We start from the raw sequence: 72,089 nt of genomic DNA, 5'->3' as shown, positions 1-72,089 counted from the left end.
TAGTAAAGGAGTTTTGCTATTTGGGGAGCTAAATAACTGATGATGGTCGAAGGAGAGAGGATATAAAATGTAGCTAGCAATGGCAAGGAAAGCGTTTCTGAAGAAGGGAAATTTGTTAACATCGAGTATAGATTTAAATGTCAGGAAGTCGTTTCTGAAAGTATTTGTATGGAAGTGAAACGTGGACGGTAAATAGTTTGGACAAGAGGAGAATAGAAGCTTTCGAAATGTGGTGCTACAGAAGAATGCTGAAGATTAGATGTCTAGATCACATAGCTAATGTGGAAGTATTGAATAGGATTGGGGAGAAGAGAAGTTTGTGGCACAGCTTGACTAGAAGAAGATATCGGTTGGTTGGACGTCTTCTGAGGCATGAAGGAATCACCAATTTAGTACTGGAGGGCAGCACGGAGGGTAAAAATCGTAGAGGGAGACCGAGACATGAATACACTAAGCTGATTCGGAAGGATGTAGATTGCGGTAGGTACTGGGAGATGAAGAAGCTTGCACAGGATAGAGTTAATGGAAAGCTTCATCAAACCAGTCTCAGGACTGAAGACCGCAACAACAATAACATTGTTGGAAAGGAACTCGTTAAAGATCTTGCGAATTTCATTCTGGCACTAAAAGATAAAGTACATTTATTTAAAGATTAATTCATTAATTCATTCAAGTTTAATGAACAGCAGTGTCCCATCAGCATCGGCAACCAGTGTTACAATATAGAATTATTTATTTTGAGGAAGAACTGTTCCTTTTGTCAGTGGTAAACATATATTAGCATTGTCTTTTAGTGGGAAACACTAATTATCAAAATAATAATTAAAGGTAGAGAGTGAAGTGCTACACTTCATTTCAGGATAGAACAATCCCCTGATTTTCCACTAAATGCTCTGGAACAAGTATGATAGCATGAATAATACTGACACAGATGTTCTTCCTGTTAACATTCGAAGTATGATTGAGTTCCAGTCAAAACAGTTTAAATAAATCTGTACTAGTAACTGGTTTGAACTCCGCATTAAAAATATTTGAGCACAGTCACCACAATCTTTACATTTTCATACTACATATTGTTCCTTTCACGATTGAATGTTCTGCTGACTGAGATATCCAAAACAGACTCACATTTCGTCCTCACAGCTTTACGTCCGCCAGTACCTCGTCTCCTACTTTGAGTGACGTCATTAGGAAGACTGAAAGGAGAAGAAAATCAGTGTAACTCATCCAGCCAGTTCACATCTTCAAACAAGCGAGAAAAATAACCGAATGAATTCCACATCAAAGCTATTAAATGCCCGCTGCTAGGAGTAAGTACGCTGAAATGTGAAACTGACAACTGCAGTTACTAGCAAAAATGCACACTTAACATCTTCAGACTGCACAGTCAGGACGGGATGAAAGCCAGGAAGCGAGTGGTGAGAATTCCATGTTCTCAAGCCAAACTCTATTGGAAGGCGATAGCACACTTGTGGGCAATGTGACAAACATGAAAGTGCATCGAAGCATGGAATTAGAAGGGAATCCTTCAAAAGTTTCCCTGATAGGGCAATGAAAAATAATACACATAAACTGTTTATTAGGCCTGTACTGAGTTTGAACTGCCTTTTGCTGTTGACTGACACAGCACGCTCAGTGTCCTGAAGGGGAGGTACGACTGGCTCGACAGAAATTCTGTTGAGGTGGAATGAAGTTTCTCTTTCTACATGGGAAACGAAAAAGACTGTGTTTCCTGTTAACATTCATGGGGAAGGGTACTTGACAGATCTCAAGTGATGAAGTCGGCCACGCACAGACCGACGAGCCAGCCAACTCCCCTGCCGAGCAATTCGCCAACCTGTGTGGGCACACAGTGACTGCGTGATCCCTAACTGCGGCGAGGCGTGCGGCAATTTTCACTGTGCGAAAACAAAAGCGAGAAGGGCAGATTGTGCGATGGCAGGTAGAGGTTGGGGCTAACAGGTAGCTTAAACATCCGGAAGCTGGATCTGGCCACTGTGAAATCCTACACCAAGAGGCGAGCGTGTCAAGGCGGACCAGATCTCCAGCGGGGTTGGCCAATTGGTTAGCCTGTGAATGGGAGGGAACTGCTATTTCATAGTAGAGCGAACAGACCCCGTAAAACTCCCAAAACTCCCGCCCAAGACATGAGCAAAGCCTTCCTGCTACTCAAAATAAAGAGAAGTAGTCCCAGAATCTGCTTGTTTATTTGAGAATCTTTCACCCATCACCGTGGTGTGTAGTGCCCGCTTTTATTTATGAAATAAATGTAACTGAGCTGCAACTGAACGAGCCATGGTACACAATTCTCAAAAGATTTCATCAACAAGCGAATGTTACAGACTTCGTGACTCAAATGGGAATCCATGGAGAGAAATCGACGCTCTTTCCGAGGAATACCACTGAGAAAATTGAAAGAACTGGCATTTGTAGTTGACCGTAGAAGAATTCTACTGCCGCCATTGTACATTTCGCGTAAATACCACGAGGATAAGATAAAAGGAAGTAGGACACGTAAGAAGGCATATAGATAGTCGTTTTCCTCTTGCAGTATTTCCAAGTGCAGGAGGAAATTAAATAACTAGTAATGCTACAAAGTATCCTGCAGCACATACCGTACGGCGATTTTTGAGCATGTGTGTCGATGCAGAAGCATAACTATTTGCATGTAGTCTGTACTAATTTCTTTCATTAGATATTTCTATCTGTAACAATGAATTATTCACAATATATCCAGAGAAAAATTGGAACATTACTTTTTCAATACATAAACATTACTACAAAGGTCAAATGAGGCCCAAGAAAAGAAGAATATACTGCACAAAACATATTTGAGAAGCGATACAGAGGGACACAGCACAGCCTTTCAGCCGTTAAAACATTGGACTGCCTGCTTCATAGCTAGTTTGTCCATGTTTTACATATCAGGGATCCGACAGCTTGTTGGTAGGTTTTTGGAGATACGTGGCATTAATTGACTATGTACAGGTATGTACACTACTGGCCATTAAAATTGCTACAGCAAGAAGAAATGCAGATGATAAACGGGTATTCATTGGATAAATATATTATACTAGAACTGACATGTGATAACATTTTCACGCAGTTTGGGTGCATATGTCCTGAGAAATCAGTACCCAGAACAACCACCTATGGCCGTAATATCGGCCTTGATACGCCTGGGCATTCAGTCAAACAGAAACTGCCCATGCAGCTTCAACACGATACCACAGTTCATCAAGAGTAGTGACTGGCGTATTGTGACGAGCCAGTTGCTCAGCCACCATTGACCAGTCGTTTTCAGTTGGTGAGAGATCTGGACAATCCGCTGGCCAGGTAAGCAGTCGAACATTTTCTATATCCAGAAAGGCCGTACATGACCTGCAACAGGTGGTCGTGCATTATCCTACTGAAATGTAGGGTTTCGCAGAGATCGAATGAAGGGTAGAGCCACGGGTCGTAACACATCTGGTGACCGAGACGTGTAACCAATGGAACCCCATACCATCACGCCAGGTGATACGCCAGTATGGTGATACGAATACACGCTTACAATGTGCGTTCACCACGATGTTCCCAAACACGGATGTTACCATCATGATGCTGTAATCAGAACCTGGATTCATCCGAAAAAATGACGTTATGCCATTCATGCACCCAAGTTCGTCGTTGAGTACACCACCGCGGGCGCTCCTGTCTGTGTTGCAGCGTCAAGCATAACCGCAGCCATGGTCTCCGAGCTGATAGTCCATGCTGCTGCAAACGTCGTCGAACTGTTCGTGCAGACGGTTGTTGTCTTGCAAACGTCCCCATCTGTTGACTCAGGGATCGAGACGTGGCTGCACGATCCGTTACAGCCATGCGGATAAGATAGCTGTCATCTCGACCGCTGGTGATAAGAGGCCGTTGGGATCCAACAAGGCGTTCAGTATTACCCTCCTGAACCCACCGATTCCATATTCTGCTAACAGTCATTGGATTTCGACCAGCGCGAGCAGCGATGTCGCGATACGATAAACCGCAATCGCGATAGGCTACAATCCGACCTTCGTCAAAGTCGGAAACGTGATGGTACGCATTTGTCCTCCTTACGCGAGGCATCACAACAACGTTTCACCAGGTAACGCCGGTCAACTGCTGTTTGTGTATGAGAAATAGGTTGGAAACTTTCCTCATGTCAGCACGTTGTAGGTGTCGCCACCGGCGCCAACCTTGTGTGAATGCTCTGAAAAGCTAATCATTTGCATATCACAGCATCTTCTTGCTGTCGGTTAAATTTCGCGTCTGTAGCACGTCATCTTCGTGGTGTAGCAATTTTAATGGCCAGTAGTGTAATACACGTAAATAACGGGCCACTGATACGTGTACGCGATGATGGCGCCCAATAGCAACCTAGATGTGCTCCATAGGGTTTACATCAGACGAATTTGGTCGCCGAGACCTCAATGAGAGTTCATCTCAAGCAGCTGTGGTACGGTTGTGGCTCAGACATACGGACAATCTTCTCAGGCTCTGCGTAATAATAATCTGCCCTTTGTCAAAGTCGCCTATCTCAAGTGATTTCGACATTTGCAGCCCAGCACTTCGCTAGAGTGATCCCCCATTCGTGTCTGCTCCGCTTACGTACTTTTGTTACTGCGTCACGTGCCCACAATGTCACTAGGCGTCCAAAGGCGCGGAAGGCAGTTGTTGCCATCTGTGTGACAAATATACTCGCATTCTTCTCATATTTTCTTGTATTATGTTAATCTTGTCATTTAGTACCCAGTCTGTGGTTTAATCTTCGTATAATCCATTCATGTGATCCTTTTTCTCACTTGCCGTCGACATTTCTTCCCTGACACGCTCCCCTGTCAGACCCTTCGTCGCCTGTCTCGTTGCCGTGACGCAGGCTTCGCGACATTACGCGGCCGTCCGCACACGCAGCGGCCAAGCGGCCAGGCCACCCACGCTGGCAGCTGGTTGCCGACCAGGCGGCAGCGCAGTCCCGCGCGCGGGGCAGCTCAGAGGTGAGAAACTGCAGCCGCCGTGCGCGAACAGTCCTGTCTGCCACGGCCGAGCCTCCGTTGGTTACACTCGGCATGTCGAGCACAGATTCAGGCTCAAAGCGAGATGCGGTTTTCTGTTATTCCTACACCCAAATTAGAAAATTGTCAATTCATTCGTACATACAGAGAAATATAAACTGCAGGCCGTATGTAGCAACTAAACAGCTGTAACAGATTCGAAATTCATAGTTTTTTATAGAACGATTAAATAGTGCTACAGTGATGTGGCTCAGATATAAAAAACGTGCCCATACACAGAATTCGTGTCCTTTAATGAGCTAACAGTAAGTGAAGTGCAACCATAAAGCGATGAGGTGACAAAGGCTTCTGGCACTGACCGAATCTGCACCCCATTTTCCCCCCTTCCGCCTTAACATACCCAGCAAGCGTCTACAACGTTTGCCTCAAACTAACATACTTGCTCTCAATGGGGAAACCTGCGAAGGTAATCACTCTCCCCAAATATGTCAAAAACCTCCTCCTTCCAGAGAGTCACAGACCCATTTCCGTACTGACTGGTCTTAGCAAAATCTTTGAACTAATAATGCCCACACCATCAGGAAGATTCTTACCGAAAACAACATCCTTATGTTTGAGCGGTTTGGTTTCCCCACTGAACACTCCACGATCCAACATATCCGAGGCTCGGCAGAAAACATCTGTCTGGCCAGGGCGAACAGAGAAGCAACAGGAGCAGTATCTCGAGATACTGAAAAGCCATTTGACTGTGTCTGTCACGATGGACTAATCTACAAATTATTGCAGCCGGAGTCCCACATGGAAAGGCTTTGGGTCCTGTCCTGTACTTTATTTACACGGATGATACACCTAGGCAGGTCGGCGGGAGATCGTGCCGTGCGCAGACGATACAGCGATCTATTGGAGCTGTAGCAACCACCTGTTCATACTCAGAAAGCTGCAAGAACATCTAGATAAAACAAACCAGTGGTGTAATATCTAGAGGATTAAAGTTAATCACACCAATTGACAGGTGATCCTCTACGAACAAGGTAAAGCCCCCCGATTGGCAAATAGCTATTGGCGGTCGAGACGTGCCGTGGTATAACTGTATCAACTACCTTGGTCTGGAAACTGAGAGACATTTAACGTCGAAAAACCACATAACAAAAGTATAAAATACGGTTTCGCGCTCCTATCCTAACAATACCCCCTTCTGAAGGGTGAAGAACTGATCTTGAATTGCAAAATTTTCCTTTACTGCCAGCTCATAATTCAGGACATCTTGCCCTATGGCTCGGAAGTGTGGTTTATGGCTCCAGCCCTACCCTCGTTCATATACAACGGATCCAAAACAAAGTTCTTCATGTCGTCACAGGTGCTGACAGATACGTCCGCAATGCACAAATTACAGAATCGTTAGGATAATCCTCCATCCGTTCCTTTGTAAAGGACAGATCCATCAAGCATTATGACAAATAACAAACTTCGTCCCGCTAACTCATCCAAACTTTGGGCCATGAACCACCGAAATCCTCTCGTACAGTTGGTTAAATTTTCTTGATCACTCATTTTCTTGATCACTTCAGCACATTCTAAAGTCAGACGGGTACAGCCCAGTGGAATTTCATTACAACAGACCCAACAAAGAGCATGGGCTACAGTGATTTGATGCTGTTTATTTCTTCCGCCATGACACATCGTTAGTTCTATTTTCAAAACTCCAGTATTTATATGTATGGAGATGTGGTCATGGTGGTTCGTAGTCATTAAATCATTTGTATGTGAACACCTTTCTACTTACGTCTCGAACATTTGTGCCTTTTGACTGATCATATCCACTTGATATCGTAATATTACAATAATGACAAAGGCGGCTAGTCACACAAAAGAGTACTGTTGGAATGATTTAGAACATATTGTACATTTACCTCCAAATAGCCAAACAACTTCTAATTTTCGGAAATAATTTCAGTGCATAGGCTGATGGAAGGAGGAACGACTGTGCTTTATTTATTTGCGACATATCTATTTGAAACTTTTACTTCTCGTAGGTTTCGATATGTAAGGCTGACATAACGCAGTTTCTGAACTCCAGTAGTGCACTACATTTGGCAACACAACTACACCCATCAAGATATTCATTCCAATCCAGACTTGTAACTCCTCTACAGATAAATTTGTCCAGTTATTTGTCTACTTACTCACATTCTGACCAGATTGCCGTTATTGCGCAAAAACAACTCAGACTGCGCTGTGCTGTTCGGGGAAGTAAAGAAGGGCTGCACTCTATTTATTTGGAGCCCTTTTATTTAGTCGTGGAGTATATTTGTCACAAAACACCCGCACTGATCCCACTGTGGTCATCTGACACAGGCCACAAACACGTAAACAACTCCTAATTTCACCACACAATAGCAAACACCTCTTAAATAATGCAGTACACAATATCAGCAGACGAGCTCTGTACTCTTAAACTCTCCAAATAAAGCACCGCACATGCTCGCAAAATAGTGCAACAGACGCGCCCAAACACCACCAGCTGCCAAACCGACCAAAAGTCTGCTCGGCCTCCGCCAAACATGACCTCAACACAGTCGCATTCGCACCTATCACCGGAGAAATTGATATCGCCTATGCGCCTTAGATTACGCTCCAAGGCAGGCCGCGCGCGCGTGCGGTCGGCGGGGAAAGGGATTCCAGAGTCTCCAGCCAAGTTCAGCTTCCGAGCGCTCGTGACAGCCGACACAGTGAAAGCTGCATTGTTCTTCTCATCTATACCGCCGGCATCTCAGGTCTGGACCTGCCTTTACGTCTATTCTCAGAATAGCTCATAGCTCGTTGACACACTTGATTAACGCAGCTGGGAAAACATTTACTACTCGCATGCAACCGAGATGGTGACGGAAAACCAATCACTCTGATCTGCGCTGCAGGCGCGTGTAATCATTGAGCACACTCTATTTATTTTTTTCGAACAATTTATTTAATCATACAATGTATCTATCACGCTATCACAAAACATCAATTCCAGATGTGCCCTGGGCCATGTTGCACAGCCCGCAGACACGCACCCAATCATAATTTCAGCACACACTATAGCAAACTGCTACATACACAGATGTGTAGATACGCTCAGTACTCGTAAACTATCCTAATAACGCATAGCAGAGCCTGCAGATCCGCTCGCAAAATAACTCAGCAGACGTGCGCAGGTACCTCCACTCTGCACCCTGCCCACAGGATCGTGAAGTCACCCATCCTTCTGATTTCAGACCTCGCACAGCCCCTGCTCGGCTTCCGCAAGCGTGAGTTGGCGCGGCCAACGCGCTCGTCAGCGGTCAAAGCACACACATACGTCCGTCCAGGACCGCGATCCCGAGCCGTGACCACCGAACGCGGGTGAAAGTCAACTTTATATCAACGTAGCATAATTCGAAAGCGCAGCCTCCATACGCTAGACACATCGTAGCAGCACATGTCTTTACCTCCTATGACACACTGCACATTGCTCCTTACAAGACATTACACGGCCCTTTAACTGAACATAACTACACATCCCTGCTCTCGCCTCGTCACGTGACCAGCCATCTAAAATCCTTCTCAATATTATTCTTACTTTACAAAATTTTGAAAAAAATAAGATCTAATTTACACTTCCCACGGCACCTAACCTCACACCTGTCCCACCATCAACATACGCAAACGTTCTCAACCCTATCTTGACACTCATATATCACCCCACAAACCGTGCCCATCAATCAATTTACCATTCTAATCCCTTCTTTTCGAATTACAAACGTAGCCTCTATCTAAACACCAATCAACTCATCTTTCTTGCACTTTCAACAGTAAAATTAATTTTACACACAGCCAGAAATACCAAACGCAATTAAAGAGTCAAACTTTTATACAGAGCATCAAGCACGTACGACAATATTGAAAGACTGGTCCATATTTACCACCTCCACCTTCGATTAAATATTATTACCATTGCCGCAACATTCTGCCAGCGCTCGATTTGTACCTATTTTTCCGCTCTTAACTGTTGTCACTAGCGGTCAAATATCACTATCTACAGATTGCATAAATTTCCACATGAAAAAAAAATCTCGCCCCGCCGTTTAGAGACTCCTATATCCGAACACATAGCATCATTCAACTATCACTTTCTCTTATCTAATAACTCATCCATCAGGTCTCGGGGCAAGGTCACCACTTTCTTTCTTTCTTTCAGTAGCAGACAGCTATTTTTTTTTACAGTGGTAGCTAAACTGCGCCATTAACTTAACATCACCATTCGCGAAACATATCTTCAAATACGTAAACACACTTACTCAATTACACAGCGGTCCTGCTGAGGACATGACCTTCAATATTACAGTTCTTAATCCAATAACCATCGAAACAAGTACTAAATGATCAAACTAAACCCATAGCGCCATACAAAGCGAGTGTCCGAGCGCCGCCGGCGGCATGTCAAAGTCACATAGCTGTCCATCTAAACAGCCGTCCACTCAGCCCCAGGACCAGAATGCTGAAGTGGGCTCTCCCTATACCTGCTCTCCAGCTATTGTTTAACGACATACAGTGCACAAATGGATTCCTGAATAGCGCAGGTCTCTATCTCCCCCTTGCATCTCCAACAGGACATGTAAACAGTGTCTCCCCCAGCCAGCGAATGCGACGTCATTCATCTTTCGTTCACAATTTCCACTCGCAAATATAAAACCATATTCACTCCTGCCAAAACTCACTTAATAATAAAAAAGCATTCTCCCTTTCTAAGCATAGATGAGTATGCATTTATCTTCACCCATCTGATCTCTGCAATTTAAGTCAGAGAAAGACATATCTATTACCTTCTGCAACCTGTCTATAAACAGAACGATCTCAGTTACTACAACAGGGCCTTGTTTTGACAATTCGCCGGAAGTGCGCGAAATTTTGTACGCCTCAAACTAGGTACAAGCACAACAGATCCTCAACACCCTATCATCTTTATCCTCTAACATCAAACAGTGAAAAAGTGACGAAGGCACCAATGCGATCCACCTCCAGTGCGGACAAACAGAATTCACAATACTTCACTCCGAATAACTCGGAGTGCAACAATCCAAGAATTCCTAACAGCTCACCAAATCCAACACATCAAACTACAGATGCCTATATGAACAAGATCATATTAAATATACACACACGCTGCAGAGACCCCTTTAAAGCTTGATCACCCATACTCTAACCGAATAAGAAGCTGCCTCTGGCCCTTGTTCAAACAGTGTTTTCTAACACGCTTTTGCACGCTGCCGAGCATTTCGTCTTTCTCCCGCGACTTCGAAGTCATTGACTGATTCTAAACAGACATTAACACGGACTGATACATGGCCTCTCATAGGAAACTATACCTTGCACCTTATAAATCATATTTTTACAGTCGATAGCATAATATTGAATGATTTTAAATAAAGGAAAGCTACAACACAAGGAAAATAGAAGAGCCTGCTGGCGTTGTAACGACTTCCCTCGAAAGTGATTGACCACCTCTACATTTAAACTCATACGTCGCAGTGACCGCATAGTTTACAACTCTGCATTCAATTTCTAGTGATTGGTCATTTTTGCACACAAGTACAGGATCACCGTTTTCGGTGCTAGCAACCCTGGAAGTTGCGGTCCATCAACCAAAATTTCTCCCCCGACTCAAGCAAGCATTGTCAGTCAATCATTATGTCGTACCCAATGCACAGATGCGATGGATAAGACACCACCGATATACTGTAATATTATCCATCACAGCTGATATCGCGAAAAATTTTACAGTAAGTCCAACACTGGCCAATCATGTTTTCTTAATTTCAATATCATAGCTAAACCACACATCCTCTACTTTTCAAGTATCATTGGGACCATTCATAGATGACTGCTCAGCACGTCCATTCACACTTAATTCTCGAACACATAAAACCGATCAAATTATACCAGACAACGCTATACATATTTCTAAGACCTCGCGCATAGTACTCGATCAATCTCTCTGCGTATGGCGGTCACAGAACTATCTAGTCCTCTTACGTTAGAAGACCATTCTCACCTCGGCATTGACCTACCTACCCCGCAACATCGCTACCCAATTATTCCTCAACCGAGCAGACGAATACAGCTTCACTTCACCTCTCTTGACTGAATAGAGCTTTCCTAGTCCTGACCATCCAAGTGCACCACATTTCTCGAAATGTAACCAAGTCTTGGAGCTTAGCACACCATATCGATCTATAGTAACAGATCTCAAAGTGCTTTAATTTAATAACACACAGTTAAGAAGAACAAGAACAGAGCGATATTTATACACAACATAGTTCGATAGATTTTTAAGCAAATCATCCAATCTATCATGTGTAAAGTATTATTCCAGAGTCCATGATCGGTGCATCGAAGGTTCCGGTAGGAGAGAGACAGAGAGAGAGAGAGAACATAAACACACACACACCCTCCTAAGACTAGAACGTTCAGCACTTAAAAACGGGCAATAACCTTAGATCGCTTACTTTTCCGTCCTGTCAGACATACATCCTTCTCCCCGGTCACCCTACGCTGAGCTATCTCTATCCCAATCGTAAAACTTTTCCATTCTATGATACGAGCCCAATATATCTTTGCGGACACGTCTAGTTCCCAATGATCACAACAGATCACGAGTCAGAAATAATACTATTACTCCCTCATCTCTATATAAAAAATGATAGTTACTAGCAGCCGGTACATCCTACAACCAAACAGATATGTATAACAGCAGCGTCCAGCATGTGAAAATTGCAAGTCACCGACTCTGTAAATACGCGTCTGTCGGGTAAGTGTGTACACAATGATTACAGCCCCTCACAAATACCCACAGCTAACTTAGTTATGACGCTGAAGTCTCGATTTTGCACGAAGCATGCTACAGGGTGGGGATCGCGTAAATCAAAGTGCGTTTAGAAGATTGTGTGAAATTTCATCACACATGAGATGGAAGTCCTCTGATGACCGACGGGTTCACCGCTAACGATCGCAAGTAGACAGCACTTTAAACCACATACCGAACACTTAGCCGCATATGACTAGAACGCTGGCTATATCACGTGATTAAAGCATCCAAATAGAATATTCAACAAAAAAAATCTACCTTCAGCAACTTGTCCTTCTCTAGAATAAATGAGTCAACGTTTGAATCGTACCTAGTTGCAGTTCTGTCTCAATCGATCACCCCGTACACTCTGTTATCCTTTAACACAGAGGTGAGTAAGTTTAGACGTGAATGATTCTCTGTCCTCCTCAAAAGCATCAAATACAGTATTCAACTCGCGTGTATCACTGCCACCTCAGTAGACATATACTACACTCCTGGAAATGGAAAAAAGAACACATTGACACCGGTGTGTCAGACCCACCATACTTGCTCCGGACACTGCGAGAGGTCTGTACAAGCAATGATCACACGCACGGCACAGCGGACACACCAGGAACCGCGGTGTTGGCCGTCGAATGGCGCTAGCTGCGCAGCATTTGTGCACCGCCGCCGTCAGTGTCAGCCAGTTTGCCGTGGCATACGGAGCTCCATCGCACTCTTTAACACTGGTAGCATGCCGCGACAGCGTGGACGTGAACCGTATGTGCAGTTGACGGACTTTGAGCGAGGGCGTATAGTGGGCATGCGGGAGGCCGGGTGGACGTACCGCCGAATTGCTCAACACGTGGGGCGTGAGGTCTCCACAGTACATCGATGTTGTCGCCAGTGGTCGGCGGAAGGTGCACGTGCCCGTCGACCTGGGACCGGACCGCAGCGACGCACGGATGCACGCCAAGACCGTAGGATCCTACGCAGTGCCGTAGGGGACCGCACCGCCACTTCCCAGCAAATTAGGGACACTGTTGCTCCTGGGGTATCGGCGAGGACCATTCGCAACCGTCTCCATGAAGCTGGGCTACGGTCCCACACACCGTTAGGCCGTCTTCCGCTCACGCCCCAACATCGTGCAGCCCGCCTCCAGTGGTGTCGCGACAGGCGTGAATGGAGGGACGAATGGAGACGTGTCGTCTTCAGCGATGAGAGTCGCTTCTGCCTTGGTGCCAATGATGGTCGTATGCGTGTTTGGCGCCGTGCAGGTGAGCGCCACAATCAGGACTGCATACGACCGAGGCACACAGGGCCAACACCCGGCATCATGGTGTGGGGAGCGATCTCCTACACTGGCCGTACACCACTGGTGATCGTCGAGGGGACACTGGAATAGTGCACGGTACATCCAAACCGTCATCAAACCCATCGTTCTACCATTCCTAGACCGGCAAGGGAACTTGCTGTTCCAACAAGACAATGCACGTCCGCATGTATCCCGTGCCACCCAACGTGCTCTAGAAGGTGTAAGTCAACTACCCAGGCCAGCAAGATCTCCGGATCTGTCCCCCATTGAGCATGTTTGGGACTGGATGAAGCGTCGTCTCACGCGGTCTGCACGTCCAGCACGAACGCTGGTCCACCTGAGGCGCCAGGTGGAAATGGCATGGCAAGCCGTTCCACAGGACTACATCCAGCATCTCTACGATCGTCTCCATGGGAGAATAGCAGCCTGCATTGCTGCGAAAGGTGGATATACACTGTACTAGTGCCGACATTGTGCATGCTCTGTTGCCTGTGTCTATGTGCTTGTGGTTCTGTCAGTGTGATCATGAGATGTATCTGACCCCAGGAATGTGTCAATAAAGTTTCCCCTTCCTGGGACAATGAATTCACGGTGTTCTTATTTCAATTTCCAGGAGTGTATAATACGAACTCAACGAGAAAAAATTGACTCCCTTCCTCATTTGGCTCGCTTCGACGTCATCGTTTTCCTGCATTCCTCTTGTTGCCGCATACTTGACGCCATGTACAAATTCCCCCCTGCGAACCAGAAGATAAGCAAGTACGTTCTCATTTTCACCGCATTTCGGTGTATATTAGGTTAGTTTATATCTATGCGCTAATCAGTTTTCGCATTTCTTTCGATTTTATGCCAGATCCATCCATGCGACCACGACATAAGTTATCGTTCTGTGTTCTAAAATTGTCTCTAAATGTAACCAAGGCGTATCCAGTCACCTCCACATTCGGAGAGCGCTTGCTCTGTTTTCTGTATCTCTATGTAATTGCACGCCTCGCAGAGTACTGGTGGCGTGCACACACTGTCGGATCGTGAGGCACTAGCTGCGAGAGCGACGGAGTTCGTTGCCCACCGAACCTGGACGATGGAGTTGAGTGATCAGTTAATCTGTTATGAAACCTCAACTATTGCGACATCTCTTTGATCATTTGCGGGTTGTTACTCCCTGGGCCATTCAGGCTAGCAGCAAAGTATGATGTGTTGGAATTGGCGAAAGTAGGGCGACAACCTATGTACCAGCACACGTTGCATTGTTGCCAAATTTATTCAAGATGGCGGCGATGACGTCATCCAAGATGGCGGCATGTAGACTTGGCAACATCGCGTGACATCATCGAAGATGGCGGCTTTTGGTGGGAAAATAGGCCAATTGTGCTATGTCCACTAACCTAACCTGAAGAAAAAGTGTTGGGAAGTTTGAAGTTTGGCGGTAAAATAGGCCCGCACCAACCGACAGACCACCACACACACAACCACCAACCGGAAATACTAACAGTCACACCAAAGATAATGCAACAGTACTAGTATCGATAAGTGCTGCTGTTGTCACTCAACGAGGCAAGCCAGCAACTTCGTTACGCCAGTAAGGAAGAAACAAGATGCCACTCGATGTGACAAAATGCCAAAGAATAAACAGCATGAACACGAGCCACACATGGCTCACACACATGTAATATAAAATCTTTTTCTCACATCACAATACGCCTTCTCTAGCAAATCTCTCCAGCAGTAACTTGGGGACTGTAGTTGTATAAAATGGCATGTTTTTCGACTTTCCATACGAAGCTAATGTTCACAATCTGCTCGTTCATCATCAAACTAAACCAATGCAGAGCTAACTGTGGACAAGACATAACTCGGATCGCTTGGCAATATGGGCGTTGAGTCACTGGAAACCGCTTGGCAGCGCAGTGCAAGCGGTTGACTGGGGAATCACTGTGATGCCGCACCAACCAACTGCTCTTATCCTAAAAGACAGTCCTCACTGTCCCCTTTATGCAGCTTAAGTTTTCAGGAAAGTGTTTCTGCTTTTCCTTAAAGTGTGGTCGTATGTATGCCTAACGTTTGTGTATTTCCACTCTGTTTGTGAGCTTGTTGACAAATTTTTATTTATCTACCGTCACTGCTACAGTAGGCCAGGCCACCTCAACATTCTTCACCTGTGATACTGGTTTCACAGACTTGAAATCAGCCACGTATTCTAGGACTGGTCGGATCAGTGCTAGATAAAGCATAACGCCACAATGTGGTGGAAGCGTCGACTCTGGATTTAGCCAAGGAGTAAAGTACCTTCAGATGGGCATATGCTTTACCCCAAACGGCGTGGATATGTGTTTTTCACATGAGGTGCCTATCGAAGGTTACCTCGAGGTACTCTGCAGTGCGAGACCATGGGCTGGGGCCTCTCATTCTCATGGAGTAAACGTATTGTTATCATAGAGTGTTAACTATACCTTCTCCGTGTTTGGGATGTTAGCGTTATATAGGGAGTACATCAGGGACCAGGACAGACCTCTGCGCCACTCCCACTTTTATTGGCCCAGCTGTCCAGAAGCCATTTTTGCACAGACCTTGGAGGTCCTGTCACGGAGGTAAGATGCACTGAGTCTGACATACACCGTCGGAATCCCGAGTACAAAAAGTCTGTAGAAGAGTCCCTCACGCCAAACGCAGTCAGAAGCGTTGGAGACGTCCAACAGAGCCGCCCCTAAGTACTCCTGACGCTACACGGCACCCATCACATCATCCACAAATCGCAATGGCTGGCATTGTGGCACACTGAAAACCAAACTTCTCTGGAGCAATCAATCCCTCTCTGTCTACATGCTCCATAAGCCTACGTATATAAATACACTCAAAAACCTTAGACAGGATAGGAGATAAGCTTATGGTTTTGAGGGAATCATGCATCTTTTCCATGTTTTGAAATGGCACCTACCTCTGCATATTTCCAGGCAGTGGGGTATTTGACACTACTTAGTATATACCTGAAAATCTCCATGATAGATAGTAGGGCGTCAGGTAGGAGTTGTTTAAGCATAAATGACTCCACCACGTCACAACGTCCGGCATTCCTAGCGTTAAATGCTCGAAGTTGGACTTCGATTTTGTTACTGTCGTGATGACTTCTCCTGCTGCTTCATGGGCGAGAAATACTGCAGAATTTCTGTCATGTTAATCACATAGATATGGTAGTTCATTACTAAATTAAATAGAGTTGCATCTAAATTGCACTCCAACTATGTAACTCATCTAAAACAATGAAATGCATCATATGCCTTCAGAAAACTATTTGGTGGATCCAAGTCCCACATTTGTTGAGGGAATATTCTACAGTTTAATATGATCATATAACAATGAATCAATGAACTGATTATTTTTTCAAGTAGTTTGAAACACAACAAAAATAAAATAAGGCGTATTGAACGCTATTAAATTATAGTAATTCGTGATATCTAGATTGAAAGAATTATTCTTGCACATAATCCTGCTACCTAACTGCATGTAGTTCATAGCAATATATTGGAATTTTACGATTTTTCATTATATTTCCTCATTGTTCAAGCTCACAATTAGGCTCATATTTAACAATAGTTACACGAATTTCCATACATTCTACCACAATTCTATCTTTTTTTGGGAGTGTATCTGTTACTTCAACTCCAGCATTATTGTAGTAAGGCAATCTAAGAAGAGCATCTCTAGTGTGAAATTCCAAATACAAATTATAGCAATTTCCCCTTGCCATAACATTTCTTTATAGTCCCTAAAGAAATCATCAAGCATATTCAGAATGGATAAAGCACCTCACTTTTCTTACTCTTTACTTTACCATTATTAGCTATATGTCCTTCCATATTATTTTATCATTAAGAGATGGTCAAATACAACAAAATTGATGATGAAATAAAAGGATGCTCTATTGCAGACATAACTTTATTTCATTTCTTTCCATTTATAAAATCACATAGCCTTGCCACATAATTATCAGTAAACTTTTATTACGTTTACCATCATAAGTTGGATAATCTGTACCATCAGCTTTAATAATACTGAAGCTAATGTACAACTTAGCATGATTAGGATGAAACCATACATCTATTACATCTATTTTAATTTCTGTATCTTTGTTAGGAATATTTAGATTTTTTTTTTAAATTTCTCATTCACAGGGAATGAGTAGAACTGATTGCTCTCTGTTTTATTTGTTATTTAATAAACATAAAAATTTCGTAAATAACTGTTACAGTAGCACCATTGAAATCAATCAGATTATCATTTTTCATGAAACAATAACATTAGTTTCTGGACGAAAATAATCAGTATACTTCACAAACATTCCATAAGCTATATTAAAACTTATATTGGTTATTATGAATGGAATAAATTTAGGAACAGCATTCATAACAATTTTTTATCAGCTTCAATAATTTGGTTACCTAATCCAAGCACAATTCCAATACTATATTTTATATTCACATGTAATTTATCATCACTCTCAATAAAAAATCTATTTAAAATTTCATCTCCTTTAATGTGAATATTTGCCTTTTCTGAAAGAATGAGTTTTTCCATGCTTTCCAAACTATAATGGCTGAAAGCAATTTATATTATTTCTCCAGCACAATATAACTCATTATTTACTGTGTGACAGTTGGATTTAGAAATTTTATATAAAATCCAATTAGAGTAACATTATTCAAACTTTCTTGTATAGGTACAGTCAATCTGTTTTTGAGAACAGATGACATACCACTGATTTGAAATAGGTGAGTCACTTAATATTAATAAAGTCTTATTTAATAAAATGAAAACAGACTGGGAATGAAAAAAAGAAGTCCAGAGAAAGAAATCAAAAAATAAACACAGTAAGCTTTAATCTAATACTATTCGATGTGCTACATAGGTCTAAGTTGTTGTGGAAAAGTAGCATTAATATTTGACAATTATATTCTAGCTCTAATATGGTTAAATTGGAATAACGTGGAGCCCTTGCATGTTTATTCAAGATGTTTAGATGAGACAAAATACCAATAATTTTAAAAAATGTGCAGATCTGTGGAATGTAATAGTAACTGCAAGATTACTTCATTTACTAACAACAATGATGAAGTCATACTACTGAATCAGTGCCACAAGCTTGTTCAAAAGCTAAGAAGACTAGAAAGAAATTGAAGTATTGCAGAAGGTTTGAAGTTTAGGAAAAATCAGGAGCAGATTATGAAAAATATAAAAAAGAAGATAAAAAAGAATATCCAATTGAAAAGTTAAAGAAGGGCCTGAAGGATAATGCTATAAGATCTAACGTCGATCAGTTGTAGAATTTTGGAACACGTATTGTGTTCGAGTATAATGACTTTTCTGGAGACTAGAAATCTACTCTGTAGGAATCAGCATGGGTTTCGAAAAAGACGATCATGTGAAACCCAGCTCGCGCTATTCGTCCACGAGACTCAGAGGGCCATAGACACGGGTTCACAGGTAGATGCCGTGTTTCGTGACTTCCGCAAGGCGTTCGATACAGTTCCCCACAGTCGTTTATTGAACAAAGTAAGAGCATATGGACTATCAGACCAATTGTGTGATTGGATTGAGGAGTTCCTAGATAACAGGACGCAGCATGTTATTCTCAATGGAGAGAAGTCTTCCGAAGTAAGAGTGATTTCAGGTGTGCCGCAGGGGAGTGTCATAGGACCGTTGCTATTCACAATATACATAAATGACCTGGTGGATGACATCGGAAGTTCACTGAGGCTTTTTGCAGATGATGTTGTGGTGTATCGAGAGGTTGTAACAATGGAAAGTTGTACTGAAATGCAGGAGGATCTGCAGCGAATTGACGCATGGTGCAGGGAATGGCAACTGAATCTCAATGTAGACAAGTGTAATGTGCTGCGAATACACAGAAAGATAGATCCTTTATCATTTAGCTACAAAATAGCAGGTCAGCAACTGGAAGCAGTTAATACCATAAATTATCTGGGAGTACGCATTAGGAGTGATTTAAAATGGAATGATCATATAATGTTGATTGTCGGTAAAGCAGATGCCAGACTGAGATTCATTGGAAGAATCCTAAGGAAATGCAATCCGAAAACAAAGGAAGTAGGTTACAGTACGCTTGTTCGCCCACTGCTTATAATACTGCTCAGCAGTGTAGGATCCGTACCAGATAGGGTTGATACAAGACATAGAGAAGATCCAACGGAGAGCAGCGCGCTTCGTTACAGGATCATTTAGTAATCGCGAAAGCGTTACGGAGATGATAGATAAACTCCAGTGGAAGACTCTGCAGGAGAGACGCTCAGTAGCTCGGTACGGGCTTTTGTCAAAGTTTCGAGAACATACCTTCACCGAAGAGTCAAGCAGTATATTGCTCCCTCCTACGTATATCTCGCGAAGAGACCATGAGGATAAAATCAGAGAGATTAGAGCCCACACAGAGGCATACCGACAATCCTTCTTTCCACGAACAATACGAGACTGGAATAGAAGGGAGAACCGATAGAGGTACTGAAGGTACCCTCCGCCACACACCGTCAGGTGGCTTGCGGAGTATGGATGTAGATGTAGATGTAGATGTAAGATGGAGTCTTTGACTGCTATGCTATTGCTTCTGCTGATAGCTGTAGATAAAAATAGAGAAACTGAAAAACAGGTTGTACCATATGCTCATAATCATAAAGAAGAATTTGGAGAAATACCATAAATTAAACAATTGACATTCCTCAATGTGACTATACACTAAGTGAATCAGAAATGCTAGATCTATTGAGTAAATATGATGAAGAGGTTAAAGATACAAAAAAGATAGCTCAGGCTCAGAGCATTGTTAAAAAAATGAAGAAGGGTGTTGTCAGAAAAATAAATATAAATGAAAGAATATTAAAGAATATCAACCATAGTGAAGACACAGTTTCGGATTATAACCTGCCAGTACCTTCCAATGTATTGGTACATCACTAATGAGAGTTGATGAAGATAAAGTGAAAGATTGACTAATGAATCTGTTAACTAAAAACACATTAATGTACATGTCATAGGTAAAAATTTGATGGTGTTGATTGGAGATATTGTGTACCCTTCAGGAGCATTATATTCTGAGAAGAATTTAAATAAAAGATAGTCAAGCAAAGGTAATTAGTGGGAACATCTGATAAGGAAACCGTTAATGATGTTTTTTCAGCATTGAGGCAAAGAAATCTAGATGATTCACTGGAAAGTAAGAATAAAGAAAGAGGTTTTATTTTTATTTAGTGTATGATACATAACAATGACAATAACTCATAAAATTCAGTACCACAGACACATTAAAATACAATTTAGATCTTTATATCTAAGCCATTGATCCAATCCACCACTTTGGAAGTAACCAGGTTCGAATCCATTAGATTTCCAGGGAAGGCACAGAGGGGGTAGTCCAGTGCAATATGCCTGATTGTTTGTGGAACGTCAGCACAGTCACAGGATGGGGTGTCCACCCAACCCCATTTATGAAGAATCGAAGCACTTCTTCCCACACCACATCTGAAATGGTTAAGCCTGCTCCAAGTGTATCTTGGCAAGCTGAAATCATTGAGCCTTACTGTTGGATCTTCCACTTTCAAGATGCCCTTTGGAGCAGAAGATATCCTTTCTTTCCGCCAGCTGTCTCTGTGGTCGAAAAGGTTGCTTAACAATTCCATGGCCGGTTTACAGGACTTCAACCTGGATAATTCTAGCTGTCTCATATCTTCGTGAATTGGGAGTGAGGAGTTATTCAGTATTCTTGACCACTGATGACCCAGATGTTTTTGTCTTCTGATGTGAGGAGGTGGCGTGTTACACAACACTGGCAGCCATTGGACTGGAGTAACAAGTAATGTTGCAGATGCGATACCCATAGTATGATGAAGTTGAGTGTTCACAAGGTGAATATGGCAGCTATTAGGCCATACTGCAGAGCAGGACCCTGCTGAGGAATAGGCGAGTGTTAGAGCAGATGTTCTCATTGTGTTGGCGCCATCTCCCCATGATGTACCAGCCAGATGCTGAAGAAGGTTGTTATAGCTTGAAAGGTGGCTACACTGAGCCACAGTGCCAGAGATCGCGCCAGAGAGTTTTGTTCCGCCGCCTCCACTGGCAGTGATTATTGAGAAGTAGCGGCATGCAGTTCTTGTCGAGAAGCGATGGTAGGCGGTTCATGTTCAGATGTAGTGGAGACTGCTTGTCGTGTAGTGGAGAGTTGTTGAGATGTGGTAGTAGTGCGTGTTTGTTCCATGTTTCATGCAGCTGTTTGATGGGAGAGATAGCAAATTTTGTTCTAATGGAGAGATTGTAATGATCAGAGTGCTTTTCGTCAATATATATGAAGGTAACAAATTCCCTGTTTTTTTTTTATTATTTGTGTGTCTCAAATAATGCATCATTACAGGTTCAGTCAACAAAGCATCTGGCTTGTGTTCTTGTATTAGAGTGTAATTCTGATTTTCTTGCGCAATTATAGCATTTCTAATTTTTTTTAATTACTTCAATAAATGGTACTTGAAATTTCTGGTCTTATTGGAGAAGAACCGTGCCAGATGTGTACGTTGAGTCACACTCCCACATACAGAACAGTCACACTTGTGCTTTGTTGGCTTCGTAGGTTTTATAGTTGCTGGGGACTTAATTAATTAATTGTGTTAACAGAAAATTTTCATTTCATTCTTTGTTGTTGTTCCATGCAGTCAGATTGCGTACAATTACTAGTCAGGGCCAGCCGTTTACGAGACTGCGTAATTGGACATACAGCGACAGAAAATTAAAAAGTATTTGCATTGCATTCATATTATTTTTTTTAAAATAAGCCCCCATGCACGAATTTATTTTTCTTTTTTTTACCTTCATATATATTGACGAAAAGCACTCTGATCATTACAATCTCTCCATTAGAACAAAATTTGCTATCTCTCCCATCAAACAGCTGCATGAAACATGGAACAAACACGCACTACTACCACATCTCAACAACTCTCCACTACACGACAAGCAGTCTCCACTACATCTGAACATGAACCGCCTACCATCGCTTCTCGACAAGAACTGCCTGCCGCTACTTCTCAATAATCACTGCCAGTGTAGGCGGCGGAACAAAACTCTCTGGCGCGATCTCTGGCACTGTGGCTCAGTGTAGCCACCTTTCAAGATCTGCAGTTTTGCAGCAGGTTTAGTTAATTGGGCTTTATATAGATTTTAACGGCGAATATTTTGAGATATGACAAAACAACTAGTAGCAAAGATCTCAGATTTTCGTCAAGAGGCTGAACAAAATGGAATGGTGTAACAGACAGGGTGACTCGGTCACCATCTCTCGCAGCGCGTCGCAGTTGCGACACGGCGGCGACGTGCGAGCAGCGCCTGGCGCGACGTGTGTGCAGTGGGCGGGGCCGCGGAAGTGTCGGCCCGCCGTGAGTGTGCACTTCGTGCCGGCCCGCCTGCCGCCTGCCGCCTGCCGCTATCTGCGCCGGCCCTGGCCTCTGGCCGTCACGAGGCGACAACAAACACTGGAGCCCCAACTCAGCAACTCGACCAGCGCCCTCCGGGGTCCTGCTATCGTGTCTCTGATTACACGCCAGCACGTAGTGCCAAACCATGATTCTGCATAAAATCCCGATGCACTGTCGCCACACAGATTGTAATGAGCGCGTCGTATTTCACATTCCTGTCATCAGGGTCGACCTCCAAAGATTTTGCAATATAAAAAAAGTCGAAGAAAGCACACTCTTATAGCTACACAGTCGTATGACTATTTCGATGCGACACACCAAGAAGTCTGCTGCTGTGTAAACCTCTTCGTAAAATAGTAGCACTTGGACGCTACGTCCTCACTTATTTGTTCGATGCACCCAAAGTCACAGATTTTACCCTCTGCAGTTCCCTCTCTTTGTTGGTGTTTTGCACATGTACCATTCTCCGCGGATTGTGCGTAAAACCCCTTTATTGCTATCTTAGCAGTCCTAGTTTTTAACAGCTTTCTGTAGCATCACATATCAGATGCTTCCATTCTCTTCTTTTTCGGTTTTGCCAGAGACCATGTTTCGCTACTATGCAATGCTGCGCTCCGCATGTACATTCTCAGAAACTTCTTCCTGGAGTTACTGCCGATGTTTGATACTAGCGGACTTGTGTTCCCCGAGGAACACCCTATTTACATCTACTAATCTGCTTTTTGCCCCCCCCCCCCCTGGCTTCGTCCGTCATGTGTTATTGTAAAGTGGAAGATTTCTTTGCATTCCAAATTATTAATGCTTTCCTGGCTATTTGTTGACAAACTGCCTGTTGACTTCTATCTCGGGTTTTTCGGCCAACGATTTTTCGACGATTTTCGAGACCTTCCGCCTGCACGGGTGACCGGCGTTGTCAAAGCTTCGCCCTGCGTTGCTCCTGTGGACTGGAGTCGAGCTCGCGGCCGCACATTATGTGCACCTGGCGACCCAAAATCTGAGGGCTTTTCCGCGGGTATTTCCGGTGCGATTGTCCCCTTGCTACCTTCAACGGCCGTTTGCTGCAGCACGAGAATCGAGCAACCGTTGTCTTGTCGAACCTATTCTCATGTTTGTGCATTTCTATAGCTTCTCTAAATAAATGTGTGTGATAGCTTTTCTCTTAAAGCAAGAACCTTCGTGTTGGCGAAATTTACTATGTGGTCGGTCTCATACAATGCGTCCTCCACCACGGCCGATTTCTCCATCTGCTGGCCGTTTCTACCATCAAAAGAGCTGAAACCGACAATTTCTAAACGAAACTATTCTCTAAAACATGTCTACACAACGTGAAACTATTTTGAACTACTTGCTAAGCAGAGGAAGAAAAAACCATTGAAGGGTGTCAGAGAAGTGTGAAGTTTTAAACGGCCCAAAGTGTTGCAGGGATGTCGCCACAGCGAATGCTAGCCGTTAGCGTTCTGCACAATTAAGCTATGTACTCAACGAGAAGGGCCACACGCAAGAACATCATGAAACCGCTAACTATCTTGCAGCTCAAAACATTAGAGTCTGTGCTAATTCATCGATAACTGTATTCAGAAATTTGCTACCGGTAGCAAATCACTTTGCGACACAACGTGCGGCAGCGGAACTGCTCTAGTTGATTCTCCATTTCATTTAGACCTAACCTAAATTATGAAAATGAACACAAAATAATTTTTTTAGATTACTTTTGTATTGAACTGTGGTTAGTGCTTCTTAAATTATTTGTACGTGAACACCAATGTGTTTGCGCACACCGGAGATTTCTGGCTATTTGACGTTTACCCGCAGTTTTCAATATTCTTTTGCACATAACGCAGTTTCACAAAACGACACAAGCACTCCTAGTAAAAAAAAGAACACTCCCGATATGGTTTACATTCTCTTGGGCATTTGCTTCCACTGACGTATTTTAAGCAATAGTACACTGCGTACATTTATCACCACTTATCACCATTCCACAGTACACTTTCTCCGCCAAATCCCTCCTGCAGTAGCGTGAAAGCTCGCTGTTGCATAAAGTGGTATGTTTTCCATGTCTTTTACAGATCTAATGTTCGTGACCCGTTAGTTCATTCCATATTAGACCAATACAGAGCTGTGCACAAGTACACTACGCAACGCGGGCGTCGAGTCACAGGCAACAGGTTGACACGCGATTTACTGGCTACACTGGAAGTGATTCGGACTGGAATGGTAACCAACTCGCTTAGGCAACGTGTTCCATTTGAGTCGCTCCGTGTGCGAAGGGTCTACGAACATGACTGAATGGTGAATACAATTGCTACCTCACCGAGTTTGCATTGAGTTCAACAGTTGGCAGTACGAGCGCAGTACCTTGACATGGTGGCGAACCTGCAAAGACTTTTTGTGTGTTGGAATACGCGAGATGCATATCTGTTAAAACAGCAGAAGTACCATTCAGATGGAGTTGTGGAAAATAATCGTCATGACAACAAAGCATTGTGCATTTGTACCGACAGTTTAGAATCCTATCTTCGGGCAAGTGTGCCAGACGCAACCGTGGAGAGGGTGAACCGAAGTTTTGTAAGCAGTGCGAAAAAGTCAAAGGTTCGCGCAAACCATGACATTGGAATACCACAGCGAACTGTGTGGAATATTTTGGGACGGCGATTACATTTCAAACCGTATCGTCAGCAGCTCTTGCCACAGTTAAACAGGGAAGGTCAGGACGTCTACCTTTAATTTTCCACAACAGTGCAGAAAACACTTGAGGACTAATATTTCTCCTCCAGGCTGCAGTTCGGCGGCAAAGCAACGTTCCATCTATCTGCACTGGTTGACTGCCACGGTGTGACACAGTGTGGGGCGCTGTGAACACTCATGAAACTTGTGGCGCGTGAACGAGATTCACTCCGGGTTTATGTTTTCTATTCAATGTCACAAACGAACGTGTAGGAGCCGTTTATTTTTTCTGTGAGAAGACTGTGACGAGTACCCCTTACGTTAATGTGTTGCAATTGTGGTTACTGTTAATTTCAAGAAAGTCATCTTCCGCGAAGAGGCCCCGTAATGGGAGCACCGATGTCCGCCGCTACCCAAGCGACGAATTTCGTCATCACTGAAGTGGGCATAGTGGTGAGGGCGACGTGCCCTGTTCCCCCGCCTCCCTGCCACCTTCCGCAGTTCGCCTGACCTAACGCCTCGTTGTTCTTTTGGGGCCACGTTAACGGCTCTGTTTACGTAGCCCGTCTGCCTACAAAACTGGAACGCATCAGTGCTGCTGTCTTGATCGTTGACGGAATGCTGCTACACAGGGTATCGAACGAAATTAACTACTGCTTGCACGTGAGTCGTATGTCCAGCTGGGCTGTCGTAGGACTTTCGTAGGGTGAAATATGCAAACTTAGTGAATTTGTGCTTCTATGCATGAATCAGTCATATCTGTACAAGCAGTACTTTGGAAAATACAGAGTTTCGGAAACGAATGAATCATTAACAGTAGCCGATTTCTATGCTGAACTGTGAATGTTGATGATGCCCTAGGCGATACATGAACAAGTAATATAAACTAAGGGGTCACAAATATTAGTGTCTTCATATCAGATAGAACCTTCTTCGATTACACGTCGAGCGTTAAGGGGAGTAACAGTGGTTATGCAGATACTCTCCACCAGAAGCGTCGTAAAGAGATTTGTGTTTTGTTGGTTTCCGTTAACCTTGTGTTACCCACACAATCTATTGTTACTCAGTTTGCCTGTCGTACAATAAGTCCAAGTTTCGTTTTCTGTTGTGAGTGTATATACGCTTTTGCGTTTCTTCAGTCAACCTTTTGAGCATTTGCTTCAGCAGTTTACAAGACACATTTCTTGACTGTCTGTCACATTGTGAAAAATTATATCCATTTCCAGATGTTCGCCACTTTGCGTGAAATAAATTTTATCTTCTAAAGATGACCCAGTAGATTGTTGCCCACTGCTATGACAGCTACTGTTGGTAATACTTATGGCCTGCTGGACATCGCAGGAAATCGGAAAAACAGGCAACGGAAGCGAAAGATAGGAAGAGCGCAGGCCGTGAAGATAAACAGATATAGCGTACCGCCCGTCAAGCGGCGGAAGCATCTGTTGCTGTCCGAATATACCGTTGGGGATCAATACTGTATTGTAACGACCATAAAATGCCCAGGAATAAGCGTCCAGAAGAACTAGACGTAGATGGACAGTTTCCACAATGTGATTCATGAGGAATTCCAAGTAAATTCTATATGAAAGCAATTCAAAAACTCTCGTTCAGTCCTCTTTTGAGTATTGCTCAACAGTTAACCATGTAGGATTAACAGAAGGGTTGGGGAAGATGCGAAGAACCGCAGCACCACGTTTCGCGACGGGTTGGTTCAGTAAGCGCCAGAGCACCTCCAACGTCCTCGTCAGCCTCCTTTGGCAGACGCTACAAGAGAGGCAATACGAGAATTTTTACTGTTAAAATTCCGATATCGTACATTCCAACAACAGTCAGACAACGTATTGCGTCCTCAATCAGCTATAGCTACATGAACACAGCGTGAAGATGTGGCTGTTCCCGCATTTAGTTCCCTAATGGAACAGTAAAAGGTTAAAAGGGCACTAGTATAAAAGCAATTCGCACCACGTACAGTCAGATAACTTGCGGAGTGCCTGATGTGCAGAAGTGGTAAGGGGTCGACTGTTGTGACAGCGGTAACTTATTTCGTAAGCCAACTCGCGAGCTGCTCTTTGTTTGACAGAGGGACAGCTGAGGGTGCAACCACGGGAAATATGCTGCAGCCTGCAGCACACGTACCGTGGGGCACTGCGGTCTGTCTTCCAACCGGCGACCAGCAGCGAAGAGCACGAGGCCGGGTGGATAGCGTATCGGGGTTCCCCGTCGACGCTGGTTTCATATTTTCAACCGAAAAAAGAAAAAAATTGTCAATTTCTGTTTTGCTCGTTACGAGCCGCTCTACTGGAGGCTATATAGCGCCTAGCCACACTTAGCTGATATTAACCCTGAATTATTTGGTTCAAATGGTTCAAATGGCTCTGAGCACTATGGGACTCAACTGCTGCGGTCATAAGTCCCCTAGAACTTAGAACTACTTAAACCTAACTAACCTAAGGACATCACACACATCCATGTCCGAGGCAGGATTCGAACCTGCAACCGTAGCGGTCGTGCGGTTCCAGACTGTAGCGCCTTTAACCGCTTGGCCACTCCGGCCGGCCCTGAATTATTTACGTGACTCTGTGGTACTTAGACATTACCAGGGGCAGATGTGGACCCTGACCACAATCTGTTGGTTATGAACTGTAGATTAAAACTGAAGAAACTGCAAAAAGGTGGGAATTTAAGGAGATGGGACCTGGATAAACTGACTAAACCAGAGGTTGTACAGAGTTTCAGGGAGAACATAAGGGAACAATTGACACGAATCGGGGAAAGAAATACAGTAGAAGAAGAATGAGTAGCTTTGAGGAATGAAATAGTGAAGGCAGCAGAGGATCAAGTAGGTAAAAAGACGAGGGCTAGTAGAAATCCTTGCGTAACAGAAGAGATACTGAATTTAATTGATGAAAGGAGAAAATATAAAAATGCAGTAAGTGAAGCAGGCAAAAAAGAATACAAACGTCTCAAATATGAGATCGACAGGAAGTGCAAAATGGCTAAGCAGTGATGGCTAGAGGACAAATGTAAGGATGTAGAGGCTAGGGGTAAGATAGATACTGCCTACAGAAAAATTAAAGAGACCTTTGGAGAAAAGAGAACCACTTGCAAGCATATCAAGAGCTGAGATGGAAACCCAGTTCTACGCAAAGAAGGGAAAGCAGAAAGGTGGAAGAAGTATATAGAGAGTCTATACAGGGGCGATGTTCTTGAGAACAATATTATGGAAACGGAAGAGGATGTAGATGAAGATGAAATGGGAGATACGATATTGCGTGAAGAGTTTGACAGAGCACTGAAAGACCTGAGTCGGAACAAGGCCCCGGTAGTAGACAACATTCCATTAGAACTACTGACAGCCTTGGGAGAGCCAGTCGTGACAAAACTCTACCATCTGGTGAGCAAGATGTATGAGACAGCCGAAATTCCCTCAGACTTCAACAAGAATATAATAATTCCAATCCCAAAGAAAGCAGGTGTTGACAGATGTGAAAATTACCGAACTATCAGTTTAATAAGTCACGGCTGCAAAATACTAACGCGAATTCTTTACAGACGAATGGAAAAACTGGTAGAAGCCGACCTCAGGGAAGACCAGTTTGGATTCCGTAGAAGTGTTGGAGCACATGAGGCAATACTGACCCTACGACTTATCTTAGAAGAAAGATTGAGGAAAGACAAACCTACGTTTCTAGCATTTGCAGACTTAGAGAAAGCTTTTGGCAATGTTGATTGGAATACTCTCTTTCAAATTCTGAAGGTGGCAGGGGTAAAACACAGGGCTATTTACAATTTGTACAGAAACCAGATGGCAGTTATAAGAGTCGAGAGACATGAAAGGGAAGCAGTGGTTGGGAAGGGAGTGGGACAGATTTGTAGCCTCTCCCCGATGCTATTCAATTTGTATATTGAGCGATCAATAAAGGAAACAAAAGAGAAGTTTGGAGTAGGTATTAAAATCCATGGAGAAGAAATAAAAACTTTGAGGTTCGCCGATGACATTGCAATTCTGTCAGAGAGACCAAAGTACTTGGAAGAGCAATTGAAGGAAATGGACAGTGTCTTGAAAGTACGGTATAAGATGAATATCAACAAAAGCAAAACGAGGATAATGGAATGTAGTCGAATTAAGTCGGGTGATGCTGAGGGAATTAGATTAGGAAATGAGACACTTAAAGTAGTAAAGGAGTTTTGCTGTTTGGGGAGCAAAATAACTGATGATGGTCGAAGGAGAAAGGATATAAAATGTAGACTGGCAATTGCAAGGAAAGCGTTTCTGAAGAAGTGAAATTTGTTAACATCTAGTATACATTTAACTGTCAGGAAGTCGTTTCTGAAAGTATGTGTATGGAGTGTAGCCATGTATGGAAGTGAAACATGGACGATAAATAGTTTGGACAAGAAGAGAATAGAAGCTTTCGAGTTGTGGTGCTACAGAAGAATGCTGGAGATTAGATGGGTGGATCACATAACTAATGATAATAACTATCGAATAGAATTGGGGAGAAGAGGAGTTTGTAGCACAACTTGACTAGAAGAAGGGATCGGTTGGTAGGACATGTTCTGAGGCATCAAGGGATCACCAATTTAGTCTTGGAGTTCAGCGTGGAGGGTAAAAATCGTAGAGGGAGACCAAGAGATGAATACACTAAGCAGATTCAGAAGGATGTAGGCTGCAGTAGGTACTGGGAAATGAAGAGGCTCGCACAGGATAGAGTAGCATGGAGAGCTGCATCAAACCAGTCTCAGGACTGAAGACCACAACAACAACAACAACGTGGTACTTAGGGGACCCGTTTGGCACTATGCACATATTGATATGAAGAACTGCTTAGTTGTTGATCCTGGACTTGAACTACAGTTATAAATTGTGACTTGTGATTGGGAGATTGCATTTATCGAAGTGACTATTATTGTGAATGTTTCGTGTTAGTTCAACTTGAGCAGTTCTCATTTATTTGCAATTTAAATCCATTACGAGGTATTTACAGTTTATTTACTCAGTGATGGTGGGTTTTCTTTTTTTTTTTTTTTTTTTTTTTTTTTTTTTTTTTTTTTTTTAAATTCGGTTAGTGTGCATCAGCTGCGAGAGTTGTCCTGCTAGGTCTGCAGGGCAGACTGGCAGAGGGTTTGGTATTGAGTTCCGAGAACATCAAAGTCTAAGGAATTCGAAGTCTAAGTAGCCACATACGTGATTCTGGTCACTCCATAACAGGTGTAACTAATAATTTCAAAGTCCTACACAGAGAAGTAAATGGTCAGACCTCAAACATTCGGGAAAACATTGAAATTATACGGAGTCTAAACACTCTCAACACTTTCCTTTCCAGGACATAACGTCAGAGTGTTCGACTGCTTGATTATTAATCCTGGCCTCGTTGTTATATGGTCTTCCATCTGCTATATTTGGTTTCAACGACTTTTACGTTGAAGTATTTTATAGTCTATAGGGCTATGCTAGGAGAGTGCGTGTGGTCTGGGGTAGTGTCTTTGATTCAAAATGAAAACTTTTTCGGTCCCGGGTTTGAATCCCGCCGCTGCTTAAATTTTGATTAATAATCAGCATTGGCAGCCGGAGACCTCCGGCACATTAAGTCACCCCTCATTGTGCCAACGGGCTTGTCGAAGAGGGCGGAAGAGCGGACAGAGGTTCAGGGCACTCTCTTGTCCAACGGGTGGGGAACTGCTCCTAAAGGCGGAAGAATGGGAATGATCAACGGCATGAGGATGCAGAAGGCAATGGAAACCATTACATTAAAGACACGTTAAGTGTAACCACAGGACATGTGGGCTGTAATTGAAGAAGTGTCATGATGATCTCTCCATTGGATAAAGCTTCCGGAATAGTCCCCCATTCGGATCTCCGGGAGGGGACTGCCAAGGGGGAGGTTACGATGAGAAGAAGATTGAATAATCAACGGAAGGATAACGCTCTACGAGGCGGGATGTGGAACGCCAGAAGCTTGAATGTGGCAGGATAACTAGAAAATATGAAAAGCGTAATGCTAAGGCTCAATCTAGATGTAGTAGGGGTCAGTGAAGTGAAGTGGAAAGAAGACAAGGATTTCTGGTCAGATGAGTGCAGGGTAACATCAACAGCAGCAGTAAATGGTATAACGGGAGTAGAATTCGTTATGAATAGGAAGGTAGGGCAGAGGATGTGCCACTGTGAACAGTTCAGGCATAGCGCTGTTCTTATCAGAATCGACAGCAAACCGACACAGACAACGATAGTTCAGGTATATATGCCGACATTGCAAGCTGAAGATGAAGAGATAGAGAATGTGTATGAGGATATTGAAAGGCTAATACAGTATGTAAAGGGATATGAAAATCTAATAGTCATGGGAGACTGGAATGCAGTTGTAGGAGAAAGAGCAAAAAACAGGTTACAGGAGAATATGGGCTTGGGACAAAAATGAGAGACGAGAAAGACTAATTGAGTTCTGTAACAAGTTAAAGAATCACAAGAGGAGGAGGTATACTTGGAAAACAGCGGGTGATGTGGGAAGATCTGTTAGATTACACCATGGTCATACATAGGTTCCGAAATCAGATACTGGTGTCTAAGGCGCACCCAGCAGCAGACATAGACTCAGATCACAATATAGTAGAGATGAAGGGTATTCTGAAGTTTAAGACATTGGTCAGGAAGATTAAACATGCAAGGAAGTGGGATTCGGAAGTACTAAGGAATGACGATATACGGTTGAAATTCTCTAACGATATAGATACAGCAATAATGAATAGCTCAGTAGGCAGGACAGATGAAGAGGAATGGACATCTCTAAAAAGGGCCACAACAGAAGTTGGGAAGGAAAACATAGGTACAAAGAAGGTACGTGCGAAGAAACCATGGGTAACAGAAGAAATACCTCAATTGATCGATGAAAGGAGGAAGTACAGAAAAGTTCCGCGAAGCTCAGGAATACAGAAATACAAGTCGCTGAGGAATGAAATAAATAGGAAGTACAGTGTTGCAGTGTCAGGGAGTCGAATCCGGGACTCCAGATGGACGAGCTGAAGCCGGGACCCACCACGCCGTATTTCGTCCAACTTCGCATGTACTACTATTTGAAACAACTTGTCGATTACGGCAAATCATCACTCGCCCCTGTGAAGAAAAGGGACGAAACATGCCTGTACCACCTCTTTTCCACTACAGGTTACTACAACATCCTCAAAAAATCCCGACAATTCATTCTGGCCCTATCGAATTCTCTGGTCAAAAAAGAAAATAGTCTCCCCCATACAATGACAAAAAAACTAAAACAACAAACAAGAAAAGCGCAACTATTAAAAACGCAAATTAACTCTTGATACAAAAACACAAAATGTAAACATGCCATAGACTATTACACGTACAATAATTTACTCCCTCCATGACCTGTGTTGTTACAAAATAAAAGTGATGTTGTTATTCAATGGAAAGTTGGAAATTGAGATTTAGCTTACTGTTTTATCAATCACAATTCGCTTAAGAATCATGGATTGACCATTGTCATAAAATATTGCATTATGAGATGTGAATAGTTTTTACTTGCAGTTTCGCGTGGCTTGAGGCAGTCACAACTAGCGTGCTATTGATTAAGAAATTGCGTTATCCTCTTTCTAATTACTTCATGATCGTAGATACGATCATACCCGGTTGTGAAGTTATTGTTATGACAAAACAATTTCCTAAGGGACCAGAAAGTTCTTAAGGGCGCAAAAACAACTGTAACAGCACACAAAAGGGAAATTCAATATTAAAGCTGATGCAAGATGACGATAAAACAGTTTTCTTTTTGTCAATGTAACACGCACATTAGACTGCTGATCTTGGTGTCTGTAATATTAGCAAAATGCATAATTAAAATGAAAACAATACTGAGGAGATAATAGGAATGAGCACTGCTATATGATTCAGTATTCCCAGAACAAATATTTATTATAACTAAAACCTATATCGTACCTTAAGCTTAGTACTACAATGACGGTAGATTTTTATGTCCGTATCATGTCCATTGAGCGCTCTTTTATATAGCCATTGTCTTCTTTGAGTCGCTCGTGCGTCGTCACGGTAAGTTATAACAGTTCTTTACACTTCACTCAAACTTAGACATAACACGTTTTTATACATTTAGTAAAAATTAGATCAGACTGCCACAAATCTGCGTCCGTCTTTCTTGAGAAAAACAGTACAAGTCTTTAGCGCTCAAGGCTTCATTTGTTCTCCAGCGAACAAAATAGTGGAGGATAGCATATCTATCCGTATTTTTCTGTTTATATTGCCGCCCAAAGACGACGAATTACATTATTTAGAAAATTCCACAGTCGCCATGCAACGCCTCATTATACATTAATCATTATTTATAAACAAGTGTTTGCCTTCTGGCTGAAACTATTAACTACTCATATTTGCTGTTTTAATGAAGTCAAAAATAGCGAATATCACAGACCGTAATGCATAAGGAACGTTATGTGTCCGCTGTTGTCCTTTCGCCGAGGCCCCTTCCTCCGCTTGCTTTGCCTAGCCTCTTGCAATCGGGTCACTTCCTTGTAATTGAGGTAACGCGTCCACCATTCCTTTAAAAGGCTTTGCTCTACTCACGTGAATAATGGACGTTTCTGTTGGCAGATGCACTTTAATATTCACTGGTGAAGTCATGCCCACGACCTGGTATGGTCCGTGGTACTTCGTCAAGAATTTCTTCGTCGTTCTCTTAGGTGTATAAGGATTGGTGATTAATACCCATTGACCTACCCTGTTCTATAGTAAAGGTCCCAACCGCTTATTCGGTTCTTCCTGCCTCTCTAACGCTTTCGTATTGGCCTTCTGTACCCTCTTCCAGACTTTCCGTATTGTTCGTGCAAATTCTCTCACTGCGTCCCCTTTAGCTCCCGATTTCGTACATAGAACGTCAAATGGCGATGGCATCTTTCTTCCATAGACTACCTCGAACGGTGACATTCCGACCCCTGAATGTATTTTAGTGTTATAACTCGATACTACGTATGGAAGATAAACGTCCCAGTTATCATTCACATAATAACTTAGTATTTTCTAAATTGTCTTATGTACTCGCTCCGTTCTCCCATTTGCCTGCGGTTGAAATGGATTGGTCCGTAATTTTTTATTCTCAACAAACGACACAGCTCTGACATTAATTCGGACATGAAGTTCGTTCTCTGATCCGTATTTATGGTATCAGTCACCAGAAACTTCAATAACCAGTTTGAGCCATGCACGGCTCATGTTTATCCCATTTATTGTTTTTCATCTTCTATTACGGTACTGCCGCCTCTTATTCCATTTGCTGGCGTCACTAACTTCCTGCCTTACTTGACCGTGAGTGGCAGCAGCGTGTATCGATAAGTGCACTGTCGTAACATCTCTGGAGCGACCGATAGTATTTCTGGGTCGCCGTGTGTCTGGTAGTCTGTTCGGCACGGACCAGCAGAATAGTCAGGACGCAGCAGCAGTGAAGTCGGGGAACGCACCGACAGCCAGCGCTCGCCGACCGCTGGCGACACGCATGAACTGCCCGACGGAGGGAGACTGGAGTGGGAAGACCGTTGGTTGGTCGTTCGGTTGGTCGTCTCATCAGGTGACGTATACTTGGTCCTTTCTCCGTTTCCGGGCCTGGGCAGTCGGTTGGCTCGGAGCAGCGAGGAATTCTCCACGGGACGTTGTCTGGCTGGGGCCGCTGGCGGTCTCTATGCAGTGTCCACTGGACTCGCATTCGGGAGGACGACGGTTCAATCCCGTCTCCGGCCATCCTGATTTAGGTTTTCCGTGATTTCCCTAAATTGCTTCAGGCAAATGCCGGGATGGTTCCTTTGAAAGGGCACGGCCGATTTCCTTCCCCATCCTTCCCTCACACGAGCTTGCGCTCCGTCTCTAATGACCTCGTTGTCGACGGGACGTTAAACACTAATCTCCTTCTCCTCTCTGCAGTGTCGGAGTGTGTGGGGCTGTTCCCACTGCTACGAGGCCCGTGGCTCACCGACCCTGGACACGAAAGTTGAGTTTTGATTTAATCTACCAGCAAGTCAAGGCTGTTCACATTGTGTCGTTTGGAGTTCGTTGTCAGCTGTTGGAATATTTCCACGAGTAACAATGTGGTTTTCAAGTTGGAATATTCTAGCCACCCTCTGGCGGAGTTTCACTGTATTTGGTTATTTAAATTGAAGTGCACCAGCGGAATCTTCTGCCTTGTGGCTGTTAACCTTCCGGTTACCTGCCCTGGTCGTTGATGTAAATTTCAGGCAGTGTAGTTTTCTCATTGTGTTGTTGCTGTCCAGCACGGTGTGTAGTTTGATTGGTAGTTAGATTGGTTGTGGGCGCCAATATCTTCTATGTTGTTCCGTTGAACTCCTTCTGGTGCCCTGTTTGGGTGAAGTGGAAATTATCTTGTCAGTGGGTCCGTTGAATGACGGTCGGTTGGGTTGTCGTCGGATCGCGAATGGTTGGCCCAACTGCCCGTCTCACCTAAGCGAGCGTTAGTGTTTCAATTCCAGGCCGACCCTCGAACATCTTAGCGCCCTTGGGTGTACTGCCTTTTTTATTTTATTCTTGTTGTTTGTATTTGTATGGATTCTAGCTGATTTTTTAAAATTAAGGTTGTTTTGCCCTTAAAGTGTCAGATTCTTCAGGCCTTCAGCCTAATTAAAAGAACTGTTTCACGTAAGGCCTTTGGCATTTTATAAGTTTAAATGTTGTTGAATTTCAAGTGTTGGGCCTTCAGCCGATTTTGAGTTTGAGTTGTTTTGCTCTTAAGGCCTTCAACCTAGTTCAAAGAACTGTTTCACGTAAGTCCTTTGGCATTTAAAAAACTTTAATATTGTTGAATTTTTTGTGTTGGGCCTTTAGCCGATTTTGAGTTTGAGTTGTTTTGCTCTTAAGGCCTTCAGCCTAAATTAAAGACCTGTTTCATGTAAGGCCTTTGGAATTTAAAAAAATTAATGTTATGGAGCCTTCAGCTGATTTGAATTTAACTTGTTTGCTCTTGAAGTGTCTGATTCTTTGGGTCTTCACCCTAACTAAAGAACTGTCTTAAGATAAGGCTTTGGCTCTTAAATTTCTATTTTGGTTAAGTTTTGCCTAATTAAGATCGGTTTTATGTAAGACCTTTGTTTTTTTTTTAAATTAATGTTGTTTAGCCTTAAGTGTTAGGCTTTCAGCCGATTTTGAATTCAAATTATTTCCTCTGAAAATATCCTTGGGGCTTCGGCCTAAATAAAGAACTGTTGTAAGATAAGGCTTGCCTTTTAAACTTCTGATTATGCTTGCGTTTTATGTTATTGGCCCTCAGCCGTTTTTAAATTAAAGTGGCTTTCAGCCGGTAATAAAGTCCCAAAGATTAAAGGTGTGTGTTTAAAAAAATTTTTTCGGGCTCTTATAATGTTTGATCAAATAATAAAGTTGTACGTTCGAGTGTAACTTGCAGCCCCTTATTTTGGCCCCTTTCCACAACTTAAACTACCTGTCGTGTCCTGCGGGTTCTGCGGGGCGTTTCACAGTTATTGACTAAAGCTTGTGCTACTGTACTTACCTGTTGGTGTTGCGACCATGGCTAGAAGCCGCGAAAAGTGATCAATTATAGTTAAAACGTAACGTTTCCCTGCCGATGGCTCGCAGATATCTAGCCCGGTAAACTCGAATGGTTTCGAAGCCTCTAGTAACCGTTGCAATGTAATTCTTGCGCGCATCACATCCGCTCGTTGCGCACACGGCACACAATTTGCTACGTATTGTTCGACATCCCTTCTCTGAGTGCGCCACCAAAATCGTTCTGGTCCTCGTCTTCCCGTTGCTCGACGACCACCATGCCCCGATAGCACATGATCATTGGCCTGATTTAAGACTTATTCTCCCAAACTCTTCGTTACCACTACCCGTGGTCTGCACATGGTAACTCTACACAAGAAGTATCCCTCCACAATGAAATCTGGTTGAGTTCTAAATCTCTGGCACTCCTCATTCTCTGCTTGTGCCCTTTGCCATTCCGCGACACTCTTACCCATTACTTCTAATGCGTCTAATTTGTGACTTAATGCACCTTCATTCCCGTGTTTCTTCCCTGGCTTATGAATTTTTTCAAAGTCAAACACACTTAATTTTAGAGTCCACCGTGTTAATCGACTAGAAGGATTCTTGAGTCCCAGTACCATCTCAACGCTGCATGATCCGTCACGACCTAAAAATTCCTACCATAAAGGTAACAACGATAATACGTTACTCCATATATTACAGCCAACATCTCCTTTTCCGTTGTGGAATAATTCCGCTCTGCCCTATTTAACTGTCTAGAAGCATAGACAACCGGTCGCTCCTGTTCATTCAATATTTCACATACTACTGTGCCATTTGAAGCGTCACATGATAAGATGAAGTCTTCTTCAAAATTCGGCAACACCAACACCGGACCAGATACTAATCTTATCTTTAATTCATCGAAAGCTTCCTGACATTCCTCCGTCCATTGAAATTTAACCCCTTTCTTTAAAAGCTTTGTTAATGGCTCGGCCATTCTAGCAAAATCTTTTACAAATTTACAATAACATGAACATAACCCAATATGCGATTGTAATTGCTTCGTTGTACGTGGTGTCCGAAAATTTTGATCTGCCTCTGATAACTAAGGATCCGTTGGAACCCCTTGTTCACTAATTACGTGACCTAAATATTTGACATGCGTCTACGCAAAATTACATTTTTCTAAACTTAATGTTAACCTAAGTCAATTCTGTCACATTACCCTCTCCTTTACCGCTTAACGTCCTCCGTCCGCTAGTGCTATCACGATACTTGCTCCCAGGACCCTCCTGGTTCCCCGCGCCTCTGGTGCCACTGCTTAACACTCTCTGCAGCACATTTCTACGTTGTTTTCAAGACTTGTCTTTTCGTTGTTAACGCGACACGACGCGTAGACACGTCGCGCTCATTGACTTGGAGAATCAAACAGCGGTTAACGCAGAATGGTACAAAACGGACCGTTTGGGCGTAGCTATCGATGAAATGAGGAAAAACAAAATACCGAAAACGGCGCGCCACTTTTCATTACGGCAGTGACAGATGTCACATTACATCCAAGATAGTTGGTTCCTGACGTAGAAAAACATAAAACTAATGTTTAATATCCGGTACTCTGCTCAGTTATCGCCTGACGACCTCTTTTTGTTCCGTTTACTCAAAAAAGGAAAATATTGACTGTGAATTTCCTCACGCCAGGAAACTGCTGACCACATTCAGAACCACGTTCTAGAGACATCAACATCGCAGTCGAACGGATATCTCTGAGCTGCTTCGAAGGCTATCAAACAAGTATAAAGTATTACAGGCGTATACTTTAGATTTGATAATGGCAGCCAAAGTCAGGAATGCAACACAGGTTCTTAGGATTTTTCGACTAGGAAGAACCGTTTGACAAAATAAACTCGTTCGAGATGTTCGATACTCCGATGAAAATAGGAGTAAGCTATGGGAAAAGGCAGATAATACACAACATGAATAACAACCAAAAGGGAAAAATACGAATGAAAGCTCAGAAACAAAGTCCTCGGAATGCGAGAGATGTAAGACAGGTACGTAGCCTTTTTGCTCTACTGTTCTATCTATATGTCGAAGAAGAAATGGGGTAAGTAGAACAAAGGTTCAACAGTGGGATAAAAATTCAGGGTGAAAGGATATTAAAATTCGCTGAGGACGTTGCTGTCGTCAGTGAAAATAAACAATAATTACAGGACGTCCTGAATGGAATGAACACTATAACTGGTACACAATAAAGGTTGAGGATAAAACGAAGAAATGTGGAAGTATTGAATAGTATCAGAAATTATATTATCCGTGAACTAAACATCAAAACTGAGGACCACGCGCTTCGAATCCTGCCGCGGGCGTGCATGTCTGTGATGTCCTTAGGTTAGTTAGATTTAAGTAGTTCTAAGTTCTAGGGGACTGATGACCGTAGATGTTAAGTCCCATAGTGCTCAGAGCCATTTTTGATTTCCTCTGCCCGGGGACTGGGTGTTTGTGTTCACCTCATCATTTCATCATCGTCACTCGTGACAGTGGCTATACTGGATTGTGTAACAAAAATTGGACTGTGTCAAAAGTGTGACTTGTACGGGCGCTGGTGACTGCGCAGTTGAGCGCCCCACAAGACAAACATCATCAAACTCAACTGTTGGTAACACTACAAATTATTTTCTGTAGTTGTATCTCTTTGCCCCTTTTCTTTGTTTGTTGCTCTGCGTACATTGTGTTGATTGTTAAATAGTGGAAATAATGTTATTATGGTGCCAGTAACTTATGGTAATTATTACAAAATGAGTGAACGTAGCGATTTAAGTGACAGTCCATTAAAAGCCTACAAAAGGAATGTTGTTAAGAAGCTGAAATTACAAGGTAAAGATTACACTGGACTCGGAGGAAAGCAGCGTAGACCAAGATCAACCCGTTCACCTTGCAGGTAAGAAGTAGGTCCCGAGTTCTAGACTCGGTTCGGCACACAGTTTTGATCTGCCAGGAAGTTTCATATCAGCTCACACTCCGCTGTAGAGTGAAAATCTCATTCTGGAAACATCCCCCAGGCTGTGACTAAGCCATGTCTCCGCAATATCGTTTCTTGCAAGATTGCTAGTTCTGCAAGGTCTGCAGGAGAGCTTCTGTTAAGTTTGGAAGGTAGGAGACGAGGTACTGGCAGAAGTAACACTGTGAGGACGGGGCGTGAGTCGTTCTTGGGTAGCTCAGTTGGTAGAGCACTTGCCCGCGAAAGGCAAGGGTCCCGAGTTCGAGTCTCGGTTCGGCACACAGTTTTAATCTGACAGGAAGTTACATATCAGCGCACACTCCGCTGCAGAATGAACATCTCATTCAACTAATTATTGTAAAACGTAGTGATGCAGTTCTCTGAAACTTACTAGCATACATGTTAAAGATATAGATAGATGGTTTACCACAATGAATAGGATAGTTTGTAAATTTGTCTCTAACGGTAAATGGTTTCAGCTATATGGCTTTATATCTATAAGAACAAGAAAAAACTTATCATTAGTACGGGGAACACTCATAATTTATGCTTCCTCCAAACTTATCAGTTAACTAGGCCTAAATTTCTTTTTATTTGGTTTTAGGTGCAAGAAATGCTGTTTTACCAAATTTGCTGGCACTGAAAATGGGTTGATATACATCACTTTGTATGCTTATTTTCAATCTAAATATGAGCAAGATTTTCATTCGCAACGGATGATAGAGGAGACTAATGTTAAGCACAACGCCCAAGGAATGATGACGCTTCTTTGAGGATGCACTCATATAAATTCCATGTGATTGTCAGTGAAACCAAGGTAGAAGATTGTCGGGAGGCTGTTTTTCGGGCTGTATGATGTGGCCGAGAAGCGAATTAAACGCCCCAGACAGTTATTCCTGTAAGGGAAGTCGCCGCCCGAGAAACGTGGCAGACATCCTTGAGCAAGAAATATTGGCCCTAACGAACCGTTGATGCACGAACATATAAGCTCATTTAGTGTGCGAAAAACGCACTATGCGTCTGATACAAACTTTACGTTTCTCTCATCTGAACTGTCCGTCAAGAAAACGTATGACTTGTTTAAGGTAAAATATCCTGGGTTTTTTAATACATGTTTCAAAGAAAATTTTAACCTAAAGTTTGGAAAACGACAGATTGACACCTGATATTTTTGCGAGGAGGAGAAGGTGCGCATACGTAGTTCTCATTTACATGATACTGCAAAAAGAGTCTCGACTGAAGAATTGATGGTGTGCGTGAGGCGACCTTAAAAAATTCACATCTGCCCTTAATGAGACGACTAAAAAGAGTAACGAAAGCAGAAACATGTTCGGCCTTGTATTTGACTATACGTAAAATTTAAGTTTACCGAAGATCCTTTTTCAAGAAATTTACTATCTGAAGCAACTTACAGTGAAGGTGTTTTTGGATTTTCAACATGAGTACAGAACAGCATCATGTATAACTCTTTCGCCGTTGCTGGGGCCGGTCATTCTGTCGGGCCAGTTGGCTTACGGCAGCTGACGTGTTGTGTGTCTGGCCGGCGGTCGGTTGATAACACCTGATGGCCAAAGCCGCTGTAGGCTAAGCGCAAGTTCCTACCCGAAGAGAAAAATTGTCCAATAACGCTGTTTATTAAATCCGTATCACACTGTACAGTGACAGTGGCTTCAGTTTCTGATAATCTCAGAAGAGGTCTTCAAACATAAACCACGCTTTGTAATATAAGTTTATCCTACGCTGAGAAATAGGTATTTTAGTAAAATGACGAGAACGCGTTTATTTTTTAATGGACCGTTCTGTAACTTGAAACTTACATCACTATACCCGATTCAAATTTCGTTAACATCGAACAAATACGTTCCAGGATATATAGTTTTAATATGAACTATTTTTAGCCAAGACACCAGAAACTCTGACCATCTTCTCATCCGCACAATGGTGAGTGATGCTGAGAAACCGCATATTTTAGCTCCACTGTCCGCCTTTTGCAACACCTGATACGTCATTTCTGTAAAAAAATTCATGCCTTTTCTGATTACATGTGTTTGCATCAAGTGTACTTTGTAAATTTTGGAAATCATACTTCGTTTGGCTGTCAAGGTGCCGTTTGTAGTTCCGTGCGGCAGCGAGTGCTGCACTGTTCACCTCTTCCGACACCTGCCGCATCAGTCCTGCAGGGTAATTCATGCCCTTTCAGATTATGTGTGGTTGTGTGTAGGTCAGGAGACCCAGTTTGTCTATCAGATCGACCTGTAAGTAGAAAGGTGCCAGGAGGAGGTGAATGCTGTGGTGCTTTCCGAAATTACAAAGAAGGGCAGATAATGAGAGCATTGTGAGGTACGCTCAGATGCAGGCTCCAGCGAGTTGCCATTCTATTATGCATGTTTTCCTACTCCAGGAACTAGGCTCTTAGAGGTCAGGCCTCCCTATCTTCTGTGAGTAAATGAATGCATGTAGCCATCTGGACATTCCGCTTACTGGGCATACATGTAAGCCCATCGCTTTGTGAACGTTCTGTCGGGTAGACGTACATGCTTACAGCTACGTCAGAGTTAACTCATCAGTCAATGTTCTTTTTTTTTTATCAAAGGGCAGGAAATGAAGAGATATCCTTGTCTTCATTATTATGCATGTCACATTTTATACCTGTCACTATTTAGTACATCTCCAAGTACTCGTAAAGCCACCAGATGAAACCATGCTGCTTCGAAAACTACACAAAATCCCAAATTCAGTGTAATACGGAACAAATTATTGTCTGTGATGCAGAATCCTTGACAATCAAATATGTTCTCGTGCATGGTTCTCAGAAAAAAGAAAAGAAACTGGTAGTGAGGACTGATGACAAAAAATTAAAAGTTTGTTAGTATAGTGCACGATAGAATTAATTTTTTTTATTTCAGGGATGTACACAAGAGAAGGAAGCATCATGAACTCTAATTACTTACTTTCTGCTAATAGTTGTCTAGTATTCATACATATGTTCTTGCTGGAAGACCAGTGTCTGACAAGTTGAGACATACAAAAGTAATTAGCGAGTCAATACTTCCAAAATCGACCATATATCCCTCACTTGACAAAAAAGCATTCGTGCTTTTCTCAGAATAAATTGTAAAAATAGATAGTTGGGGAGCTGGGTCTAGCTGATATTTAAGTTGGATACAACAAGTTAAGAGTCAAATGTAATCGTCTCTGTCAGATGCATTTAATAGTAGCATTCACATTATTTCCAACAGGCGTCGTAAACTTACAAGCACACGCACTTTCATGCATCTGCGTTCTACCCTGTGTGATGACCAGCTTGTAATATTGGCTCAATAATATACTTATATTTTCGATTCTCCTCTGGAATCTAACATGATCTTTCACCATCTGTTCCCAGGATCTGATGTGTGTTGTAGTAGTGCCCACTGGGAATATGTACTCAGCTTAGTCTACTAACTAGGATTGTTACCTGTTTGTATAACACTGTTTGAGTCTTAAATAGTATTCTGTCGCAAGAAATGGACAACGCGTATGTGCAGTGTGTGCTAGTTACTGGATTTTAAGCATACCACTGACTCTGGCGGACTACTGGCCAACATTGATCACTGGCCATCATTGATCACTGACCTTCATTGAGCACTGGTGATCATTGTCCACTGAGCACCACTGACCACTAGTATTGTATTACCAAAACCTGACAGTCTGTATGTGTGGTGGATGTCAGCTACTGACAAGGAAACATCACCAATGTGATATATTTTGAGGACAAAAAATGCACATTTGTAAGATATCAGCCTCACTAATAGAGCGTTCGTATGGAGGATGATTCTGATACTATGCAGTTATGACCTCCTAAAAGTACAGTTTTTAAACTTTCATGGACATCACTCGCTGAGCCCCACTGCAGCTGACCAGTGCCTCAGAGCGAAGTACTGTTCAGTAGACTGAAGACCACAGTCTTCTTAGGCTCAGGATGCTGACAGTGAGAGAAAGGAGGCAGAAGACACACACATCTGCCCAACTTGTTTTGAAATCTTGTTTGAGAACTCGTTGTTCCCAGCTAATAACAATAAGTTATGTGAGTACATAACACGTAAAACTCACCCAAATATAACCTCAACATTACTTTAACTCTATACTCGTATTGATATTATGCAGCTATATGTATGCATGAGAATCAAAATGGATAAACATGAGAAACTGAAGATTTATTATGAAATGAACTTAATAATTTTCGACTCACTATTGAAGCATACCAATCACGTTGAACAACAGCGCATGTCTTGCAGATGTGTTTCACTTTCACAGTGCCAGCTCTAAAATCCGAAGAAAATAATGCGCCATGTTAATAATTACGCAATGATATGTTGCTTCTTTCATGACCCACAAACTAGTTCCATTCATTCGTGAATCACAACATAAAAATGGTCAAAGAAAACCATCTCTGACACTAGCCACAGGTTAGGAACAGCACACTTTGACAGAATCAATAAGGCATGTTACCAGTGCCAAACCAGTAATACAAAAATCTCTTAGCCACTCCAATGTATAGTACTTCGTACCCGGGCATTGGATGGGCGCAGTTTCGCGGGACGTGTGATAAACAGTTTATGTGTTCAAAATTTAAAACCTATAATTCAGATCATAACTGCGTACTAATAGAATTATGTTCCCGATTTTCTCGCGGTGTCGATTGCTGTGGCATATATGTTGCACATACGCTTTTTCTCCTTAGAATGTGAGGTCAAGTTGGTGATGCTTCTTTGTGACTCTTAAATAGTATTCTGTCACCAGAAGCTGAGAGTGTGTAAGTGCAATGGATGTTAGCTATTGGATTTTAAGCCTATAAGATGACTCAGATTTATTGTGACACGAAGAGTTTTTAGGTTCTGTGAAGCAGAGGTTGATATATAGCGTCTATCTCATAAGTAAAGAAGTAATGAAATCATACAGATGTAGTAGTGTCCACTAGTAATATCTGTCGAGTGAGTTTAGTGTACTGCACATACCACCAACACTATTCTAGATTTGATTTCATTTGAACAAAGAGGTAAAAACAACAGCAGTCTAAGCCCAATATTGCCCCCACCGAAGCAGGATTTATTGGTTATAGTACAGCAATCCAGTACCCTGAAAGAGTAATAGGAGAACCTTCGCTAGTTCTTTCTTAGAAACAATTTCTTCAGGACGTGACCCAAATATTCTGTGTCTTTCGGTCTCCAACGCTTCACACTCGAAGGTCCAGTGAGGTTTCGTCACCGTTACCACACAGCCTACACATTCTCTATGTTCATCGTGTGTAGCCGCTTCTTAAAGATCCCGTGGCTTGTCATTAGTCCTACAATGAGGTTATTTTGATTCTTGTCCAAGCAAACAACTACAGAAATTTTTTTAAGTATGGATTCAGCATTTTTAGAGTGCCATGTTTTTATTTTTGGATCATTGTCCAATATTCAAAGTGCTGTCTTCGGATCATGTGTCGTAGTTTTGATTTAACCATGGCCTTAGTGATGGTTAGGAAAAGTTCCAGTCCAGTATATGCAGTTTTCACACCCGGCCTGCCCAGCCTATCAGTTTGTTCATTGCTACTGATTCCTGAGCGACCAGGGATCCACAGTAAGTTTACGCTGTTGCTTTTCTTTAGTCTCACAAGGTCAACGTGGCATCCTGCAACGATCTTTGATCTGTCTCAGTAAATGTAAATATTATGAACTTTGAAGCACCTACACCATATTCTAGTTTTTTAGCATAACTGCCAATTACAATGGACCCAAACGTAATTTTTCTTATATCTTTCCTTCTCAGGTTCCTGGATGTAGCTTCGCTGCCCTGTTAAGGATCTCCACGTTGCTTTTGAGTAAATCTTCAAGAAGGTACTCACCTCTGCTGTTGTCACTGGTTTCCCACACAAGGTTGTGAGCATTGCCATCACAATCAATCAGTAATTATTCGTTGAGGTGTGAACAGCTGTCTGTCAGTCTCTTCACTTCCTGGGAAGCAGTAAGACTGTCCTTGTAAGGAAAGTAAGCTGAGATGAATATAACTTAGTGGCGCTTCCTTCCTAATGCTGTTTCGTCTTGATGGCCGCTAAGTCCATGGAACAGAAGTCTGTCATTGGCATGAAAGAAATTCCATTTGTGACAGAAACACATTTCTGGAGTTTCTTAGATTTCTAGCACCAACCTCCAGTTCTCCAGTTCCTCTGATGCCTGAATTCCAACCCCCCCCCCCCTCCCCCCCGCCTTTTTTGTAGTTTATATACATAGTGTTCCTGAATCAGGACCATGTCTACTTCCTGTCTTCACAAAAAGCAGCAGTTGTCCCTTTACAGTTTTGTGGGTTTATTTGGAACACTTAGTTTCCATCTTGCCGTCTTACCGTGACACTAGCCTTTGAGAACTATGAATTCCCATTGTCAAGATAGATCCTCCTGAGATTGAATCCTAACTTGGGACACCCCTCCCCCCTCCCCCCCCAGTCTTCTCAAGCCGACCGTTGTAGCCGAGCGGTTCTAGGCGCTTCAGTCCGGAACCGCGCGCCTGCTACGGTCGCAGGTTCGAATCCTGCCTCGGACATGGATGTGTGTGATGTCCTTAGATTAGTTAGGTTTAAGTAGTTCTAAGTCTAGGGGACTGATGACCTCAGATGTTAAGTCCCATAGTGCTTAGAGCCATTTGAACCAGCCAGTCTTCTCAACAAGCACCACATGCTGGGAGTTGACGTTGACCAGTGGATATACCCATTTGATAAGCGTCATCCTGAGAAGTCAGAATCCCTTGTTCCTCTATTGAAGATGGAAGAGACCTGTTTACGATCTTCACTCCGGGACAGTGCTTTAGGGGTGTCTTATGCTAAAGACCTTTCAGTTCGCTTCATTTTTGTTTAGGAAGCCATTTTTTACCCTCCTTTTACTTCAGTTCTTTGAGAAGTTTTCTCCTCTGGGCAACAGACAAGGCTTTAATCCTGACCTGATCCAATTTCTCAGTTTCCGCACCTTAGACTGGTCTATGACCTGATCCAGTTGCGGAAACACCTTTCATCGATTTCAGACCCGATTTTAGGATGTTAGAGGTCTCTTCAAGAGCCTCAGCTTTTATTTTTTCTTCTTCGATTTTCTACATTTTGGTTCAGTGGAATTGGGGACATATTCTGTAACATCACAGAACCCCTCACCGTGCTAGGCTAATTACTTATGGAGGCCGCCTGGTATCCCTGAGGCTTCATTAATGACATTTTTTCCCGTGTGCCACGCATCTCTCGACATGGTCCGCATCATACCTTTTGCTAGGTGTCTGGGAAGATGGGATAGGACTGTGTAATTCGATATTTCAGTGATAGTACATTATACTGAAGTGATAGTGCATTGTGGGGAACCGTCTGGTTCATCCACTAAGGCCTGTGCAGCATGGAAGATCCTACCAGTAGCTGTGCTACCGCTCCATATTCCTCTGCTTCTTGCAGACATGCAAGCCTCTCCACGGATGGTGTCCCCAGGAGGGGTTTGACTACGATTGTTACGTGAGTTTTGTGTAATGCTGTGCTAAGAACTTAACTTTAAAACTATAAAACTACATTCATAACAGCAATGGTTAAACTCGAAATAGTTTATAGCTACTTTCCCTACATAATTACCAAAACAATTAGTAATGCATCAATGCCACCTGTTAGAATCACATTTTCTTATACCTCATGAAACTACATTGAAATCAGCAAATGATACTTGATTTGGTTCTGAACATTCTGAAAGAATCTATTGTAACTCTAGTTACACAGTGATATTTACATATGTAAGCTACAAATAGTATCACATATGGTTTGTAGCATCTCACTTTAAAATTTTAATTTCAACAACTCAGTGCCAGCAACTCTCTTTCAACTTCACGTAGTCTAGTTAGCTTACCCAATCGAAAATTCTGTGTGACATGTCTTTCGTATTCAGACAGCTGCTTATTTTACCGAAAGAAATATTCTGAACTACACCACAGTAAGTTTCACGAGACTCAGTTGCTGCGAGTGTGGGCTGCGTGCATGTGAACGCAACACATGCCACACGAGATATCTGCTAACATCTGTCCTCCTAAAAGCCTAGTGCCAGGCCCTCAGGGGCTCAGCTTCCATTTGTTGGGTATAGGCTTTGGCGATTCTGGGCTCCTCAGCTGGGGACTCGTAAGAGCCAGCAGGCCGCTGTCACTGTAAGCTCTGTGGGTGCTTCAGTGACCACTGTGTGGAGTGGTAGTGGAATGTTGTGTGTCACATGGACCAGGGATCTTGGTTTGACCGCCCAGACAGCTAGGGTGCTAAAAATGTAAAAACCCATCAATCTCAAGGTGTGCTGCTTGCTGATGAGATGTGTGGCTGTTAAGGTGGAGTAGTTGTTAATGGACAACCTCTGGGGAAACTGCCGCACCTCCGTTGTATGAGGCTTAGTCACACACACAGGGCTCTGTCTACGTGAACTTATATTTCCCTTGTTACTCGTGGAACCGGGCTGGAGCCTTCAAAATTTTCCCTTCCTCCTCCAAGCAGAATGGGTGGCCTCTGGAAGGTACCAACACCCAGTCTAACAAGGAGGCTTGGGTAACCAGTCCTTCTGACTCAGTCAATGGTAACAGAGAACATGCTGTTTCTCAGACTGTGTTGATAATAATTAAAAGAAAATAGGTCAGTTTCGATAAATTTTTACAAATTTATGTACAGAAAGGTCTGCAGGACGTTGCTGGAAATTAAAATCTGGAAAGTGCTTGCGAAATGAGACACTGTAGGTCGAAAACTCAAGTTACCAACAAGTGAAGAACCTCCAAAAAGCTCAGTGCCTCGGGCAGTATGCAGTTGTAACTGAACTGCATGCCTTGAACTACAGCAAAGATCTGGTTGACATTCCCCAAGAATAACTGAAAGCCGAGTGGTCCCAGGAAGGCATTTTCCATGTGCAAAATATTATGAAAAGGGTGGATGGCGATCTGGTGAAATCAGACTAGCTTATACTGGCTTTCAGGAGCACGAAACTTCCGGAGCACGTTAAGGTTGGCTCCCTTCACCTCGGCTAATGCGCTGTTTTAAATGTCAGCGCTATCGGCGCACTACTCTTGGCTGGAAGGGAGAAGCTGCTTGCGGCAAATGAGGTAAAGCTGCCCATGATGCAGTTGGTTGTTCCTCTCCCCTGAAGTGTGTAAAATGCTCTGGTGATCACCCTGTCTGGAGTAGAGGCTGCAATGTCTTCCTTAAGGAACGGAAGATCCAGGAAATAAAAACGACAAAGCGTATTCCGTGTGGTGCAACCAAAAGATATGCAAGTCCATGCGGTCACCCACGTTTGCTGCTTCCTTTGCTTCTATTCTCAAATAGCCAGTCCAGAAAACCGGTGCCACTGCACAAATGGTGATTGCTAATGTCAGCACTAGTTCCTGCGTTTGTCAATGCACTTGTGCTGCTGCAGTTACTTCGAACCTGCCCCTCCCCCAAGAACTTCCGATAGTGCTATAGTTTCTGACATTGTGAAACTTTCTGCCCCTGAAAATATCAAATCTTGTCCAACATCCAGTGCTCCACAGCCGCCTCAGATCAAAACGTCAAAGTCTAAGGTGAAAATCGCCCACTGATGAAGGTAGGAAGTACCCAGTCCGACGACGTCGACGTCATCCTATCTCACGCCTCTGTCGTACCTTCTTCAGAGCCAGTGCAGGACTGGGGCTATCATCTCACTCCGAGACTCAAACAAGTTTGGCAGAAAATTTTGCAAACACTACCACCAATGCCACTACAGTGTGATTATTTGGAGGGGCTTCACATCCTTAAGTTACGAGTCTTATATGGGAGCTGAAATCGGCACTGTCTGAGAGTCCTGATACTGCACATGGTCACCACTAACTCTGGTACTGCGTGCAGTGTCAAATGAAATCCTACTCGATTGTTTTTAATTTAATATGGCGGACAGACCAATTTCACAACTCGTAAAGAGAGGCAATTTTGATACCTCTCCTCAAACCAGGAAAGGACCGCAACATGGCCTAGTAGTTACCAGAATATCGGGTTAACAGCCTGCGTAGGAGAGACCCTGGACCGACGTCTGGTCTGGTTGTTAGAGACCAGCCAACTCCTCAGCCGCTCTCAGTGTGGATTCCGCAGATTTCGGTCCACAGTCTGACGACACTACGGGAAGCGGCTATCCAGCAGGCTTTCCTACGTAAACATGGCTGTCTCGGTGTATTCCTTGATAGCAGTAAGGCCAACGACACTACCTGTAGACACAGTATTCCCACGAAACTACATCAATAGGGCTTATGTGGCCACTTGCCCATCTCCATACAGTCTTTCCTGTTTAAGCGGTTTTTTAGGTCCCGAGTTGGTGAAGTGTTGTCAGATCGTTTTGCGCAGGAAAAACATGTCCCTCAGTGTGGTGCTTTAAGTATTACCCTCTTTGTTACATCCGTAAACAGTATTGCGTCTGCTGTACGGAATCCCGTACGATGCCCTTTACTTGTGGACGATTCTGGTGTTTTCTCTTCCGCCTCCAGTGCAGCAAGAGCGACTCATCAGTTGCGCCTTTCAGTGCGTAGGTTAGATGAGTGGGCTGCAATCACGGGTTTCAGTTTTCTGCAGATGACAGTTTGTCTGTTCACTTTAATCGATCTAGTCGTACTTTTAATTTACCTGACTTGCGTATTCTACATTTTAAATACTCAGTTAGATGTCTGGGCCTCATTTTTTACTCGAAACTGTCATGATTACGCCACCTGAGAGACTGGAAAGCCAGAACCTAGAAGGCATTCAATATCTTAGAATGCCTTAGTCACAGGTCTTGGGGAGCGGACAGGACTCTCCAGTTCCGTTTTTATTGGGCTGTCGTGCTTTCACGAATAGACGATGGGTGCCGAGTGTACGGATCGGCGAGCACTTCCTTCGCTGATGCTGTCCACCATGAGGGAATTCGGCTGGCCACGGGAACTTATAGGACCATCCCCATACCCTGTCTCTGGTCTAAGGCTGGTGAACTGTCACTTACAATCCGACGGCAATTCCTCATCAAGCGTCAGTCTTGTAAGTTCCCAGCAGCTCCTAATTAACCTGTGTACCGTAATGTTGATCGTCCACGTCTGGAACGCCTTTTCTCCAATCCAAGAACAAAAGGGCCATTTGGGTTTCGCATAGAGTATTTGCTGGAGTCACTTGGTGCGGAGGACCTATAACCCCAAATCCTGGGTTTTAACCGCCTGCCATCATCCATTGTGGTTCCTAAAGAGGCCCAGAGTAATTTTCGGTTTGGTGCTGTAAACGAGAGATTGTACTCCTGCATCAGTGGGCACCACAACCCACAGCTGTGTTTACGGTTGAGCCGAAACGGGGAGACTCTCTTGGTTGCTCTGTTGTTTCGCTGATCGTGCCCTCAAGTTACTCTTCATCGAGACATCGCTGTTTTTGACGCGGAATTATACGCGATCTTGCGAGCACTGGAGTGGATGAGGCCTGCTTCGCGTGCTAATTTCCTTGCTGTTCCGAGTTCCTGAGCGCCCTTGATCCTGCCCTGCAGATAAAATGGTTCAGAATATCCAGGTCGCCCTCCTCCCGTTACAGCGTTTGGAGAAGGTGACTTTCTCATAGGCGCAAGGGCACATAGTTATTGCAAGAAATGAAAGGGCGAATGTAGCAGCCAAGAAGGCATGTTGCTATTCTCAGTTATTCCAGCGTGCCATCCCACTGCACGCCATCACCTCAGTGTTGAGGTACAGAGTCATGAGACGATGGAAAGTGACAGATAACAAGGCGTGTCTCTTAGAACCCAGTGCACGGCCTCGGTGAACCTCTTTTGCACAGGCGGGGTGAGGTCTCCCTCACTCGTCTTCTCATAGTCCTCTGTCTGCTGAGGCATGGCTTCTTCTCCTGTGGAGGTCCCTCCTATGTGTGATGCTTGAGGCGTATATGTCACTCCGTGCCACATTTTACTAGACTGTCTTTTGTTTTCGGATGAGAGTGCAGCGGCTGATTTGATGGCAGATCTGCCCTCTATTTTAAATGACATTGAAAAGAACGTGGTGCGGCTTTTAAGCTTCTGGGGTGTTCGCAATTTGTTTCCGAAAATTTTAGGGAGCTGTTTTTAATTTGCTAACAGGGTGACTGGTTCACTCTCGTCTTTTGTAAGTGGTCACTCTCGCATTTCCCTGTGCCTTTATTTTAGCTCTTATATGATTTTGCATCTGTTTTAATCCCTTTCTTAGTTGTATTCAGGCGTATGAGATAGAGTGGTTGTGCGGCTCTACGTGAGTGAGGTGGCAGTGAGTGAATGTGTATCATTCCATAGACTTCCTACTCACTGCGTGCAACAAATTCAGCGATTTTATACCCCTTCGTTTGTTTTAATGGGTGTAAGTGCGCTGATAACCTCGCCGTTCAGAGCCCATAAGCTCCAAACACACACAAACACACAATAGCAAGTGGTGTGACAATTTAAAAACGCATCTCTCTACTTCCTAGAGGCTGTACTTCCTGCACAATAGAAAAACTGATACCACCTTCATTAAGCAAATAACTGTATATTTTTGCTCATTATTAATTAACTTGATTTCATCACTGAAATGAAATTTGTCTCCTTCACTTTTGCATCAGATAGATTATATAATGGTAAGACATTCAGGAACCAGGTTTTAAATTGTAAGACATTTCCAGGAGCAGATGTGGACTCTGACCACAATCTATTGGTTATGAACTGCAGATTAAAACTGAAGAACTGTAAAAATATGGGAGTTTAAGGAGATGCGAACTGGATAAAATGACTAAACCAGAGATTGTACAGAGTTTCAGGGAGAGCATAAGGGAACAACTGACAGGAATGGGGGAAATAAATACAGTAAAAGAAGAATGGGTAGCTCTGAGGGAAGAAGTAGTGAAGGCAGCAGAGGATCAAGTAGGAAAAAAGACGAGGGCTAATAGAAATCCTTGGATAACAGATGAGATATTGAACTTAATTGAAGAAAGGAGAAAACATAAAAATTGCAGTAAATGAAACAGGCAAAGATGAATACAAACGTCTGAAAAATGATATCGACAGGAAGTGCAAAATGGCTAAGCAGGGTTGACTAGAGGACAAATGTAAGGATGTAGAGGCGTATTTCATTAGGGGTAAGATAGATACTGCCTACAGGAAAATTGAAGAGACCTTTGGAGAAAAAAGAGTCACTTGTATGAATATCAAGAGCTCAGATGGAAACCCAGATCTAAGCAAAGAAGGGAAAGCAGAAAGGTGGAAGGAGTATATAGATGGTCTATACAAGGGCGATGTTCTTGAGGACAATACTATGGAAATGGGAGAGGATGTAGATGAAGATGAAATGGGAGATACGATACTGCGTGAAGAGCTTGACAGAGCACTGAAAGACCTGAGTCGAAAGAAGGCCCCGGGTGTAGACAACATTCCATTAGAACTACTGACAGCCTTGGGAGAGCTAATCCTGACAAAACTCTACCATCTGGTGAGCAATATGTATGAGACAGGCGAAATGCCCTCAGACTTCAAGAAGAATATAATAAGTCCAATTCCAAAGAAAGCAGGTGTTGACAGATGAGTAAATTACCGAACTATCAGTTTAATAAATCACGGCTGCAAAATACTAACGCAAATTCTTTACAGACGAATGGAAAATCTGGTAGAAGCCGACCTCTGGGAAGAGCAGTTTGGATTCTGTAGAAATGTTGGAACGCGTAAGGCAATACTGACCCTACGACTTATCTTAGAAAATAGATTAAGGAAAGGCAAACCTACGTTTCTAGCATTTACGGACTTAGAGAATGCTTTTGACAATGTTGACTGGAATACTCTCCTTCAAATTCTGAAGGTGGCAGGGGTAAAATACAGGGAGCGAAAGACTATTTACAATTTGTACAGAAACCAGATGGCAGTTATAAGGGTCGAGGGGCATGAAAGGGAAGCATTGGTTGGGAAAGGAGTGAGACAGCGTTTTAGCCTATCCCCGATGTTATTCAATCTGTATATTGAGCAAGCAGTAAAGGAAACAAAAGAAAAATTATGAGTTGGAATTAAAATGCATGGAGAAGAAATAAAAACTTTGAGGTTCACCGATGACATTGTAATTCTATCAGAGACAGCAAATGACCAGGAAGAGCAGCTGAACGGAATGGACAGTGTCTTGAAAGGAGGATATAAGATGAACATCAACAAAAGCAAAATGAGGATAATGGAATGTAGTTGAATTAAATCGGGTGATGCTGAGGGAATTAGATTAGGAAATGAGACGCTTAAAGTAGTAAATGAGATTTTCTATATGGGGAACAAAATAAGTGATGGTGGTCGAAGTAGAGAGGATATAAAATGTAGACTAGCAATGTCAAGGAAAGCGTTTCTGAAGAAGAGAAATTTGTTATCGTCGAGAATAGATTTAAGTGTCAGGAAGTCGTTCCTGAAAATATTTGTATTTAGTGTAGCCATGTATGGAAGTGAAACATGGACGATAAATAGTTTAGACAAGAAGAGAATAGAAGTTTTCGAAATGTGGTGCTACAGGAGAACGCTGAAGATTAGATGGGTACATCAAATAACTAATGAGGAGGTATTCAATAAAATTGGGAAGAAGAGAAATTTGTGGCACAACATGACTAGAAGAAGGGATCGGTTGGTAGGACATACTCTGATGCATAAAGGGATCACCAATTTAGTATTGGAAGGCAGCGTGGCGGGTAAAAATCGTAGACGGAAACAAAGAGATGAATACACTAAATAGATCCAGAAGGATGTAGGTTGCAGTAAGTACAGGATAGAGTAGTATGGAGAGCTGCATGAAACCAGTCTCTGGACTGAAGATCACAACAACAACTTTTGCACACTAGAAAGCTAATCCACAATGTTGTTACTGAAACGTATATTGACATTAAGATAGGAGAATTTGATAAAGTCTAGTACAACACCCCAAAAATTATCTTTTCTTGTGTTTGTCTTTCTCCCTTCAGAGTTTTGTGTTGTTGTGGTCTTCAACCCAAAGACTGATTTAATGTGGCTCTCCACGCAACTTCATCCTGTGCAAAGCTCTTCATCTCCGAGCAACTACTACAGCCAAAATTCTTCTGATGTGCTTACTCTGTTCATCTCTTGGTCTCCCTCTACAATTTATGTTCCCCACCACTCCCGTCCAATTTGAAACGGTGATCCCTTGATGTCTCAGAAAGAGTCCTATCAACTGATCCCCTCTTTTAGCCAAGACGTGCCACAAATTTCTCGTCTCCCCAATCTGATCAGTACCTTCACATTAGTTGTGTAATCTACCCATCCAATTTTCAGCATTCTTCTGTAGCACCACATTTCAAAAGTGAATTATGATTCTAAGTCTTTACGTAAGTCTTCTAGCCTTCCCTGCTTAGCCGTTTTGTATCTCCGGTCAATCTCACTTTTTAGGCGTTTGTATTCCCTTTCGCCACCTTCATTCGCGGCTTTTTTTATATTTTCTCCTTTGATCGATTAAATTCAATATCTTCTGTGTTATCCAACTCGCTGCTGCCATCACTGTTTCATCTCTTCACCTCTTAATGCTACCCATTCGACTTCTACTGTATTCCTTCCCCCTGTTCTTCTCAAGCATTGCTCGATGCCCCCCTCTTTCAGCCTATCCAGGTCCCATCTCCCTCTTTTTGCAATTACTTCCGTTTTAATCTACAGTTCGTAACCAATAAACTGCGGTGAGAGTCCACACCTGTCCCTGTAATTTCTTACAGTTTAAAATCTGCTTCCTAAATCTCTGTCTTAACATTATATAATCAGTCTGAAACCTTCCAGTGTCTCCATGTCTCTTTCACGTGTACAACCTACTTTCATGATTTTTAAACCAAGTGTTAGCGTCGATTAAGTTACTCTCTTGCAAAATTCTACCAAGCAGCTTCCTCTTTCATTCTTTCCGCCACAACATATTCATCAAATATTTGTCCTTCTCTTTCTTTTGCTACTATCGAATTCAGTTTCCGCATTACAATCAAATTTTCGTCTCCATTAACTATGTGAATTATTCATTTTATCTCATCATTCATGACTTCAGTCTCTTCATAATCTGTGGAGCTAGTCGATATATAATCCTGTATTGCTATGGTAGGTGTAGATTCGTGTGTACCTTGGCTACGATAATGCTTTCACAATGCTGTTCATTGTAGCATACCCGCATTCCTATTTTCTTTTTCATTATGAAACCTACTCCCGCATTACCATTATTTGATTTCGTATTTGTGACCTTGTATTCACTTGACCCAAAAAACTGTTCCTCTTACCGTATCACCAATTCCCACTACAGAAAACTTCAAGCTATTCATTTGGTTTTTAAATTTCCTTACCTATCTTCCCAGTTAAGGGATCTAAGACTCCACACTCCGAACCATAGAAAGCCAGTTTTGTTTCTTCTGACGACGACATGCTCCTGAGTAGGCGCGTCTGGAGATCGGGATGGGGGTCTGTTGTACCTCCCTGAATACTTTACCTGAGAGGGCTCATCATCATTTAATTCCAAAGTTGAGCTGCATGCCCTTGGTAAAAATTACAGCTGTAATTTCCACTTACTTTCAGCCGTTAGCAGTACCAGCACAGCAAGAGTGTTTTGGTTGGTGTTACAAGGCCTTCTCAGTCAAATCAAATGGCTCTGAGCACTATGGGACTTAACATCTTAGGTCATCAGTCCCCTAGAACTTAGAACTAGTTAAACCTAACTAACCTACGGACATTCACACACATCCATGCCCGAGGCAGGATTCGAACCTGCGACCGTAGCAGTCGCGCGGTTCCGGACTGAAGCGACTAGAACCGCTCGGCCACCACGGCTGGCCTTCTCAGTCAATCTTCCAGACTGTTGACCCTGCAACTGCTGAAATGGCTGCTGCCTCTCTTCAGGAACCAAACGTTTGTCTATTCTCTCAACAGATACCCCTCTGTTATGGGTGCACGTAACGTATAGGTATGCCTCAGCGGAGGCACGCAATCCACCCCACCAACGACAAGGTCCACGGCTAGTCGGGGGATGCAGAATTTTGTGTCCTAATAAAGACTTGCAAAAATCAGAATACCGTCTGTTGGATGTTCTAATAAGGAAACATCTTACTCTCAGTTCGGCGTAATATAAAACACACATGGTCAGCAGCAAGCCAGAAGTTGCTGACAAAACCTTTTTTTGCAAGTCTCAACTGGTCATTAGTGAAATATAAAATTTGTGCAGTGACAAGCCTGAACTCGAAGACTGTTGCATTTTTGGAAGTTCCGACATATCCTGCTTTCTAGAGTTGGTGAAGTACACAACTGCATCATGGCACATGCGCAGACACATCGCTATGTGCTTGCTTCCTGTACATTTTTGGGCCTGCTGTCCAGCTGATCATTTGAAGATATCCATAGCGCTCTCCATACTGGGAATGACAGGTCCGCCGAGCCCTGATACACGGCTAGCGCAGCAGGCGAGTGCAGAGTCGAGTGGAGTGACGCACAGGGGCAGCTCGGTTGTGGCTTCTGAGTAGCAGAGATGTTTTTTAAAGCCACCAGTTGATGCCGTTGGATGGTGGGGCTTGAAGCCGTCATCTCTGTGGTGAATTCTTGTGCAGGGGAGCACAAGAGTTGTCCGCAGGATTTGTGGTGATAGTCTAAGTAATGCGATGATCATTATGTGTCCAGCGACAGTGAACTATAAGGTGCTGTATTGTGATTGCTCTCTGCATTTCGTTTGGTTTGAAATTCGAATTGGAAATTTCAACTTAAGTTATACACTGACGCAAAAAAAGAATCGCAGAACCAAGAAGAAATTGTGTGATATAAACGCAAGTTGATAGAGGTGTTTCTACATCTGAAAGATAATGACTAATGAAATTTCACGCCAGCCGGAGTGACCGAGCGGTTAAAGGCGCTACAGTCTGGAACCGCACGACCGCTACGGTCGCAGGTTCGAATCCTCCCTCGGGCATGGATGTGTGTGATGTCTTTAGGTTAGTTAGGTTTCAGTAGTTCTAAGTTCTAGGGGACTAATGGCCTCATAAGTTAAGTCCTATAGTACTCAGAGCCATCTGAACCATTTTCAAGAAAGTCTTTAAGGGAAGAAGGACGCCACTATCAACACCTCTCTGAGTTTGAACGAGCTCGTGTAACAGCGCTACGAGAAGCTGTCGTGCGAGAGGTCACTGGAGGTCAGTGTGGAGGTCCAGTGTGTTCTCCGACGGCCGCTAGTTCTAGTGATGGCCGTGTGTTGGTCAGGAGGAGGCCAGCTGAGGGCCTGCAGCCAGCCTGCCTGCGTGTCGGCCGCACTCGACCTGCACCTCCAGCTACGGCCTGGGGTACGATTTCGTATGACGGCAGAAGCAGTCTCGTGGTAACCCCATGCACCCTGACTGCACAGGCGTACGACAGTCTGGGTATTCGACCTGCTGTGCTGCCATTCATGAGTGACCATTCAACAGGGTGTTTTCTAAGAAGACAACGTTCGCCCACATATCACTGTTGCTACCTACAGTGTGACGACATGTTGCCTTGGTCTGTTCGATCACCAGATCTGTCTGCAGTCGAGATCGTATGGGACATCATCGGACACGACTCCAGCGTCATCCACAAACAGGACTGACCAGGTGCAACAGGCACGAAACTCCATCGCATGAGCTGGCCCCGGCGACTGTACAGCACAGTGCATGCATGTTTGCATTCAACATTCTGGCGATTACACTGGTTATTAATGTAGCAGCAATTCAAATTCGCAATGGCTTACCTAGTGCTTACATTAACATGTGATCTTGCATGTTAATCACTTCTATGTGGTACCTACAGAAACGTATCCCAGGAATTTCACTACGCTACATTAATTATTTTTTGACGTTGCGATTTTTTTCCGTCAGTGTATTTCGCCTGTGGCTGATTGTCTCGGTTTAACTGACCACCTATAATATGATCTCGATTTCATCACCCGTTTTGAAATATAAAATGGGCTGCTACCGTGCAAAAAGTGAAAATAAACATTGGGACATGAGGAAAGTTAAACTTTGCCAACATACAGAAGTCAAGTTCTCTGTTTTCTAAAAGCAGAAAAAATCCTTTTCCGTAGATGTGTACGACATCCAGTATTCTGGTAACGTGTGGATGACAGGTGAATGACATGAAATTTAAAACTGTACCGTTAAAATAACTGATGATGGTCGAAGTAGAGAGGATATAAAATGTAGACCGGCAATGGAAAGGAAAGCGTTTCTGAAGAAGAGAAATTTGTTAACATCGAGTATTGATTTAAGTGTCAGGAAGTCCTCTCTGAAAGTATTTTTATGGAGTGTAGCCATGTATGGAAGTGAAACATGGACGATAAATAGTTTGGACAAGAAGAGAATAGAAGCTTTCGAAATGTGGTGCTACAGAAGAATGCTGAAGATTAGATGGGTAGATCATGGAACTAATGATGAAGTATTGAATAGAATTGGGGAGGAGTTTGTGGCACAACTTGACAAGAAGAAGGGATCGGTTAGTAGGACATGTTTTGAGACATCAAGGGATCACAAATTTAGCATTGGAGAGCAGCGTGGAGGGTAAAAATCGTAGAGGGAGACCAAGAGACGAATACACTAAGCAGATTCAGAAGGATGTATGCTGCAGTACGTACTGAAAGATGAAGCAGCTTGCACAGGATAGAGTAGCATGGAGAGCTGCATCAAACCAGCCTCAGGACTGAAGACCACAACAACAACAACAACAACCGTTAAATATTACAGAACAATATCTATTAATGTTGAAAGTGAAAATACAGATGTATGCCATTTCTACTACGCCAGAAACTTTCTGAGGCTTGCACAGAGCAGTATTACTCCTCACTGCGAGTTCATCTTCACATGTGAACGCTTCATGTGTTATTTTCATTTCCACAAAAAATAGATGCACTGTTTAAAGTGGCCTTTTGATAAAACGACACTGTAAAATCCACAAAATTTAGTAATAAACTGAAAGTACCACTTATGGTTCATGCCGGTACGAAATGCATCTTTCAACAGTTGCTGGCTGTACTCATAATACTAACACTGATTCATATTCCAAACGAGTACATTTGCATATACCAGTCAGTAACGCCTACTATTGCAGCTAAGATCAGTTTAATATTGCAGCAAGGCAGTGATTCAGTGGAATGGTTTACTCAACAGCTGCATGCAATTGCTGACGCAGTAAATGCGTTTTTATTACAAAATAAAACCATGGTATTAAGTGTAATGTTGTTGAGCAGTTACGATTTGAGAGTGGGCGTCCAGGTTGAAATTAAATGAGAGCAGGAAATTTTGTCAAATAAAAGAGCACCGATGAGACAAGACACTGTGACCACCTACTTAATAGCGTATTTGTTCGTCTCCTGAACCAAGTACAGTGTGTATCAGGGATCTACAATTTTGTTGGTATGTTTGTGGAAGTATGTGTGTGGCATTATATGTCTACGCAGAAGGTATGTAGCTTGAGTACATAACAGGCCGTTGATTTCCATATGCGGTAATAGTGCCTGATGGAGAATCAGATAGCATCGATAGGATTTGCATAAGGGGAATCTGGTCTCTGAGACGTCAACGTGAGTTCACCTATTTTTATTTTTGCTCAACAGTTTTCTGACTGGTTTGATGAGGCCCACCACGAATTCCTCTCCTGTGGCAACCTCTTCATCTCCGAAAAGCACTTGCAACCTACGTCCTCATTTATTTGCTGGATGTATTCTGATCTCTGTCTTCCTCTACAGTTTTTGCTCTGTACAGCTCCCACTAATACCATGAAAGTCATTCCCTCCTGTCTTAACAGATGTCCTATCATCCTGTCCCTTCTCCTTATCAGTGTTTTCCGTATATTCCATTCCTCTCCGATTCTGCGCAGAACCTCTTCATTATCAGCCCACCTAACTTTCAACATTCGTCTGTAGCACCACATCTCAAATACTTGATTCTGTTCTGTTCCGGTCTTCTCACAGACCATGTTTCACTACCATACAATGCAGTACTCCAGACGGACATTCTCAGAAATTTCTTCCTCAAATTAAGGCCGGTTAGTAGACTTCTCTTGGCCACAAATGCCCTTTTTGCCACTGCTAGTCTGATCTATCCCTTCACCTTAAATTTTAATTACACCCTTGAACCTTTCTTTTATTTCCATCATAGCTTGTCGATGTACAGATTGAACAGTAGGGGCGAAAAGCTACATCGTTGTCTTACACCCTTATTAATACGAGCACTTTGTTCTTGGTTGTCCACTCTTATTATTCCCTCTTGGCTGCTGTACATTATTGTATATGAACCGTCTCTCCCTATAGCTTACCTATACTTTTCTCAAAATTTCGAACATCTTGCACCATTTTACATTGTCGAACGCAATTGTTTGTATGATGCTTTTACGAAAGTCAGCTGGTATGTCGCCAGAGTCATACATTCTACACACCAACGTGAATAGTCGTTTTGTTCTTCTTCTATCACGTCAAGAAAATACCCCCCCCCCCCCATAGAGTCTTTCAATAAATTTTTTCCACCTATTCGATCTCTTCTCTGCATTTAACAGTGGAGTTCCCTTTGCACTCTTAATGTTATCGCCCTTGCTTTTAATTTCACCGACGGTTGTTTTGACTTTCCTATATGCTGAGTCAGTCCTCCCGACAATCATTTCTTTTTCGATGTCTCCCTATTTATTTCATCCCTCAGCGACTTGTATTTCTCTATTTTTGAGTTTCCCGGAACAGTTTTGTACTTCCTCCTTTCATCGATCAGTTGAAGTATTTCATATGTTACCGATTGTTTCTTCGCAGTTACCTTTTTTCTACCTACATTTTCATTCCAACTTCTGTGATGGCCCTTTTTAGAGATTTCCATTCCTCTTCAACTGTACTGCCTACTGAGCTATTTCTTATTGCTGTATCTATAGCGTTAGAGAACTTCAATCGTATTTCGTCATTCCTTAGTGCTTCCGTATCCCACTTCCTTGCGTGTTGGTTCTTCCTGACTAATGTCTTAAACTTCAGGCTACTCTTCATCACTACTATATTGTATTCTGGGTCTATGTCTGCTCCTTGGTACGCCTTACAATCCAGTATCTGATTTCGTAATCTCTGTCTAACCATGATGTAATCTAATTGAAATCTTCCCGTATCACCCGGCATTTTCCAAGTATACCTCCTCCTCTTGTGATTCTTAATCAGAGTTTTCGCTACTGTCAGCTGAAACTTGTTACAGAACTCAATTAGTCTTTCTCGTCTCTCATTCCTTTTCCCAAGCACATATTCTCTTGAAACGTTTTGTTCTACTCATTCCCCTACAACTGCATTCCAGTCTCCCATGCCAGATTTTCATAACCCTTTACATACTCTATTACCCTTTCAATATCCTCATACACTTTCTCTATCTCTTCATCTTCAGCTTGCGACGTCGGCATGTATACCTGAACTATCGTTGTCGGTGTTGGTTTGCTGTCGATTCTGATAAGAACAGCGCTGTGGCTGAACTGTTCACAGTAACACACTCTCTGCCCTACGTTGAATTCGTAACGAATCCTGCTCCCGTTATACCATTTACTGTTGCTGTTGATGTTACCCTATACTCATCTGAGCAGAAATCGTTGTCTTCTTTCCACTTTACTTCACTGACCCCTACTATATCTAGACTGAGCCTTTGCATTTCCCTTTTCAGATTTTCTAGTCTCCCTACCACGTTCAATCTTCTGACATTCCACGTTCAGCCTCGTAGAACGTTATCCTTCCGTTGATTATTCAATGTTTTTTCTCATGGTAAACTCCCGCTTGGCAGTCCCCTCCCGGAGATCCGAATGGGGGACTATTCCGGAATCTTTTGCCAATGGAGAGATCGTCATGACACTTCTTCAATCACAGGCCACATATCCTGTGGATACACTTAACGTGTCTTTAATGCAGTGGTTTCCATGGCCTTCTGCATCCTGATGCCATTGATCACTGCTGATTCTTCCGCCTTTGCGAGCATTTTCCCACCTTAAGGTCAAGAGAGTGCCCTGAACCTCTGTCCATTCCTCCGCCCTCTTTGACAAGGCCGTTGGCAGAATGTGGGGTGACGTCTTATGCCGGAAGTCTTCGGCCGCCATTGCTGATTATTATTCAAAATTTAAGGAGCTGCGGGATTCGAACCCGGGACCGAAGACGTTTTTCTTTTTACGGATGGAGGGATGGTAGGGAGTGCGAGGAGGGCAGAGTGGGTAGGGGTGATAACCCGAGGCCTGGCCACAGTGTTCCCCTCGACCGGCAAGGTATCAGGGATAGTAAGGGGAAATCAGCTGTGCGATTTTTTATTTATTTATGTATTTTTCTTTTATTCACTTATTTTAAAGTATTCGTAATTTGTATTCACTTTATACCACAAGAAAAATAAATGTATCTAGCACCGCATCATGCTCTGAATAAAGAAAATAATATCTTTGTACTTTCCTACACCGAGGAAAACGAAAACAAAGTACTTCGTACACGATGCAGAAGGGTGCGTCGCTACTCTCTTTGCGCTTCATCATCCAGATACGTCTTCACGTATATCGTATGTTATTCCACCGATAATCGGACATAGTCTTGTCAGCTCAGTCAATGGGTACCTTCTCCCACCTGTTGATGATCCAGCTGCGTGGAGGGTCGCGTAGGGCACTCCCTAAGTAATTAGAAAAATATTGTCCATATTTTGGGTTCCGTACGATCTTGCAGTGACGTTCTTGTAGGTAGTTCCAAAAGTCTAATATATCTTTAGGTCCATCATTGAAATGAGTATTGTACCGCATGCCCACGGTTCCACGTGACTGCGTTGGTTTTGATGAGTGGGAAATACTGCTCATCCGGAAATAGTAGAAACCGAAGTGTGATGTGTTCCGGAGTCAGGCGTAGAAAATCGACAAAATCTGTCGCACCAAGCACCATACGTCTTCTGTCGCACCACATGCGATACTGTGCTCGTCCGTGTCCGGTATTCCGCTGTCTACACATAGAGGCGATTCCGGCATATTTATATTGTGGAGGTGTGATCGGGTGATCTGTTTACCATTGACTGTGATGTACCATGTGGATCGGACGTCTGCATCCAGTCAACCCGGTTGTATCGTCCGCCACACCACCTTCCAGTTAACCTGAGGCTTTTTGGCCTCCACGATGTTTAGCGGGCGCCTCTGCAGGCGGGCGCCCCCACCCTTCTACTACTTCGGGCACTTTTATGTTTAGTACAGTTATGTCCGTGGCGCAGTACCACCGACGAAACAGGGATATATACATGATATATACGTCATATATATCCCGCGCCGACGCCTGTTTCGTCGGTGGTACTGCGATACGGACATAACTGTGCTAAACATAAAAGTGCCCGAAGTAGTAGAAGAGTGGAGGTATGTCTTGTGTCGTCAGTGGGGCCATAAGGGAGGACGGAACTGAAGACTCCGGCAGAAAACCTGTCAAACTTTCCGAGTGATGGTGCCGCAGCTGACAAACAGGGCAACAGCTCTGCCGTGAACATGGACGAGGCCAAGACCTCCCCGTTCTGGGGGAAGGGTCAGCGACTCGTAATTGACTTCGAAGCTCTTCAAAGTACTGACGTACGCTCCGAAAGCCGCTAATAGATGTCGAGCAATCAGTAACGGTATTGGAAGGACACGTGCCATATGTGGAAGGCGCGATACGAGGGAAACATTGACGAAGTGTGTTCTTTCAAGAATATCGAAGGTCCGCAGACGAAGGTTGAAGATCTGGACCCGAATTTTTTGTAACAAGCGGCGGTAGTTAAGGGCCGCAGTGCGTCGTCGTGAACCTCTATGCCGAGACATGTGACAGCGCCACTAAGCCGTAGGCGTTCGACACAAGCTGCGATCAAACCGGCTCATATGGCCATGGCGACCGATTCGGTGACTTTGAGACAGCTTCCGGAAGCCACACCGTAGGTGGTTACATCGTCGCGATTGCGGAGCGCGAGAACCAGGTCATCCGCATATGCGGCGAATCGTAATGTGACGTCACGTAGGGTGAGACTGGTGGCGCGTTGACGGAGGCCACAGAGGAGCGGTTCCAGTGCCAGAGCATAGAGTAACGTCGACAAGGGGCACCCTTGACGTACGGATCGGAAATTCGGGAGGGACTGCGAGAGACGCCCGTTAACGATCACTTTGGAAGTCGCCCCTCGGAGGAGGCGCAACACGACGTCTGTGAATTGTTGTGGGTACTGCATTTGTTGTAGAGCGGACGTTAGGTACGCGTGACCCACTCGATCAAAAGCTTGGCTAAAAATCTAGTGATTCCAGCGCTCCCGGGCCCCCTGCGGGTTCGGGGGTAAGAATAGGCCCGCGGTATTCCTGCCAGTCGTAAGAGGCGACTAAAAGGAGTCTCAACTGTTTCGCCCTTTAATGTGATGATCCCCATTGGGGACAGAAGTACGAGCCTTTTGGGGAAGGGCACCTTACGTGGTGCGCCATCTGTCCTCTGTGCCCTAAGACCTTGGCGCTCTTTATCGTCTTGGCGTCGTAACTGCACCCTCCATCCCTCATTTTGGGCATACATACCTGTTGGATTGTGTAAGTTACGCCCCTAGTGCGTCACCATCTGCACCCACGATCACTAAGGACTACCCATTGCACCCAAAATCCAGCACGGTAGCCAGCCCGTTGTGGTGGGGTCGTCATGTACCCTCTAGCTTGTAGCCCCCTGACAACACAGGGATCGTACTGCCGATGCCTGAGCTGCCACCTCGCCACGTAAGCCAAGGAGTAGATGCCTGTCTCTCTGGGCCATAGGGACTCCCGGCAACGGCCATCCTGCCAGGTGGCCTTTGCTGTGGCTGGGTGGCGCCCGTGGGGAGAGCCCCTGGTCGGAGTGGGTGGCATCGGGGCGGATTCCCTGCAATGGAGCGGGTGAAATCTCAATCTGGTGGTCGCCCGACCGCCAATGTCTCTAAGCGTGGAAAGGTGGAATTTAATGCTGTGACTTATAACCCCAACTCACTCCCTTCCCTAGCCACACCATGGGAGGAACGTAGGGCTGCAGACAGACAGGAGCCGTATTCACCGCGATACCTTGTGTGCAGTAGAACTGATGGGGATTCGTTTTTGCGGACTAAGCCTCTTTTCTTTGTGCACAATCTCGAAGATACGTTTGGGGAAGTGGCGTCTCTTTCCAAAATGAGGAGCGGGGCCATTCTGATATAAGCAGCTTCATCTGCACAGTCCTGGGCATTACTCGCCTGTTACCGTCACTCCCCATAAGTCCTTAAATTTGGTCCAGGGGATTATTTTTCATAAAGATCTTCTGCTACAGTCTGATGACGAGCTACGGGAGAACCTGGCACGACGAGGTGTACACTTTGTCCATCGTGTCTCTAGGGGGCCCAAGGATAATAGGGTCGCTACCGGTGCCTTCATCCTGGCCTTTGAGGGCAACTGCTCGCCTGAGAAGGTCAGGTCATGATCGACCGGTGCGGTGTCAAGCCCTATGTCCCGCCCCCTATGCGATGCTTCCAGTGCTGGAAATTCGGACACATGTCCTCCAGGTGCACTGCCAGCCCCCCGTGTCGTGATTGTGGACGACCTTCGCATCCTAATGCTCCATGTGCTCCGCCTCCCACCTGCGTTAACTATGGGGAGCATCATTCTCCCTGCTCACCAGACTGTGCAGTCTACCAAGGAGAGCGTAAGAGACAAGAAATTAAGATCTTGGACAGTTTAACTCACCAAGAGGCAAAGAAGAAGCTGGAACGACTCAACCCCACACCTATGTTGAGGAGTTATGCTACCGTCACACTGACGCCACCAGTTCCTGCAAAGGCTCCCTTCTCCGTTGGCCGGCAGAGAAATCAAGTTACGCCTGCCCCACCTCTGGTAAGGGCCACTCTCTCTTCCACTACTCTCGAAACGCCCAGTTTGGGAGCAGTGCGGTCCGAACAACCGGGGACGTCAGTCCGCACCTCACAGCTGGAGAAGCGACAGCCCTCTCCGGCTACTCCGCCAGAGATGCAACAGCCTCCTCCGGCCTCCTTCGCTCGGAAGGGGTCCCTTGGGGGAGTTCCTTCCAAGGACTCTACCAATGTCTCACAAGACACTAGCCAGTGGCTGAAGAGGCCACCAGCTGCTGGTCAAAGGGCTTCACGCTCTTCCTCTGTTCCTGACAATACGTCAGGAAAGCCCTCCCAGCATGCGCGCCCTCCTCCCAAAGACAAGAGAGAGAAGAGGAAGCTCTCTAAAAAGAATAAGGACCCAGTGGTTCCCGTGCCACCACTTCCTGTCAGTTCAGCCTCTGATGATGAGGTCGTGCTCTTTGCGTCTCCTGATGACCTGGATCTCGCAGTCTTATCAGAAACGATGGAAGTTGCGACCTCAGTCACTCAGTCGGTAGCAGCATGTGACTCTGCGAAGTTGCCTTTTCAGTGCCTTCATGCCCCTACAGGACAGGCTTTGTACCATTCTCCAGTGGAATTGTGGCTGTTATTTTAGCCGTGTAACTGAGCTACGCCAGCTTCTAAGCATGACACCTGCTTTCTGCATTGCCCTCCAGGAAACCTGGTTCCCGGCAATGCGGACCCCTGTCCTTCGTGGATACAGGGGCTGTTACTGTATCCGTAGCACTTACAGTAGTGTGTCAGGTGGAGCCTGCGTGTATGTCCTTACCTCTGTATATAGTGCTCCTGTACCGCTTCAAACATCATTGGAAGCTGTGGCTGTCCGCGTAAGGACTACCCAGGACATAACGGTCTGTAGTGTCTATCTCCCTCCAGGTGGTAAAGTCCCCCTGACCGAATTGGCTGCACTAGTCACGCAATTACCCACGCCTTTTCTTCTCCTGGGAGATTTTAACGCCCACAATCCCCTGTGGGGTGGAACGAAGATTACTGGCCGAGGCCGGGCTGTCGAGGATCTCATCTCCCAACTCGACCTCTGCCGCTTAAACACTGGCGCCGCCACACATTTCAGTGTGGTGCATGGCTCGTTCTCGGTCATAGATCTGTCGCTGTGCAGCCCAGGGCTTGTACCATTGGTTCACTGGAGATTCCATGACGACTTGTGTGGTAGTGAACATTTTCCCATCTTCCTTTCACTACCCCAGCGTCGCTACCCTGAACACTTGCCCAGATGGGTATTTAGCAAGGCAAACTGGGCAGTGTTCTCCTCTGCTGCCACTGTTGAACCTCTCCTCCACGGTACCATCGATGTGGCGGTTGAGATACTGACTGCAGCGATTGTTTCTGCTGCAGAACGCACCATTCCTCGTTCGTTAGGGTGCCCCCGGCGAAAGTCAGTGCCTTGGTGGTCGCCGGAGGTCGCTGAAGCCATTAAAGAGCGTCGGCGGGCTCTTCAGCGCCATAAGCGACACTCGTCTTTGGAGAACCTCGTTTTCTTCAAACGTCTCCGTGCTCATGTCCGGAGGCTCATCGAACGGCGGAAACAGGAGTGCTGGGAGAGGTACGTTTCCACCATTGGGTCCCGTACTTCATCCTCCCAGGTGTGGATGAAGATTTGGCGCATCTATGGATTGCAGCACTCTACAGGTGTCCCAGGGCTTTCCATCAGCGGGGCGCTATGCACCGATGCTGATGTAATCGCTGAGCATTTCGCTCAGAACTATGTTCGGGCGTCTGCGTTGGGGAATTACCCGCCTGGGTTTCGCGTTCTAAAACGCTGGGAGGAAGGTAAACGGCTTTCTTTTGCTTCTCGCCACCCTGAGGCGTATAACGCCCCATTTAGTTTGTGGGAACTCCAAAGCGCCCTGGAACAGTGCCCCGATACAGCCTCTGGGCCAGATGGCATCCACAATCCGATGCTCAAACACCTGTCCCCGGACTGTCAGCGATGTGTTGTTGCCATCTTCAACCGCATATGGGGGGGGGGGGGATGGTGTCTTTCCGTCGCAGTGGCGAGAAAGTACCAACATTCCGGTGCTGAAGCCTGGTAAGGACCCGCTTAATGTGGATAGCTATCGGCCCATCAGCTTGACAAACACTCTGTGCAAGCTACTGGAACGTATGGTGAGTCATCGGCTGTGTTGGCTGCTCATGTCTCGGGGTCTTCTGGCTCTGTGCCAGAGCGGCTTCCGTCAGGGCCGTTCCACAGCCGATACTTTGGTCTTCCTTGAGTCTGCAATCCGCACTGCTTTTCCAGGCGCCAACACCTCGTCTCCGTCTATTTCGACCTCTGCAGAGCATATGACACAACGTGGCGGCACCATATTCTCGCCACGTTGCACGGGTGGGGACTCCGGGGCTCTCTTCCCATTTTTATTCAGAATTTTTTATCTGTTCGGACATTCCGCGTTTTAATTGGCACATCCCATAGTTCCCTTCATGTCCAGGAAAACGGCGTACCACAGGGCTCTGTATTGAGCGTGCCACTTTTCCTTGTGGCCATTAATGGCCTTGCAGCAGCAGTGGGGTCGTCTATCTCACCCACGTTATATGGTGACGATTTGTGCACCTTTTTCAGCTCCTCCACCATTAGTGTTGCAGAACGTAGGTTGCAGGTAGCCATACGCAAGGCGCAGGCATGGGCCCTCGCCCATGGGTTTCACTTTTCTCCTGCAAAGACTTGTGTTATGCACTTTTGTCGGCGTCGGTCTGTCCATCCCCACCCTGAGCTCTATCTTCAGGATGCCATGCTCAGGGTTGTTGATACTTACCGTTTCCTGGGATTGCTGTTTGATGCCCGGCTTACTTGGCTTCCACATATTCGTCAGCTCAAGCGTCAGTGCTGGCAGCATCTGAATGCCCTGCGCTGCCTCAGCAACACAATTTGGGGTGCAGATCGTAATACGCTGCTGCAGCTCTACAAAGCCCTCGTGCTGTCCCGACTGGATTATGGGAGTGTGGCGTATGGTTCGGCGTCGCCCTCAGCGTTGCAGCTGCTGGACCCCGTTCACCACTGTGGGGTTCGGCAGGCGACAGGAGCATTCCGCACCAGCCCAGTGGGGTTCCTCCACTTCGCATCTGACGTCAACTACTGTTAGCCGACTGTGCTGCCCATGTCCGTTGTTCGCCCCATCACCCTAACTACCGTCTCCTTTTCGCTAATGCGGCAGTCCATATCCCACGCCGGCGGCCGCGATCAGGCCATAAAATTGGGATCCGTGTTTGGTCGCTCCTTAGTGAACTCGAGTCTTTGCCTCTTCCATCTGCTTTCCAGGTCCGCCCACATACACCACCTTGGTGTATTCGTCGGCCGCAGCTTCGGCTGGAACTTTCCCCATGGCCCAAAGATTCAGTTCCTCCTGCAGTCTTGCGCCGCCAATTCCTTGCTCTCCTCGGCGCATACCATGACTCGGAGGTTATCTATACAGATGGCTCGATGGTTGATGGCCGTGTGGGGTACGCTTATGCTCATGCAAACTATGTCGACCAGCGCTCCGTGCCGGAAGGCTGCAGTGTTTACACTGCAGAACTGACAGCCATTTTTCGTGCCTTTGAGCGTATTAGTACCAGCACTGGAGAGTCCTTCGTCATTTGCAGTGACTCGCTCAATAGTCTGCAGGCTCTTGACCAGAGCTACCCACGCCATCCCATTGTTGGTGCCATCCAGGGGCCATTCACGCTCTTGAACAGCGTGGTCGTCCGGTGGTGTTCATATGGTCCCCTGGACACGTTGGGATAGCGGGAAACGAACTCGCCGACAAGTTAGCCAAAGAAGCTACCCGCAAACTGACGTTGGTGATCGGCCTCCCGGCAACTGATCTCCGATCGGTGTTGCGCCGTCGGGTCTTTGGGATGTGGGGAGACGAATGACGCACTCTATCTGCACCCAACAAGCTGCGGCGAGTAAAGGAGACCACGACCGTGTGTGGTTCCTCCATGTGGGCCTCTCGCAGGGATTCTGTTGTTCTCTGTAGGCTCCGCATTTGTCACTCTGGGCTGACGCATGGTCATCTGCTGCGTCGGGAGGACCCCCCTCATTGTCGCTGTGGTGCAACCGTGACGGTGGACCATCTGTTGTTGGAATGTCCTCTTTTAACCGCTCTCAGGCGAGCTTTTAATCTCCAGGGTGATTTATCATCTCTTTTAGGTGAGAATGTCTCTATGACAGATTGGGTTTTAAGGTTTATTCGCGCAAGCGGCTTTTACAGGTCAATTTAATTTTATTACATCACCCTCTTTTGAGCTGTACCTTTTAATCAGTTTTGTGTAATTCGACTCCACCCTAATCTTTTAGGCTGGAGGTTTTAACGTGTTGCAGAGTGGCTGTCTCATCCTTTTATTTTTGTGATCAGCCAGCCACGATCCTCTGCTGTACAGTTTTAATTCTTTCTGACTTTCTTCTCTATGTTGTTTTTGTTGCTGTGTTCCGTTTTCCATGTTGCTTTATTATTGACCATGGGTATTTTCTTCCCCTGGAATTTTTCTCTTGTGCTTCGAATGACTAATGGATGGTTTCATTGTGCTCTGTGTGTTTATGAAACAAGGGACCGATGACCTATGCAGTTTGGTTCCTTTAATCTTCAAACCAACAACCAACCAGCGCTCTCGGGATGCGACGTGCCCTCGCTAGGGCTCAGTATGTGACGGTATCGACACAGTGCTGTGTGGATGTTATTGATACACCCTAGGAAAGCCTGATCTGGTGAGATGACGTAAGGTAGGGTCGGTCGTATACGGTTTGCTAATAGTCTGATGAATATCTTCATGTCGCTGTTGACGACACGGTTAAAGGCACTTCAGTCTGGAACCGCGCGACCGCTACGGTCGCAGATTCGAATCCTGCCAGTCGTGAGGTTCCTGTCACCGTCGTCGGGTCGGAACATTGAGCAGAATAAAGTCGTGCATAATGTTCGAAGGAGGCTGTACCAATATCGCGTTGTGTGGTGTGATGACGGCCGTCCTTAGTGGTGATGGCATGTATCAGCGCCCGTCTCCGCAGTGTACGTTCTCGAATGACGTGGTACATTGTGGGTCGTTCCTATGCGAGTCTGTCATGTGTTCGCGCTCGGACGATCGTCTCATCGAGGTGTCGGCGCATATCGGCTACGATCTACGCCTTTGCACACTGTACTGTCATCTGTCGTTCATGTGTGGGTGGCAAGGAGGCGCATTTGCGAAGGACGGTGAAATAAAAATCGAAGGTGTGCCGCCTCCAAGCAGCGGTCTCACGACCACACGTAAAAAGGTTCTCCGTAGGGCCGGCTTGGCGCAGTTTAAATACCAACTAATCGATGTAGAATACGGCGGGAGCCAGCAGACGCACGAACTCCACGTGTCTTCGATGGCGCGTGGACGTTCCGGAGAAGCGAGATGAGCAAGGTTTAATTTCCAGGATGTCGGCGGCACCACACCCGTTGGCGACGAAGGGTGACGGCACATATATAG

Source organism: Schistocerca cancellata, chromosome 5 (genome assembly GCF_023864275.1).
Source record: "Schistocerca cancellata isolate TAMUIC-IGC-003103 chromosome 5, iqSchCanc2.1, whole genome shotgun sequence".
Lineage (NCBI taxonomy): Eukaryota > Metazoa > Arthropoda > Insecta > Orthoptera > Acrididae > Schistocerca > Schistocerca cancellata.
The sequence above is the reverse complement of the archived record's forward strand: the minus strand, read 5'-3'. Positions refer to the sequence as shown.